This window comes from Lactuca saligna, chromosome 8, assembly GCF_052625555.1.
Source record: "Lactuca saligna cultivar CGN05327 chromosome 8, ASM5262555v1, whole genome shotgun sequence".
Classification (NCBI taxonomy): domain Eukaryota; kingdom Viridiplantae; phylum Streptophyta; class Magnoliopsida; order Asterales; family Asteraceae; genus Lactuca; species Lactuca saligna.
In genome coordinates, this window is record NC_136424.1 from 138,081,825 (window position 1) to 138,153,913 (window position 72,089).

Here is a 72,089-nt window from a genome sequence, read left to right on the forward strand (position 1 = left end):
TACTTGATCATGCTCAAGACGGGGATTTGTGAGTTCGTGTCGATTCAACAATATCATTCCTTTTCCAATCTACAGTCATTCACATGGAGGAGAGAGATTCATATTGAGACCCATGCGAGAGAGAAGAGGCAGACCCTAATTCAGACTCAGCCAATAGCAAAGATGTTCAAGCTTGCCAATTCACAATCCAGATGTCAGAGAGGTCGTACTTGTGGCAAGTGTGGAAAGACGCATGAGGGAGAGTGCTAATCAGTGATTGGGTGCCACATGTGACATCCCCATTTTCAAGGTTAGAAAAATCCATTTTATCTATGCTAATTTTAAAAGAGAGTATTCTTTATATTACAGAATTTATCCCATAAAATTATTTTAGAAGAAATGTTTTGCATTAACTTATTAAAACTTGAGATGTCATAACCGATACAAGAAACATAAGCATAAACATGATTATTATTATTCGCCTTACAACATAACGGCCTACATTTCCTTTAATCTCTCATCAGATCCAAACATCAAAAACTTCGTACCGCTACCTATGCTACAAAGAAACTGAGTGGGTTGGGATGGGAAACCTAGTGAATACATACGATTTTCAACCCACAATATCATAATTAATATGTTATATAATTCGCATCAAACAATTAACCTGATTACCCGTTCCCGTTATTCTCACTCACTGGTCCTAAACCAATGATCTCAAGGGATCTATCCTAGAGGATCTCTAAGTGGATAATATCGTTTTGTGGATTCCTTATAAATATGTGTTAATAAGACAATCACAGGGTGAATAGAGTACCCACATGAATAATTTATTGATACCTATAGGTTATAATCATGTCCGTATGTGGTTCCCTAACTTCTACAGGTCAGGGACCCACACATGTATAATACAGTAACACCTACAGGTTGTGTATATATCTGCTTATAGTTCATCAATGCATATAGATCATAGATCTATTCGAAAATAATATAATTAACATCTACAGGTTGTAAACCTTCCCATGTATGATCGATTAAACCTACATGTTTTTAAATCTACCCATGTATGGCTTACAAACATCTACAAGTTACATTCCTGTCCATGTTTGACTTATAAACTTCTATAGGTTGTGTACCTACCCTTATTTGACCTGACTTGTCTAGAATAGTCTGTGGTCATCATCAATACCCTACTAGGTAACTACATTACTAGTTTGGTAGTACTAGACCTTTCTTCATTATTTCCATCTCTCTTTACCCTTCACTACCCCATATGTTATAAGTATAAAAATACATCTATGGTTAAATAAAAATTAGCTCATATATTTTCATCTAACACCAAAGGTTTCAATACAGATAATAGGCACACATAGTACTTAAATATATAAATACTTAATATTTATGTGTAAGATGAAATTAACTATGCACTTACTTCTTGAAAGTGGGACTAGTGATATTGGCAGAGTTTTGCCTAACACCTTAGCTTTTCCTTTTAAATCGACCTAGGTACGAATATCACTAAGTCTTAGTCATATATTCATTGTGACTAATGATAGTCTAGATTCCTCACTAATCCTAATGTGTATATCAAGATCTATCAAGTAATGAGCAACTAGGTAAGATCATATCAGAGGTGGGGTCGGTTTGGTATATAGAGTATTTTTTTTGGAAATACTACTTTAAACACATCACCAAATCCAGCCTAGATATCATCCTCGTAAGTAGATCAATCAGTATAATGACTTGGAATTACTGATAAATCTTATTTTTAGGTTCATAATAACGACTGTGAACATAAATATAGGTTACACTTAAAATAACTTAAATGTAGCTTAACTTACAAAGATTTTAGCGAAAAGCAGGAAATTACACGGACAAAACTTCGACCTGAATATCCTTCACGTCGGGCTCCTAGAGCTCTAGAGGTTCTACTAAACTATTCTAAAGTTAGAAGAAAATCAAGCTCGAGAGCTAGAAAGGTTCTGAGAGAGATTAAAATGAATTTTGAGGAGAATAGTGGAATCTGGCAGTTATTTATAGGAAAATCAGGGGTGCGTGCTGCACAAACTAGAGTTTGCACCGTGCTCTAGGGTGTTGTTGGATCCTTTCCCCCCTTTCGCTACGTGTTGCAACCGCATTCATCCACATCATAGCTTCTAAAAGATTACCACGTGGCCAATTCTTGTGGTGCCAAGTGTCACATTTTCCTTGGTCCACATCACCTTGTCATTGATGGATATCCAGATGCCGACCAGGCCATGTGGTGCACTTTGGTGCTGCCACGTCATCAGCACATTGTATTTCTCGTAGATCTTCAGACGATCGTAATTTTTGCATACGAGCTCTACGTTCTTTATATCCCAATTATCCATTCAATTATCTCTACAACTTTCATTAAGGTCCCACCATCTAATTCTTGCTCTAACAAAAATTCATATTTAGACCAGTTTAGACTGTTATAGTATGTGGAAAATGTTGGGTTTTGAGCATTCTAACACTCCTAAGTGTACATGCAACCCTAATAAACCTCGGATCTATGTTTTCTCTAAACTACATGCAAATAATAATTTCCAAGGTTTACATCCTAACTAGCATGGCATGAAGAACTAGAATCATAAAACACTAGAAGAATGACATACCTTTTGATAGTGATTGATTTCTTGGAGTTTCAGAGCCTAGAACTAATAATGTGAATGCCACAAGTGGAATCACAAATCACCACAAACTTGGAAAAAACTTTAGAGAATAATATGCTATGTAGAAATCGGCCACCACAAAGTCTCACACACCTAGTTGCCATTTCTTGCAATATGTGCATTTTTATATATAGTGTGGAGGATTAGAGCAAACCCTAATAACCCATGTCTTTTCCTTTCCAAGGATCCATGGGTTAAAAGCTCCATGGATCATCCATGGCCCCCCATGCATGCTTAGCTCATTCCTAATGAGTTTAAGCCCACATTATATAAAATGCAATAGCCCATGTTTAATTAGTCTTCCTTTTAATCACTAAATTAATTCATAATTAATTTAAGACTAAAACTAATTAAATAACATGACTTTATATTAATATATTATAACTTATAATATATTAATAAATCATAAACATACTATTCTCATAAGATTATCCATATAAATTGTTCGGGTGAAGTGCAACCTAAATGGACCATGCCATGTCGGGTCAAGTATATACCAAATAAGTTATGGACTTAGACACCTTATCCAACAGAAAATTAAAAACTTCCTCATACAAACTCCATTCTATAATATCTTTATATCAGTGGGTTCATATTCATGAGATATCAAATTCTTGTTTAGATTGTTTTGGTTAACAATCAACAGATTTGAATTTCGATTTCTATGTCCACACTGTCGTGCTGAAACTTCAAAAAATCATAACTTCCTCATATGAAGTCATATTTATGTATTCTCTATATACACACTCTCAGTTTTACAATTACTATGAATTTAATTTAGATTGATTAGGATAATAAGCAACCTATCTAAAGTTCACTTTTTACAACACATATAAACATGTCGGTTTAATCGCGAAACTTCGAACAAGCGTAACTTCTTCATACAAAGTCGGATTTCAGAGTTCTTTACATGTACGGAATCCTTGTCACATATACTATAACTTTGATTAATATTATTTATCCTACGTAATCTTCTATCAAAAATTCATTTTTTGCTTATTCTATTTTAGTTGACTAGCCTGAAGTTACGGGCATTACAATTATCTCCCCTTTAGGATGATTACGTCCCAGAATCATCATCAAAACAAGGCTTGTATAATGACTCTGCATGTTACCTTTCCATCCTAGGTAATAATCGTAACTCTTATGTCTTTTTTTAAAGGAGTTTCTAACTCCTGGACTTCTCGACTGTTGGCGGTGCTCAATCTTGCACCTACTCTTCATTCTAAATTCAATCTCCATCTGAGAATCTTAATCCTTCTAGAATAGACTTAACCTAAGATAATGTCTTTACTTCGACTACCATAACAGACCGAATGGTTATGCTCTAATGACTTTCCATCGCATGATGTAATGGCTAAACCCATGTCTCTTTGAGTTAGACTCTAGCACATAAGATCTATTCTTTCATGTTCTAATGTTATACAACCACATTTTTGTAGCTAGCATATCTAGCTACTAGTTACTTAGCCTTATCGACGATTGCAATTCTTCTGTCGATCATTCTTCTCGCTCAATCTTTTGACTAAATCTGGATGCTACATCGAATATGGTTTACTAAACCAAGTAACTTACTTTGCAAACTTATTGTAATCAGAATCAATTTGTGATTACCACTATGGTCAGAATAACATTCTTTTTTAGTCATTTACCAAAATGACGGTAATGACGAAAACAAATGAAACAAACTCAACTACTAGTGCCTTAGTAACCTTGTGACTCTTCTTGATCCAAGTGCAAGTCATGTACTTCTGATAGTATAGGCATCTACTACCTTTTAGACCTACTCATACTTGTACCAAGAATTTCCTTGTAGTTTTCCAAGTCGCAACACAAGAAAATCATACAGCACAACACATTAGTTAATTTAACAAAATTAAGGACTTATATTACTTGTTTGATGATTACAGTATTATTCGAGTTCACCCTACAATATGCATCTTTCTTCAAGCTACATAATACTACCTATATAGGATAAATAATTCATAGTTTGGACTCCAGATAGGTAGCTCCATAATCTTAATCTTCTGTAGTGTCATCTGATTGATCAAGGATCATCTCGAATGCTTTTGTCCCTGGTTTTGGTGGGGTATTTAGCCTTGCTGCTTCATTTCTCTTTGGGAAGTCATTTCTGAGATTCATTGCTTCTCCACACTTGTAACACACAATTTGGGTGCAGTTACTGGCATAGTGACCAGTCTTTCCATAGTTGAAGGAAGTAACTTCATTGGTGCATCTCCTAAAGTTTTTCTTCATGCACTTCTCACACCACTTGGATTCATTGTTATCCCCATTCCTCTTGTCATTAGGTCCGGACTTTGAAAACCAGCTCTTTTTATCGGACCTCGAAGATCCATCAGACTTCCTATTCTCTCCAGTATCAGCTTTCTCTAGCCCCGTCTTTTTTATTTGGGTCTCTACATTCCTAGCTTCCCAGATGGTTGTTTTTAAATTAGTTTCTAGTTTCACCGTTAGACCAAAATCCGCCGGTAGTCCCATAGCAAACTTGTTTATGTTGGAAAGTTCGGTCGGAACCAATATAGGAACTAGTTTCATCTTTTCAGTGAAAGTTGCAACATACTTGTTGACACTCATCCTTCCTTTCTCTAGATTCTAGAATTCATTGTTGATCTCCAAAAGAGCTTGTTCAGAGTAGTATTGCATCTTTAACTCTTCAAGAAAGTTCTCTCAATACATTTTAATGGCTTCTCCCTTTGGAATAATATCATCCAACAACTTCCACCAGCTCAGTACTCCAATATTTAGTTGTATGACTGCAAGGATGGTCATCTGTCCATTACTACATTCGTAGCTTTCAAACACCATCTTTATTGCAAAGATCTAGTCCATTACTTCCACTGGTGTTGTGTTGCAAGAAAGACTAGGTGGTTTGGAAGCCATGAAGTCTTTGTACTTTCATCCATTTTTTATAATTTCATCATCATGTTTGTTCCTCCTAACACTTTGTGGTTCAGCTTGGCTAACAATCCGACCATAGTTTCCTTCCTCTAGTTGATCCTCATTTAGCTCAGGTTACATAAATGGTGTCGTAGGTTCACCCCTATTACTTTGTAACATTTGTATCATCTCCTTTATTTTCTCGGCTAACATAGCGAGAATCATTGCTTGGACTCCTGCCATCATGATAGGTTTGGCTACTTGTGCGCCTTCAAGTGCATGCTCATTCATATGAGGCTCTGGATTTCTGTTTCCATTAATGTTTCCTAATCGGCTTGTTGTCCTTACCATGATGATCTGTACACCATAACAATTATTTTAAGGTACGGGAATCGTGAGTATATTATGATAGAAAAGGTTTTAGTTACAATCCTCTTTATCACTTTGAAAATTTATACGCTAGTTCTAATACAGTAATTATACGTTTAGAATCTTGAACACATAAAGTTTCCTAATGCAGGTCGGCAATAGACCTTAAATCTAGTCAAGTAATAGCAATTTAGGCAACCTAAAGCAAGCTATAAATCGTTTATCACATAACAACAAATTAGGCATCTTATCCTAAAGTAAGCTAGTACTTGTTTCACTTTAGGTATACCACCTAGAATAATATGGACACACACCTCATGATCATTTCCTAGCATTCTATGTTTAAGTCTAGAAATCCTTAATAATTCCTAGTTTGATTAAACTAATGCTCTGATACCAACTGTGACATCCCCCATTTTCACGGTTAGAAAAGACCATTTTATTTATGCTTATTTTAAAACGGAGTATTCTTTATATTTCGTAATTTGTCCCATAAAAGTATTTCAAAGAAATGTTTTTCATTAATTTATCAAAATTTGGGATGTCATAACTGATACAAGAAACATAAGCATAAACATGATTATTACTGGCCTTACAACATCTAATATCCTACATTTCCTTTAATCTCTCATCAGATCCAAACATCAAATACCTTTATATCGCTACCCATGATATAAAGAAACTGAGTGGGTTAGGTTGGGAAACCAAGTGATTACATAGGATTTTCATCTTGAAATATTATAATTAATATGTTATATAATTCACATCAAACAATTAACTTGATTACGCATTCCCGTTATTCTCACTCTGTGATTCTAAACCGATAATCTCAAGGGATCTATCCTAGAGCTCCAAAGGTTCTACTAAACTATTATAATGGTTGGAAGAAAATCAAGCTCAAGAGATAGATATTTTCAATGAGAGATTAGAATCAATTTTGAGGATAATGGTGGAATCCAATAGCTATTTATAGGAAAAATAGAGGTACGCAATGTGCAAACTAGAGGATATGCCACGCTCTAAGGTGTTGTTGGCTCCCCCCCCCCCCCCCCTCCCACTTTATCCACGGGTCGCAACCACATTCATCCAGATCATGGATTTTAAAAGACTGCCATGTTGGACAATTCTTGTCGTACCATGTGTCATGTTTCCTTGGGCCATATCATCTTGTCATTTATGGAGAGCCGGTTGCTGACCAGGGTGGCACACTTCGGTGTTGTCATGTTATTAACACAATGAATTTTTATAGATCTTCGAACAGCCATAAATTTCTCACATGATCTCTGATTTTTGACGTTCTTTATATCCATGAAATCCTATCGACCAGCTATACAACTTCCATTAAGGTCTCAACATCTAATTCTTGCTCTAACAAAAATTTGTATTTAAACCAGTTTAGAATATTAAAGTTTGTTCAAAATCCATAACTTCCTCATACGAACTCCATTCTAGACATTCTTTATATCTATGGGTTCATATTCAAGCGATCTTCAATTCTCATTTAGAGTGTTTCAACTAACAATCAATAGATTTGAATTTAATGCCCACACTGTTGCGTTAAAACTTCGAACAAAAAAATCATAACTTCTTCATATGAAGTCAGATGTGGATCTTTTCAATACGCACGCTCTCGGTTTTATGATTACTATAACTTTCATTTAGATTTCTAAGGCTAATAAGCAACCAATCTAAAATTCACTTTTTATGACACGCACAATCAAGGGAGTGAGGAGAGAGAATTGGAAGAAGGGGAAGATCAGCCGCCATATAGGTAGATTTATCACCTATAGTTGAGGGCTTATGACCCAATATCAGTGGGTTTGGATTGCATTTTCTGGTGGGGTCAGGTAGACATTGTTGGAGGAGGCACACAAGTCCAAGTCTTCGATTCACCCTGGAGACAAAAAAAATGTATCGAAACTTGAGACTTAGCTATTGATGGCCATGCAAGAAGAGAGAGATAGCTTGATATGTGGAGAGATGTTTGACCTACCAGATGGTCAAAGCAGAACACCAGAGACCTCACGGCAAGTTGCAACTTTTGGAGGTTCCCGTGTGGAAATAGGAGAAGATTACCATGGATTTCATCACCAAATTGGCAAGGAAGGCCAAAGGATTTGATTTCATATGGGTTATTGTTGATCACCTTACCAGGAGAGCCCATTTCTTTCCATGCAGGAGAGCTCCTCAACCAAGAAATTGGCCAACATGTATATACACGAGATCATTGCTCACCACAATGTAGTTGTTTCCAATATATCCGATCATGACGTGCGATTCACTTCTCGATTTTGTCATAGGTTTCAAGAGGATTTGGGTACGAGGCTGCTCTTTAGTACTACTTATTATTGTGATTCTTGGAAATGAATATGCTTGTAATTGCCCTTTGAAATTAGAAGAATAACATTTTGGGCCCTAGTAAGTAGTACGCAGGGCGTACAACAGGGTACACATAGCGTACTGGATGGGAAGCTAGTACGTGGGGCGTACCTCATATGTATGCTTAGCGTACTAATGGTAGTTGGTCGCGTGTTTGAAGCCTCGTACGTTGGGCGTTCGAGGAGTACGCTGGGTGTACAAGGGGGAGATAAGAAACCCTAAATTTTTAAGTTGTACCCTATAAAAGCCATATATTAGCCTCTTTTGATCATTTCCTAGCCAACCTCCATACCCTAAAACCCCTAATTCATCCCATAGCCCATGTTTGGTGATCTTGAGATCTTGTGAAGTTTTTGTTGAGGGTTTTGTGCACCTAGAAGGAGAAGAAGAAGCTTAAAGACTTGTTCTTTGGAGGAAGGCTTTGAGATCCAACATTAACATTTTATTTTGGTGGCTTGGAAGGTATAAAGTTTAAACCTTGCTATTTCAATCATGAATGTATTTCTTGGCTCATTTTTGGTCATTTTGGTCCTTTTGGTTGGTGATTAGGAGTTAAGGTTGTTTTGGAGCTTATCTTTGTATATCTGGATATATTATGGGTCCCTTGGGCACAAAGGTGCAAACTTTACGGTGGTTTTGGTCCCATGCATGTATTAAGTCAAGTATTAAGCTCCTTTGAGCTCTAGAGTCCCATTTAGCCATGCATGCACATAAAGTTGGCAACTTTATGTGATTAACCACATTAGGGAAGTTAGATCTAAGTTTGGATCAAAGTCTCAATAGATTAAGAGCTGATTTGGGAGGTTGGCCATGGATGGTGAGTATGATGGGCGTACAAGTTTGTACATTGTGCGTACAACAGTTTTATGCAGTACACTGAGCATACATGCTGAGTACGACCCGCATACTCAGTAGGCGTGGTCTTTTTTGTTTTGGGTTTGGTTTTCTTAGGCCATGTTGGTCTATCTGGATTTTATGGTTGGGCTTTTGTGACTTTATTAGACTTTCTTGGGTGAAGGCCCATGAAAGGAATTGGGCCCAATTTGGAAAATTGGGCCATATTTAGGCCTTAGATGCTTATTTTTGATTTTAGGCTTTTAGGTCATCTAGTTTGGGCCATAGCCTTAGGCTAAGTTTGAGGAAGGGTAAAAAGGTCTTTTACCCTGATTTGGACTCCTAGTATGAGTCAGGACCCATTCATTAATTAAAGGTTATTTGTGTTTGATAGCACGGGGATTCTAGCAGATCTACAGTCAGAGATTTATTTATAGGTTTAGCTGTCAAGGTGAGTCTCCTCACTGTGTTATAAGTCAAAGGCACCAATGTTGGCCCATTTTGTTTTTGTATTATAGGAAGACCAGGGGGTGGCCCTTGACATTTGTATGAAAGACCAGGAGGTGGCTCCTAGCAAATCCATATACAAGACCAGAGTTTGGACTCTGGCAGTTAAGTAGATAGGTAGTTGTAGATTATATGTTGGTTGTCTTTATGATGCTTGTATGGAAGACCAGGAGGTGGCTCCTGGCACTTGTCTTTAAGACCCAGGGTTTTGGTCCCCAACATGGCAAGGAACGACCATGAAACAACTCGTGGCTTAATGGAAAGACTAAGGTTGTCATATAGAACCTCCTATTACATGTTTGATAAGTATGACTCGTATGTTGTGTATGGTAAGTGGTATTTGGGGAACTTGCTAAGCTTTGTGCTTACAGTTTTTGTTTATGGTTTCAGGTACTTTAGGTTCGAAAGTGAAGGGCTCGGCCTGAATGCAGCGCATACACCCATGCTTTTCTGCAACTGTGTGATTTTAGGATTGTACTCTGATAGCTGTTTTTATTATAAAATAATTTCAAGTGTTTAGGTAAAAGATAAATGGGTGTTTTTTGTTGTAAAAATGAAATTTTTGCCTTCGAATTTTGGGATGTTACAATCACCATCAGATAGATGGCCAGAGTGAGCGGATTATTCAGAGACTTAAGGATATGTTGAGGGCTTGTGTCATTGATTTCGGTGGGAGTTGGGACTCCTACCTCCTTTTAGTTGATTCTTCTTACAACAACAATAACTACCATTCCATCATTGGTGCACCTCCTTATGAGCATTTATATGAGAGGAAATATCATACCCCAGTTTGTTAGGGAGAGGTTGTCCATAGGATCATGGGGAGGAATGAGGTGATGCTCCAAACAACTAAACTAATTAAGCAGATCAGGTAGAGGTTACAGACAACATAGAGCCTACATAATAGTTATGTTGATAGGCGATAATTTGAGTTGGAGTTTCAGGTTGGGGATATGGTTCTGCCGAAGGTATCGCCTTAGAATGGTGTTATACGCTTCAGGAAGTGGGGGCAATTGATCCCCCGATTTACCAAACCTTTTAGAGTGGTGGCCAGGGTAGGCAAAGTGGCCTACCAGCTCGATCTGCATGAGGAAGTGCTTGGTTGATAATACGACGGTGGTTCCATTAGAAGACATTCAGGTTGATAAGCGTCTGAGTTATGTGGAAAGGAAGGTGGATATTCTAGATAAGAAGGAAAAGACGTTATGCAACATGTGGTGCCATTGGTTAAGGTTAGGTGGTAGCATCAGAAGGGTTCCGAATGACGTAGGAGCCTGAGCTGGATATGAGTGATCCCTACCCAAATCTGATTTTATTTGAGGATTTCGAGGATGAAATCTAGTTTAAGTAGGGGAGAAATGTAACACCAAGTTTCTGGTATGTTTCTCTTAAATGTTTTATTATTCAAGTTTTGGATTTAGTGGCCATGACATAGTGAATGAGATCACACGATGTGGCCATGGCTAGAAAGTGCACGGAGGTTAAGTGGGCGCCACAGCGTGGCAACTATTTAACGACAAGCCCTAATATTCAAGGTTCGCGCCCCTACTAAGGGATGTGATGGTTGGGGTTTAGACACCCTCAGCGTCCATCACCTCCCTTCCTCCCCCATTGAAACCCTAGCCTCCATTGTTGAAGTTCTTGAGTTTTGTGGTGATTTTTGATGTCTTGAAGAAGAAGAAGAAGAAGAAGAAGGTGATCCATGAGCATTAATTCAACAACCAACTTTCCTCACTATCTTTGTTCACTCATTCTGGACCATTCTAAGTTTTCAAGCTCAACATTTATGCATTATACTTCTAGATGTAGGCTTCTATGCTAGAATTTTCTTGATTGGGAAAGTTTGGATGAATGGATTTCATAAAGTTAGCAACTTTATGAATCCTTGAGGTTATTTTAGGGATTGTTGTTGTAGATTTAGAGAGTTATTGAGTTTTGGTTACTTATGTGAGATTTTGACCTCATTTTACACTATTTTGACCTAACTTGAGTTCAAGATATGCATTGGACATGCATGTCTTCTGGAAAGTATGGATGGATGGTTTGAAAGATTAAGAGCTTAATGCAATAAACTGGTATGGATGGTTCCCAGGACGTGCAGGGTTGGTCTCTACATGGTAGCATTATGCAGTTTCACGGTTGTTTTATCGTGAGGCTACCACGGCGTGTCAGGGTATTGGCCATGGCGTAGTAGCCAAGTAAGTTGACTTTTGACCGTTGACTTTGATCAAGTTCGACTTTAGGTCAAATTGAGGATTTTGGGTTGTAGTTTGAGACGTGGTCCCTGTTTGTTGTATAGGTGACCAGTAGTGTCGATTTTTAGATCTATGATTAGCTTTGTTATCTTCTAGACTGCAACGTAAGTTTTCTCACCATACTTTGTACTGCAATATGTGTCCTTGTGTGTAGGATATTGTTATGTCGTAGTGATCTGTTAGATTGGTAGATCTGTATGATTATCTTTATTTTATGGTTATTGATTATCTTTTTGCATATGTTGACATAATGCGGTTAAGTTGAGGTGGTATGGCTTTGTGTTGTAGGCCAAAAAACTCGGGGGCAATCCACCTGTGTGTTGTGGGTCCCAGGGGGTAATGTAGTTTTAACGCTCTGATCCGAATTGACTTCTAGTATGAGGCTGTGGCTCGAGGGTTGGTCATTATAAGGATAATGGATTTTGGGAAGGTACGACCTAGACCCATTTGGGTGCGGGTGATGTATTAAAATTGATGGGCGTTCGGTTCGTGTTTTGGAGACTAAGGGTATTTTAGTAAAGTGGCAGTTTGGGCTTTTGTGGAAAATGGGTTTTTTGTTCGGAAGGTCTTAAGAAAGGTTTGAGTTGTTAGAAGTGTAGAGATTCTCGTCACCTTTCTGTGGATATACGGATCATCGAAATCAGACTTATAACGAAGAAGTTATGGCCTTCGGAAGTTTCGTGGTTTTTCAGGCTTAGCCAAGTACGCGAAGCGTACACAAAGAGTACGTGGGGCGTAATAGGGAAGAAGGGAGTACCCTGGGCGTACGTTGGAGTACGCTAGGTGTACTGACCAGGATGGTCACGAATGTTCCCCGGAGTACGCTGGGCGTACCATATGTACGTTGGGCATACTCCAATCAGATCAGAACCCTATTTAAGCTCCTTATCTCATAACCAAACCCTAAGATCTTCAGCCTCCATCCCTCCAAACCCTAGAAATCGACCCTTAGCCCCCATTTGAGTGATTAAATAGCTTCAAAGTGATTTTCGATTTGTTTTGGTGCTAGAGGAGGAAGAAGGAACTTCTTGAAGAGTCATTGTTTGACTTAGAGCTTTTGGATCAAGCTTTGTGCACCCAAATCTATCTTCTGGAGGAATAAAGTCTCAACCTTTAAAACTCTTTCATGTAGATCTAGCTAAGTGGTACATTGTTATGATTTTGGTCCCTTTGAGGTGGTTCGTGTGAGTAGAAGTTTCTCTAGAACCTTTGAGCCTCTTATTTGGTCCTTACTAAGGTTATAGAGTCATAAAGTTTGGATCTTGAGGAGTGTAAACCTTCCATGCATGAGTTGGTAGTTATTTGATGGAAACTTTATAATTTAAGAAGTCCCTTGAAATCATATATGAAAGTTTGGACTGATGTCTCAAGGTATTAAGAAGTTTTAAGACATTTTGGGAGCGATTTTAACCTTTTGGAATTCATCGTTGGTGTTTGGGATTCATTAAGCCTTGCAGAGGCTTAAAGCATTCGACCTTATTGATCAAGTCACTTATATTTAGCCATTTTGATGTTCTGGACGTCTTGGCTTAATGGATTAAGAACTAGGATTGAGAGTTGGTCAACAAGAGGAGTACGCTGGGCGTACAAGCCCTTAAGATAGCACGCTTAGCGAACAAGCTGAGTACGTCCTGCGTACTCAGCAGAATGGGATTTTGGTTTTTGGGCTTCAGTTTGGGCCATCTTCTGGGCTTTGTTGTTGTGGGCGTTGTTGGGCCATCAGGTTTTGGGTTGATATTTTATTTGTGGAGGCCCACTATGGTCTTGGGTCTAATTTGGAAAATTGGGCCATTGATGGATTTATGGACATTATAGTGTTGGGCTTTTGGTTTGGGTTTGGGCCTTAGTTTGAATCATACAAGGCCAGGGGTAGACTGGTCATTTTACCCCATACATGGATTAAGGATTATGCTATGGACCCAATTGCTAATTAGGTATATTGATTGGTGGTGATAATTCGGGAAGTTGGCAAGGCAGCAGCTAAGGAGTTCTTATGTTGTATGCTAGTTGATTATGTGTTATGTGATATGCTAGTTGTCTTTGTGATACTTGCATAAAAGACCTCGGGGGCTTCCTGAGGCACTAGGTGTAAGACCTTGGAGGGTTTCCATGGCATCCTTAGTCAAGACCATGTAGGGGTTCCCATGGCAGCCGGAGTAAGACCCTGGAGGGTTTCTAGGGCATCCTTATATGTAGGGTTGGTATAACACTGGTCAGTGGGCTAAGACCATGTAGGGGTTCCCATAGCACTCGGTGTAAGAACCTGGAGGGTTTCCAAAGCATTCTTATATGTTTGTATGACTTATTATTATAACCATTATTTAAAAATAAAAATAAAAAATTGAAGGGTCATTGGAGTTTTAAATGCATGAGATTCAAGTATTTTGACATTTATTATAATAGATTAGGCGAATACTCGCACGTTGCGCAAAATACAACAATATATTTGAAATCTTTACAAATATATGTTCTTTAAATGTATCAAGGACTTTGTTGTTAGCTCTTATATAATAGTTTTTATAATAAGTTGGTATAAACATTATTTGTTTTGAATTATATGATAAAATAGACATCTTTTAAATTCTATAATCTCAATTGTCTCAATGGCATCTACCTTCAGATTACTCATGAATAAAATTAAATATAATATCTAATTTAATGATATTTATAGTTATTGTTATGATTAATCAATTTTTATAAGTTTATTTGCTTGATTTCTATCATTGTAATTATCTAAATCATCAAACATCGTTTTGTTTTTAAAGGTAACAATATAATTTTTGTATATAATATTACTTTTAACTATTGTTGTTCTAAGTACTTTAAAATAATGTATTTGAAAACTTTTAATTATTTTTTTTGGTTTCAGAAAGTTAAATTTTTTTAAAATTTATTTGATAAATATTGTTAGTTTATTTGATTCTAATTATTTAAAACAATAAACATTGTTTTTGTTTTTAAAGATAACGTTATAACTTTTTATATAATATTACTTTTAATTATTTTTATTTTAAGTTATTTTTAAGCTACTTATTTGAAAAGTCTTAATGATTATAAAAACTAATTTCATGGCTTTTTTATTTGTTTAGGATTACAATTTAGGTTTAACACTATAGCTTATAACTTTTAACAATTTATAAAATAGTTTCTCGATTTTTTTAAGTTTAACTAAAATTATAATTTAAGATAATCATTTAACATTATATTGAAATTTATAATTTGACTATTTTGCAGAAAATCATAAATTATAGAATAGTTGTGACTTTAAAATGACAATTGTTCATATACGATGACATATCTAAACTAATAAGTTAACTATAATATGTTAAAAACTTAAAGTCATAATTTTATAAATAAAAGTAAAATATGATAGTTTAATATTTTAGTTTAGTTAATTTATGATTAGAATTTGGTTTTTGTATTAATTTAACATTATTAACTAATTTATAATAATTATTAGAACGAAACTGAAATGTTATGGAGATTTCAAATTTATGTGGTGCAAGTAAATATGTCTCTTTTATAAGTATACTAGGCATAGCCTTGCGCGTTGTGAAAGAATGCATTTAAGTAGTTAAAATAACTATGGAAAAAAAGTGAAATGTGTTGAAATTTACGTTTTTAGTCATGTTTTGGGCATTAACCGAATTATCAAATAACATAAAAGTCCATCAATTTATGTTTTATTACTATCTAATATAGTGCATACCTTATAAACTTCACTTTTACTTTTATAATATCCAATATATATTATAAGTTTTTGTATAACATTAATATAATCTGCTTTTCTTATGTCCGATAATATTTTTTAGATAAAATAAGAAATAAGTTGTTTTGAATGAGCTATTAATAAATAATATTGAACTAATAAACTTTGTATTATACTATTACACCAAAACATCCAAGGTTTCATATATGAACTTTCAAATATTAAACATTGAAATTAAGAATGAAATCATACAAAATATATCATTATACATAAATGACATCAAGAGTTTTAAAATATGTCGAGTAGTAAATATGATATTTAATTTTAATTACATATTTTGCAAGGCGTACGTTTGACTTTATGTTGGTACGCTGAGAATCTTCTTCCTTAATTTGTACCTAAAAAATTAAGGTGAATAGGAATATAAAATAGATATTATTAAGCATTAATATAAATAATTAAAAAGGGTATGTAAATCTCCTACCACCAGTTAAAGACAACATACCTCTCAAGTGGTATCGATTCCTATGTGAAATTGAAATAGTCATTCTATGTACACATTGTTTTCTAATTACATAAACAAATATGAGTAACCAAACATAAAAATATTATCTTTATATAGGAAAAATATTTTAGTTAACTAACAAATTAAATAACATAAGTTTAAGAGTTAGGAGGTTCAAAACATTAATATTTTTATTAATCAATCAATTGAGTAACACATGTTGAAATTTTTACAATCATTATTAAAAAGCATTTGAAATATTAGATTTTAAATGAATTTTGATTGAAGTGTGTTGATCTTTATTATAATATATATATATATATATATAGAGAGAGAGAGAGAGAGAAAGCGAGAGAGAGAGAAAGAGAGATGGAAAGTATAACATATGTATGAGTTTTAATTAATTATCTTTTTGAAACCTTACAATTACAAAACAAAAAAAAAAACATATTTAAAATATTTTCGACATCACCATATATAACATATGATCAATATATTAACGATTAAACCACAATATACAACAACTGTATTATACTAATCCAAAAACGAAGAAATATATAAAAACAAATTAGTATAACAAACTTACAAATTAAAAGCTCTAATAAATAGCATATCTCCAAAAGTGGTCATAAGACCTCAACTCAACACAAAAACCTTTAAGTTTGTTTTCTTTCTGAAATTTATATATGATTTGTATGCATGTCTTACCAAAAGATTGACCTTTTTATAGTAAACTTTTCATTAAATGTTAATTAAACATAATATAAGTTATAAAAATTTTGAGTGTTAAATAATAGTTCAGAAACTTTTGAGGTTCATTAGTTCAAAAATGGGATTTCAAATAAATGTGGTTTGAGTAAGTTAAAAAAATAGGGTTTCAAATGTATGAGTTTCAAGAAAAAATGTTAGTGTTATAAGTATGTATGATATAGATGTTTTTAAAGATAACGTTATAACTTTTTATATAATATTATTTTTAATTATTTTTATTTTAAGTTATTTTTAAGCTAGTTATTTGAAAAGTCTTAATAATTATAAAAAATAGTTTCATGGTTTTTTTATTTATTTAGGATTACAATTTATGTTTAACACTATAGTTTATAACTTTTAACAATTTATAAAATAGTCTCTCGATTTCTTTAAGTTTAATTAAAATTATGATTTAAGATAACCATTTAACATTATATTGAAATTTATAATTTGACTATTTTTCATAAAATCATAAATTATACAATAGTTGTGACTTTAAAATGACAATTGTTCATATACGACGACATATCTAAACTAATAAGTTAACTATAATATGTTAAAAAGTTAAAGTCATCATTTTATAAATAAAAGTAAAATATGATAGTTTAATATTTTAGTTTAGTTAATTTATGATTAGAATTTGGTTTTTGTATTAATTTAACATTATTAACTAATTTCTAATAATTATTAGAAAGAAATTGAAAAGCCATGGAGGTTTCAAATTTATGTGGTGCAAGTAAAAATGTCTCTTTTATAAGTATACTAGGCGAATTCTCGCACGTTGGGCAAAAATACCTATATAGTTGAAGTCTTTACAATATATGTTTTCTTTTTAAACATAACAATAACATTGTTGTTAAATTTGATATAATAATTCGTATACTAAATTGATATAATATATTAATTATTTTGAATTATATGATAATATACAAATCTATTATAACTTTATAATCTCAATCGTTTTAATGACTTCTACTTGCGAGTTACACATGAATAAAACTAAATATAATTTATGGTTTAATATTATTTATTGTTGTTATTGTTAACTAATTTTTTAAAATTTATTTGTTTAATATTTTAATTTCTATCATTATAATTATTTAAAGCATCAAACGTTATTTTTTTATTTTAAAGGTAACAATTTAATCATTTATATAGAGTTATTTTTAACTATTATTATTGTAAGTTATCTTAAGCTACTTATTTGAAAACTTTTAATGATTATAAAAATATCATTAGGAAATATTTTAGTTAAATTGAGATTACAATTTAGTTTTTGCATTTATCACTATAATTTATCATTTTTAACTATTTACAAAATATTCTTTAGTTTTTTAAGTAGAGTTGAAATTAATATTTAAGTTGACAATGTAATGTTATATTTATGTTCACATTTAAAGTATTTTGTCCAAACTGTTCAAAAATTGTAGTTTTAAACTGATAATGGTTTACATTTAACATCATATCAAATGTAATAAATTAATTATAATATGTTAAATTTTAAAGACATAATTTTATAAGTAGAAGTAAATATATTATTTTAAAATTGAAATTTAGTTTATTTATGATTACACTTTTCGTTTGGTATTTATTTAACATTATTAACCAACTTATAATCATTATTAGAAAGATACTATAATTTATCACTTTTAACTATTTACAAAATATTCTTTGGGTTGTTTAAGTTAAACTAAAATTTATATTTAAGTTGACCTTGTAATGTTAAATTTAAATTAATAATTTAAGTATTTTATACAAAGTGTTCTAAAATTGTATCTTTAAAATGATAATGGTTTACATCCAACAATATATTAAAACTAATAAATTAACTATAATATGTTATATGTTAAAAAACATAACTTTCTTAGTAGAAGTAAAGATATTATTTAAATACTAAAATTTAGTTTATATATGTTTACATGCTAGGTTTGATATTTATTTAATCTAATTAACCAAATTATAACTATTATTAGAAAGAAATTGAAAAATCATGGGAGTTTCAAATAAATGTGGTGAAGGAAAAATAAATGGGAATTTCAAATGAATATGGTGCAAGGAAAAATGTTAGTTTTATAAGTATATATTGATATCAATATCAATATTGATATAGATACCAGTCGAATCTTTGCGCGTTGCGTAGTAATACAGTTACATAGTCAAAATTATAACAAATATATTTCGTTCAATATTAAAGTCATTGTCATTAACTCTAAAATAAGAATTTTTCTAAACTAAATTGAAATGTTATTGTAAAACATTATCATTATCTGGAACAATATGTTACAACTCTTAAAGTTATTGTTACACATCATAGTAATTACTGGTTGAAGATGATGGTGGATAATAAAATCTATGTATCTTTTTACCTTGTAATATAATTTTATTCTTATAGTTAAATAAGATAAAATGTTATTGTTAAAAAGTTTTATATTGATTATCGAGAGTCCATGAATAAGAAATTCTAATAAATATTATAAAAATACTATTAAACTTAAATCATATTACTTTGATGATCTCTTTTGAAATAGTATAGAACTAACACTTATATACATAAAATAATATAAAGTAATGAGAATGATATTTATTGTGATTAATTTAATATCTTAAACAATAACAAGATATGGGGTCAATAATGAAGCCTATGTTATACAATTTTTTAAAATATTTTCATGGTAAAAATATTTTTTTAGACTTATTGTGTCAAGACATCTATTTCAGAAAAGTTAGGTCGTATTTAAAAAAAAAAAAAACATATTAATTTTTAATATAATAATTAATCAACAATAATAGAAGGTCATCGGGTATTGTTAAAAATAAAAACATCAGTATATTATCTAGCTAAAGTCTTATATTATATATTTTTTTTAGAGTAATGAGCCATATTTATTTAGATAATCTCAATCATAAGAAAATTTGACCAATTTCATTAATGCATGTCTATATGAATACAATTATTAAACGTTTTACTAAGATTTTAAATAATTAATTAATTCGTTTACTTATAACATTGAATTGAATGGTTATGGTTAATAATATTTGTTAAGATAAACATTATGTCTTAATATATGACAGAATTGATAATTTAATATGTAAATTAGTAAGAGTAATATATATATATATATATATATATATATATATATATATATATATATATATATATATATATATATATATATATATATATATATATATATATATATATATATAACTTAAATTCAAATTTTATAAAACATTATAATATTTGTTGTCGACTTACTTGTTAATTTTTATATGTTACCAATAACAAATGCTAAAAATAAATATTATAAGTTTTAATAACATAAAAACATTAAAACATCTATTATAATATTTGTACTCAAAAAATATATTAAACATTTAAAAAGCGTATAAAAACAAGTCATCATATTCTAAAAAACAGTGATATTAAAGAAGGTTATAGGTCATTAATTTACATTCAATCTCAAAAACTATTATATCAATAAAAAATTTACATTGGAATAATCATGGATCTGATATATATATATATATATATATATATATATATATATATATATATATATATATATATATATATATATATATATATATATATATATATATATATATATATATATATATATATAAAATGAATAACAAATAGCATAAACAAAATAAAACATAATACAACTTTGAATAACATAAAATTACTATAACATCTATTATGATATTTATATTAAAAATATATTAAACACTTAAAAAGGATACAAAAAGAAATCATCAAATTCTAAAAACAAATTTTATATTTTTCCATAACAAAGAATGTTGTTGATCTTCAGTATATCTTTCATCTCAAATATTATTATACGAAAAAAATTTCGTATTGAAGTAACGGAAAAACTCATTTATTCATTTCTTTCTATTTGAATAAGTGACTTCTTTACTCACATGAATATTTTTGTAACAATTTTTTACTTATATACCCTATAATATGTATACAACATATAAATGAGAGGAAAATAAAAGCTAAGTTAAAAAACTCTTAAGTCGTTTTAATTAATTGATTGAAATTTGAAGGGTTATGGAAGTTTCAAATGAATGTGGACAAAAATGATGATTTATCTTAAATCATAATGTTTTGGATAATCTCTTTTATACAAGTAATATAAATATAAATAAATGTATATATATATATATATATATATATATATATATATATATATATATATATATATATATTGTCGTTTTCTTATTATTTATGATGATGATTGAGTTAATATGTGGTTAAATCATCATCATTCAACATTAGTCGATCTCCGACTAATCTCGCTTATTCGATTAGTTTTTTCTTTAGCATCCGCGAATCTTTATTATACTTATGACTATGTGGGGTTTTTTTTTTCTTTTGTATTGGATCCAAAATATGTTTGAACCGACCATGTATTTGGTCTAGAATAATCCGGAATGTATATTTTTCTTGCCATGTCACAACTCCTCTCTAACATTAATAGTCCTAAATATATGGTGTTAAAACAAAAAGGATCATTTTGCAAAAATAAGAATATTTTTGTTATTTTTGTTTGGTACTTTATTCATAATATATAGTTTTGTTAATATCCCTTTGTGTATGTAATATATATTTCGTAATATTATGTCGACGGAGTATAAGCAATTAAATTCTCACAAATACACTCGCTCCATTTTCTGGAGAGAGAAAATGGACACAAAATGCATCAAGAACAGAGGGTCGTCAAGTTCTACACTTCCATGGCTGACACCATCTCTAATCATCATCATCCTATCATTTATCTCCATTCATCCTACAACTCCTACCTCATTTCTCAACAATCGTTACACCACTACATCAAATTTCACCCTTTCTTCTTCAATCAAAGCAAATCCTCATCGAATCCTATCAAGTTTCCCCAACAAAAAACAGAGCAATCTGCAGAGAATTGAAGCAAGTTTAGCTAAAGCTCGAGCTGCAATCAAGAAAGCTGCTTCCATGGCAACAAATAGTTCGATTGAAGATCCAGATTATGTTCCATCTGGATCAGTTTATCGGAACCCCAATTCGTTCCACAGGTACAATTCTGTTCTTCAATTGATTTACAAATATTTTCTGGATTCGAAACGTTGGTTATGAGTTATGAGTTATGGCATTGGTTGCGTGAATCAACAAATATCCAATATGCTTCAGGAAAGAATCGAAAGACCTTCTTTTAACTTTATCATGGATGTCACAAAAAAGAATTCTTCCTATGTTTTCTTTTTAGAATTGATCATTTATTATTTTGGTTAAATTAATGATAATATATTACAAGTGATAATATTGAAATTTGAAAACTGTGAAAAATCCACAAAGAGGTCATAAAATCTTTTTGCTAAATTTAGACCCGGTAGATTATACTTTTTTTAGGAAAAAGACAATTCATGGGTATTTGATTTTTTAATTAATAGCTTTTCATTTATTTTTTTTAATTTTGGTCAACTCATCTAGGTAATAAAGAGAAATTAAATATTTTTTTGTTTTCTTATAAATCTTTCTATCTAGTATAGTTTTTAAAGTTCATTTAATGAAAATTTATTATATTAGTATGATACATATTATCATTTAAATAGATAAAAAAAAAATTTGATAACAACAAAAAAAATGATATTTAATTTGTCTAGAAAAAAACCTATCTCATATTATTGGTGGACTCAAAGACACAAATTTAGGTTCAAGAATCAGGACGTATAGGGTTAGCACAATTTAAAAAATACTAGTATTAAAAAAAAAAAAAAAAAATCGGGTAACACAATTTCTTTTTAGTGGTAACGAGGAAAAATAATTAATTAATTAATTAATTAAAATTAAAAGAATTTACACTGGTAAAACGGGCTACCTAGGTCCGCCCCTATCGCATCTAGGCAATTAAGCACATCCGATAGTGACCCAACTCCTATTAGACTCCATTCAATCTTTTTTCAATTTGTATATATCTTAAAGATTATTATAGCAGTTTTTTTTAGAGTTATGTTAAGAATTTTTCATTATAAAACTCATGAAATTTTAAAAAGTTACTTGGAAGCCTTTTCAAACATAAGCTTTTTCTAATTAAAAAACTTTTGTCATGAGTTTTATTAATGATACGGTCAAATCAATACTAATAAATGAAAACAAATTTTGTCTTTTATCATTTTTTTTTCCTAATTTTCAATTTTTTCTTATATCCTTTAAAAATGTTTTGTACTTTTGTCACTTATTATTTTTTTTTTATTTTTAATTTTCTTTAAACTAGTTGTATTGATTAGCATGTGTATAATCAAGATTTTACACTTTAATTACGATTTCATTTATATCTCCTTGATTTTCTCATGTTTCCAATGTCTTCTTAATTTGCGCAACAATTTTACTAATAAGTAAACGAGTTCAGATGGTGACTGATTCTCAAATTCAAAATTAAATCGGATTGTATAGGTTCAATTCAATATTATTATTATAAATTGAATTACTTGTTTATTCATGATTTCATTTGTTTTTTCTAAATTTTATTTTAAAATATGTTTGATATTCACTCATTCATATTAACTTGTGTTTTAAACGACATGTGTAGTATACACATGTGTAGTATACACATGTTTCACATCTAATACATTATATATCCAATTTTCTATTGTTTAAAGTTTTATCACAAAAGTTTCATGACTTTGACATTTGTGCTTTCTTTTTAACTTTTTACTACATTAATTTGTGGAGTCGATACTTTTGGTTCTCCAACTTCGATATTCTTTACTGTTAGCCACAAAGGTTTCAAGAGTTTGCTATTTTTTATCCCTGATATTTACCAAATGTGACACCTCAAGTTTTTGTTACATTAGTTTGTGGAGTTTGTGCTTTTGGTCCCTCCATTTTCGATATTCTACTATATGACATTACTTTCCTCAAAACATTATATACACAAAATAGAAGAACATAAAACGAGAAAAAAAAAACCAAAAAAACACTTAAATGTAAACATGAAAAAAAAAAAATCAAACCATCACGGATCACATCTAATTTTAACTCAAGTGTAAATAGATAATTTATCCGATGGTTGCAAAAAAATTGAAAAAACTCTTTTATTGTAGGGATAAATAGAGCCTTTTCATTTTAAGTTATCATGAAAAACTTCATTAAAAGTTATAATATTATGGATGTTCATAGGGTGACCCTAAGTAGGGGTGGCAAATCGGGCCATCGTGTTGGGTTTTTGTCTGACACGACACGACACGACAAGGTTTTTATATAACAAGAACACGACACGACACGACATGATCTCGTGTTTTTTTTAACTAACACGAAAACGAACCGATTAGAAAACGACAAACACGACACGACACGACAAAGATAACATGAAATAACAATTAATGTATTTAATTAATATTTATTCATAAATAACACGAAAAACTCGACAAAAAATGTTAAATCGTGTCAATTTCGTGTCAAATTTTGAACACGAACACGACACGACGTCGTGTTTTTTACACCTGATACGAACACGAATTCAAATTTCAATTTCGTCCAAATTTCGTTTCGTATCGTGTATTTTTGTCGTGTCGTGTCATCAATTACCACCCTTAACCCTAAGTTCCCTACTTTTCTCGAAACCCTCCCAACACCACATCATCCTTTCTCTTCTTATTTCGTTCTTAATTTGCCTAAACACTTGGAAATTGATGCAAAACAAAAATAAACAAACACAAAATTATTGAAAACCTCAAGAGGGTATATTGTTATTCAATTTCAAATGCCTCTAAGGCTTACATAAGACCTTATATATATACGGTGGAACTAAATTTGACATGTACTACAAAATTTGAAAAAATAAAATTCACAACAAATTCATAAATTTTAACAGCATGAAAAAAAGAGAGAAATTTTATAAATGACATATTATATAAACTAAAATATTGATCAATCATAATGAAAAGTGGCTTTCCAATACGTGAGGTAACTAGCTGTACAACCTCTAAGTTTTTTCAATTAACTAAAGTACAGTAACAAATCCAAAACGGAAATATTTTAAGATGTACAACTGTTAATGCATAAAAAACAACATAGTAATAAATTCAGACAAATAACATATTACCAAAAAAAAAAAAAAAAAAAAAAAAAAAAAAAAAAAAAAAAAAGATTGATTAGATTTTTATTAGGTTTAGTTAGGTACAGAAAACAATTAAGAAAAAAAACTCCAAAAAGTTCATGAAAATTAAAAAATAATAAATTAAAATTAAAATTAAACTTTTTCAAAGAGCTTGCTAATTAATAAACTTTTATCATATGCTTTTTCAATGATTTGGTCTGTCTCATCAATTTTAAACGAATTGTAAAAAGACAACTTGTATGAATGTCCTATAAAAAGTAAATTAAAAAAACTTTTCTCTTATGAAGATAATTTTAGCTTTTCGATTTTGAAGTTTTTTCATGAAAAAATTATCACCTATCTTTTTATTAACCCCTAACTTTTCTATCTTACATCAAGGTTACATCATCTTTTTCTTTCTCTATGCATTTCAATAATAACTTCGTAAACACTAGAAATTGATCCTTAGGCCATCCAACAGAGGATAAATAATGAACCACAAGGACCATCACGAACCACAAACCAATGTTGGTGTATCAGTGATGACCACAAAGTAGAAGAGAAGAAAGAAGAGAGAGGGAGAATAAGAAGGTTGGCCTGAGAGAGTAGAAGAGAAGAAAGAAGAGAGAGGGAGAATAAGAAGGTTGGCCTGAGAAAGAAGTTGTTCGTGGTCCTCCATTCTCCCCACCACAAATCACCACGACCACGACTTACCATGGACAGTCAGGATGGTGTTCGTGATCGTGGTTCGTGGCCATGTCAACAACGAATGTGTTTGTACTCTGTATTTCGGATGGCCTTAGCATTTCTCCATTTCTAAATCATTTTTTAAGAAAATACTTTAAACAAATATGTAATACGTAAAATACATAAAAGTATTACTTAAATAAAAACATTTATTAATAAAACAATCAAAACTACGAATTTAAGAAAAAAAAAAAAACAAAATTGAATAAAAAAATATGAATGTTATATCGAAAGTTGTGAAAATTATGCAAATTGAATTTGATAGTGAAGGAATTGAGTACACAAATCGAGTGTCCGGATTAGGTTGCTCTTGTGAACTTGTAATATGACTTTTCTTTCGGTTTGAACTACATGACCTTTCACATGGATTGAATCTATTTTTGATTGTGGTAATGAATGTCGTGAAATGTGGTTTGGTAAAATTATAGATTGGATATGTATTTAAAGGGTTAATCTTTAAAACATTTAATAATAATAATTAAAAAAAAAAAACATAAAACAGGTTGTCACAAAAGATTTCATTTCTGGTTGTTGGCACTAAGTGCCAACAATTAAAAAGAGAGGAGAGGTTAAAGAGAACTTCCCGCAAATTTATGTTTTTCTTTCACATTAGGACAATCGAGTTCGTGTTCCCGTTGGTAATCCTTTTTACAAGTGAAAACGTGAAAACACAATTTTTATGTTATTATTTTGTTATGAATTTTATATCATTATTCAGCAATGAATATATATATAATCATACTTTAATATTTATATTAAAATTTACTACAATACTATATATATATATATATATATATATATATATATATATATATATATATATATATATATATATATATATATATATATATATAATTAATAGCAGAATATATATAAAAGTTAGTTTTTATTTCTTGTCTTGTATTTGGAAGTGGGGGCACATGCCCCCGATGGAAAAAAAAAATTACATATAAATACCTTAGTTTTCTAAAGTTAACTTGAAATCCTCTTTATGTTTTTGAAAAACTTCAACAGTGCCCCCAACAAAAATAAATAATAAATAAATAATCCTTAATCGCCACTGCTACGAAGAGTGAGACCATTTTGTTCCTTTGAATAGTATAGTACTTTTTGTTTTTCACTCAATGTATTTTATGTTGCACGTGTGATAATTGAAATACTGATAAAATGCAAATTTTGTGTAGGAGTTACCTAGAAATGGAAAAGCGATTCAAAATTTTCGTTTATGAAGAAGGAGACCCTCCGATATTTCATAGTGCACCATGCTACGGAATCCTCGGGTTAGAGGGGATCTTCATCAACGATATGGAAATTAGTCGGTTTCGTACACGAGATCCTGAAAAAGCTCATGTGTATTTCCTCCCGTTTAGTATCATAACACTTATCAACTATGTTTACATAGTAGGATCCCATGATTGGAATCCTATGTACAACACAGTTCGAGACTACATCAAAGTTATCAGCCAAAATCACCACTACTGGAACCGAAGTCACGGAGCAGACCATTTCATGTTTGCGTGCCATGATTGGGTACACTTTTGACTTTTGAGAAATTGTTCACGTCTCAAATGCACGACATATAATGGGCATGAGAACATATATGTCAATAAACTATTTTTTGACATGCATTTGACTGACCGAGATTAAATATTTCCCACCGATCATCAAAGAGAACTATAAATCATGTCTAATCACATGCATGTCATGTTATAACTTGAATGTCATAACATGAGTGCTTTAACTAACTAATATTTAATACCATTATACTATTTTTTATTTTCATAGGGGCCTGTAATATCGAGATCTGTTCCTTACTTATACAAAAACTCGATTCGTGCCTTATGTAACGCAAATACATCGGAAGGGTTCAAACTCTCTAGAGATGTTTCGATCCCTGAAATCTACCTCCCACATGGGACCACAGAGGGTTTACTTGGTGGGCCACCCCCCTCGAAACGAACAATCTTGGTGTTTTTCTCCGGTGGCGTCCATGGCTACATTCGTGAGGTACTTCTCAAACATTGGGAGAATAAGACGGAAAATGGCGTCAAAATTCTAAAATACCTCCCAAAAGGTGAGGATTACAATCAACAGGTACTATTTTAAATTGAAGTTTACAATTACATTTGAGATTTCATATATAGAGCTTGGATTGATCCAGGCAAACCAGAGAGGTTTATTATCAATTTACATGGTTCACACAATTAGGGTAGTCGTCTGATTCTGTGGTTGTTTCTATGATCGTTGTAGCAACTATTAGGTATAGAAACAATCAGACTCAACAACTCAACAATTTTTTTAACAATGGAGTTGATATTGGTTTCTTAATAGGTGAGAAAGAGCAAGTATTGCATTTGTGCTAGTGGATGGGAAGTTGCAAGCCCAAGAATGGTGGAAGCTCTTTACATGGGATGTGTTCCAGTACTTGTCAAGGATGATTATGCAAAACCATTTAGCGATGTTTTGAATTGGGATACGTTTTCGGTTGATATACCAACAAAGAAAATCCCACAATTGAAAGATATTTTAATGGCAATACCACAAAGGAAGTATATAAGGTTACAAAGGAATGGTGTTCAAGTTCGAAAGCATTTTGTTGTTAATTTGCCTCCAAAGAGGTACGACGTTTTCCATATGATGCTTCATTCGATTTGGCTTAGAAGACTCAACATTCATATCCGAGATATGCACAATGAATCATAATATTTTGATAGATAACTATGTTTGTAAATCGTATCTATTTGTGTTTCTTTAATAAATCAACTTTTTATTTTGTTCCAATTGTTGTCAAATCTTGTTCATTTAAACACTTCATAAACTCCAAAAGCTTTCGAGATGGAAAAACTCCCACAATTTTACATTACATACAACAATTTTCAATAAAAAGAGCCGAAAAAAAAAATGATTAATCTCAAAATGAGATAATAAATTAAAAGTAACCTCTAAAAAAAACTCATAATTTAAACCGATACAACTTTCTTTGTATCCACCGACTTCAACACTTCCTCCCCCATCTCCTTGCATCCAACCAATTTCTGAATCCAATATATCAATTTAAGTAGTTTTTTAAAAAAATAAAAATATAATTTCTAAATAAAAAAAATAAGTAAAAGTACAATGTCTCAATAGGAAAAAAAAATACTTACATTCCCATCTGAGTAAATGTCACCAGTACGAAACCCTCGATTTAAAGCATCCAACACCGCCAGCTCAATCCGCTCAGCTGCCGCCACTTCACCGAGGCCGTATTTCAAAAGCATTGCAGCACTCAGAATGGTCGCCAAGGGGTTTGCTTTATCCTGCATAATAATAAATTAAAAAATCAAGGGCAAAATAGTCTTTTTAGGTAAGACAGGGACAAAGAGCGCAACAAAAACAAACTTTAGGGACCTTCTGAGTTAAAAAAATAAGTTAGCGACCAAACGAGCAAATCACCCCAAACCATAGGGGCCATTCGTGTAATTTACTCAAAAAAAATTCTATTTTTTTAAATTATTAAAAAAGAAAAAGATTCTAGAATTTCAAATATTAACTACCTGTCCAGCAATATCAGGTGCAGAACCATGGATTGGTTCGAAAAGTCCGGGTCCCTACAAAAAAATAAAATAATATTAAACTAATTACTAAACTTATAAATATAATTAATAATATATAAATAATTGGAAAATGTAGAAATTAGATAAAAATACCGATGAACTAAGACTAGCAGAAGGAAGCATCCCAATACTTCCAGTGATCATTGAAGCCTCATCAGATAAAATATCACCAAATATGTTGTTTGTAACTATTGTGTCAAACTGCAAATAAATGGAAATAGAATAAATTACATATTTGGAAAAATGGAAAAGAAAAAAATAAACAAGGGCAAAATCGTAAAAAAACCTGTTTTGGATTTCTGACAAGTTGCATGGCTGCATTGTCTACATACATGTGGGAGAGTTCAACATCAGGATACTCTGCAGCTATTGCTATTACCCTTTTCCTCCACAACATTGACGCCTGTTCAAATTACAAAAGACGTAAATACCCTTCTCATAATGGAATAAGAATAAATTAAGAAGAAGAATACTAAAGGGCATTGGAACCTCAAGGACATTTGCTTTGTCAACAGAACAAAGTTTGCCACTGCGCTTTCGAGCTGTCTCAAATGCAATACGAGCAATTCGGTCTATCTGGGAGGGCAGAAAGGTAATTTTAGCATATTGATATAAAATATAAAGTGTTTAAATATGAAATTGTGTGAGAGAGAATTCAACCTCATATGCTGCATAAACCTCAGTGTTGAAGCCAATCTCATTACCATTTTCATCAGTTCCAAATCCTCTTGGTTTTCCAAAGTAGATACCTTTAAGAGATAAAACATTTGTAAGCCATATCCAAAAGAAAAGTTCTTCATCCATTAAGACAAATAAAAAAGTTTCAATTTATACACTAACCTCCTGTAAGTTCCCTTACAACCATCAAATCAACACCTTCAGCAACCTCTTTCTTCAACGTTGAAGCATCCACTAACTGAAAGTGGTAAAGAGAATAAAGAGTAAAGCAAGAATTGAGGTGTATTGTATCAAACTTAAGTTCATTAGATCAAAAAGAAACAGCTCCTTAATAGGTATTGAATGAATTAACATAATCAAGTATATCTTCATGTTCATGATTGGCTTACCTGAGGTAGAACAGATGCTGGCCTTAAATTTGCAAAAACCTTAAGACCTTCACGAAGCTGAAGTAATCCAGTTTCAGGCTTCAAATGCTTCTCGTTTTTATCCCATTTATACCTTCAATTCATTTCATGAATAAAGATGAGTGTCCAGAACTCCAATTCTAGCAAAATATGTTTGGTAATCTGAAGTTTTGATGAAAGGATAGGGCTCCAATTATGTTTTTTCTTGTATAATGCGTTTAAGTTGTTTGAGTAAAATCAAAATCAAAGTATTAGGTATAATTTACAAAAAGATGTTCACCCGCCAATAGCACCAAGAAGAACGGCATCAGATTGCTTCGCGGCCGTGAGTGTTTCCTCAGGCAACGGAACTCCGGTCGCATCCAAGGCGGCGCCTCCCATAAGCTTCTCGTTGAACTTAAATTCAATCCCTAATCATACATACGCTATAACATAAACATACATTCTAATAACAATCGAATCGTTAACTCCAAACTTCTAATATGTATATTTATCATACCTTCGATTGAGCCGGCAAGATTAAGAACGTTCTTGGCGACGGAGATGACTTCAGGGCCGATTCCATCGCCAGGAAGCAGAGTGATGTTGTAGCTTTTGGCGGTGGATGAGGCGGCGGAACACCTGATAATCACCGGCCGTGGCTGGCGTTGAGGAACAACGGATGTAGAGTTGAATCCAAAGGGTCTAACGTTGAGAGCTTGCATTGAGGACGCCATTGTTGATGGTAAACGACGTCGCAACGGTGAGGATTTGTTGAATCGTTGAAAGAGTTTGTGGTTAGGTGCCGATGTGCGTTCATATATGTCAACATGATAGACAATGAATAATATTAAAACCTAAAAACTCACTTTAAGGAAGATGTCCTAAAATGAACAAAATCATATTCTCACATTTATACCTCAATCCAATTAGAAATCCAAAATTTTGAAATTTTGGATATCGAAAATTAGGTTAGTTATATTCCAAACCTAAAGAACCAAAATCCATTTCAATAGTGATAATCCAAACAATTTAGTATGATGTAATTTGAATACAAATTAATGAGAATTTAATGGTTAATAATGTAAAAAAAAAAAAATTATATATGAACAGTTTGAATAAAAGTTTGGTTATTCGTTTAAGTTATTTTTTCAATTTCATATGTAACGTAGTTATCGTATATATCAATTGTACATTAACCTATTACAGTTGCTCGTAAAAGAATAACTTAAACAAAATTCAAAAATTCACCGCAAATGGTATACAAAAAATAACTAGATATGAACAAAATTAATAATTAATTACCCTTCTAAGTTATTTTCCCTAGAGTGTTTAAAATCGGATGTCTAAAATTTTGGATAGTCACTTTTGATATCCGAAATCGTACTTGAAACTTTAGAAATCTGAATTTCAGATATCCAAAGTTTCATATGCGAATTCAAATATCTGAAATTCAACTATATTTTCTAAAAAAAATTCAATCAATCACTATCAATCGATAAACTGGTAACATGGATAATTTAGAAAACAAATGTAACCTTGCAATTTACATTGTGTGTTGATGGTTAATTTAAATTGGATTTGTGGAATTTAACTTAGGTAGAGTAAGAGAAATTTTAATTGTTTTTACACACGGATTAAATTGTAACATTGGTTCTTATGACTTCACAAAAATTAGGTTAGTCATATGCGGATTCAAATATCTGAAATTTTGTCCTCTTTTTACCTTCAAAAAGTATATTTCATTCTTCTAACTTGTATAAATTATCAAACACACCCTTTCTATTAATTTGGTTTTAACAAATATATAATATATATTTTTTCATTGCAATAATATTAAATAAATAAGATTATATTTATAACACTTAATTATAAGCTTTTATTAAATACGTTATCGTATTTCAAAATTTCAATATATAGTTAAATTTTAATATGAATTTGATAAATAAAAACAAACTTTATATTTATAATTAATTAATATAATTTAATATATAACACGATACTATAAGTATTAAATATTACATTTAAATTATAATTAGTAGATAAAAAACCAGAAATGTATAAATATATAAAAAAAAAAGGGACAAAAATCGACAACTCAAAGTTCATCCTCATTTTAGGATAAATGAATAGTATAACACCAAATATGGTGTTATATTATTCATTTCCCCCAAAACGGGAAATAAATGGGGTAAAGTTGGAAAAGAATTGGGGAAAGAAATGAAGGAAATAATGAAAAATAGGAGTGGCCGGAGATTCTCTTAACCTAAAACAACACTACCCATCTTCTTCTTCAAGATCCTTAATCTACAACTAAAGATTGGTGAATAACTTTGTGACGTATCTCCCCCGCCTTACTCACATCCCATGTGAATTAGATCTCCCCCCCCCCCCCCTTCCTTATTTTCTCTCTCCGACTAGACCATCTTCCGCCTCTGGCCAAGACTTGACCAACGTCAGCAACTCAATATTCGATTCCATAACCACCTATTTGCTTCTAATAGCTCTCTTGTCGGTGAGTTTTGTTTTCCTTTCTTTGATCGTTTTCATTATTACCGGAAGCTTTGAGATAAACGACGATGCTCCATTGGGTACGAACGCTTCAGATTTGTTTGTTAGTGGAATGGAGGTGAGGTGGTGGAAGGGGTACTTCATCGGCAAAGTCTGCCAGGTCCGATAAAGGTATACAAACACAGACATGTGATATTCCCCACTGCTACATGTGATCTTCTTCCTTTCACCAGACATATGATCTTCTTTCCTTTTACCATATAAACAAAAAAACCAACAAACTCTCTCAACCTCACTCAGTCGTAGGCTCACAAATAGTGGTTTCATCAAGGGTGGTGCGTCGCCAACGATGTTTCCTAACACCGTAAAAAAGAAAGACCTATTTGAAAACCCATAACCCTCTTTACTTGAAATCACTTACATTGGTCAAGTTAGGGTGAAGATGGTTTTGTAACAAGGGTTTAGATGGATTTTTACTTGATAACATTATGTTTACTATTTAGTACTATGATTTGCATAAGGTTTGATTGAATTTGGTGTAAATTTCCAAATAGGGTTTTCTTGTTTTTTTAAGGTAGAAGGTTTTGGTGATGATTGCTAGAAACTTTTAGTTGTCTACATGCGAGTTTGTGTGTGTATGGGGGTGGGGGTTGTTTCAAATTTAAGTGTGTTTATGTATGTATAGTTTGAGTTGCAGGTCCAACAAGGAAGAAGAAGATGGGAGTCAGGGTTACTTTTTCTTACCTGCGGTGCTTGAGAGAGAGGGGGATATATATATATATATATATATATATATATAGAGAGAGAGAGAGAGATGTACTTTTTATTGGCAGGGTGGGGTATGTGGTAGGTTAATTATTCATTTTGAATTAAGCGCACCAAATCCGCTTAAACATGATAACAAATTAACAGGACATTTTATTGCGAGGCATAAATGAAAAAATAAATAAAGCACAACCTAATAAAAATAACAAACGATGTCGCGTATTAGACAAGAAACTGACTTACAGGTTTCAAAATACTATAATATATATTAAAAATAATTTTAAAATTATATATTTCGGATATCGATTATCCAAATATTTGAAATTTTTTAGAATCTATCCAAATCAATTTTCGGATAATTTCTAATCGGAGTTTCTGTAGCAAACCGGGATTCTATACATCATATCTAAGGGAAATATAAGAGTTTTTCTTACAATGTTGAATTCTAAACAAATTAAAGCTTTCCACTTCCAAGGATAAATCTTGGGGTTATAATAAAAATCTATCTTTTACATGAACAACAAGAATTACATTAAACAATATCCTATCATCTAAGTCTTCCTTATGCTCATGTCTTCTCTTCTGGTAAAATGGTTGCTACAACTTGAATTTGCAAAACATAAAATATCTACAGTATCAGACATAACGTGTCCGGTGGGTTATTCTTCTATCCTTTCTTATCTTTCTTCTTTCTTTCTCTTTCTCATAATCTGTCATCTAACTCTTCCATTTTTTCTAATATTTCTCTTTTTCTTTCATAGCATACACTGCTATTTTTTATTTTCTCTATTCTTTATGTCTACTCTTTCTATTAGCCTCTTGACAGGCTCTTATCATACTCTTCTCTTATCCTCTTAACATGCTTTTCTCGTATTTTGTACATACTCTAACTTTATCTCTATTTCTATCTATGTTCTTTCTCTACTTTACTCTTTTTGTTCTCTGATGCCTCAATATCTTGTTCTAATCTAAACCCCAAAGGTCTCATCTCATACTCTATTCTAAGGGAATCACATCCCATTTCATTATTGGGCACACTCACCCAGTCTTAATCTTTTCTCTTATGATCCCTCGTGGATCCTTATTCTTTCTTCTTACTCTTGAATCCTTCACGGATTTCTGTACTCTTAACCCCTTGGGTTATCTTTAAGTTCTTACAAATAACTATCTTATCTTGTTTCTCGCAAGGAACATTTCTCTATCTTCCCCAACCGTATATACTCTAGATTCTCGCAAGAATCATTTGTTTACATCCCTAACAGGGATCTTCTATCTATGTTCCCTAAGGAACCATCATCTCATTCCTGTAGGAATCATATTGTTGTCCCTATAGGAACCATATTATTATTCCCTAAGGTATCTTAATATTTGTCCCTATAGGAACCTCTACTTTATTCCTAGTGGAAACTCTATCTCTTATCCCCGAAGGAACCATACTCTTGTCCCCAAGGGACCTTCCTATTGTTCCTGTAGAAAACATACTATTGTTCCCGTAGGAACCATACTCTTGTTCCTGAAGGAGCCATACTGTGACATCCCCAATTTCTCAGCCAGAAAAGACCGATTTGTTTATGCTTTGTTTTTAAAATCAGAGTAATATTTTAAAGAAAACAGTTGCGGAATTTGTTCCCAAAACAAAATATGATAAAAATTATCAAAGCATTTCTTTAAAGAAATGTATTTTCATTATATAACAAAATCCCGGGATGTCATGTTCCGATATAGACACATAAGCATAAACAGATCTTACATTATTTACACTAAAGATTTTACATCTCCTTTAATCTCTCCGTGAAATATATTTTCGTATCGATACCTGTGATACAAAGAAAACTGAGTGGGTCAGGCTTGGGAGCCTGGTGAGCATATAGGGTTTTCATCCCACAATGTTATATCATATATTTATAAATATATAACATTCAAACTTGTACAATTTCACCATATAAAGGCAACTCTTATCCCAACCCATCGATCCTCACAACGACACGATCTAAACTCTCGTATCTAAAATTTTCCTCTTTACCTAATCCCTACTCACGGATCTAAAACTATCCTCCTCACCGATCCATATTCACGGATCTAAAACTAACATTTTTCACCTGATCCATACTCACGGATCTAAAACTACCTGATCCATACTCACGGATATAAAACTAACCTCTTGATCTGATCCATACTTCCGGATCAATAATTGTACCCAATCCATACTCCCGGAATAAGGACAATTAACTATACCCTAATCCTGATCTGATCCATACTCCCGGATCAATAACTGTGCCCAATCCATACTCCCGGACTAGGGACAATTAACTTAGTCTTAATCCATACTCCCGGGCTAATAACAAGTTTTATCTCTTTACCTGATCCATACTCCTGGATCTAAAACTAACCTCTTGGTCTAATCCATACTCCGCTGAATAACTAGATCAACAACAACAACATCGGGGCCTCTCATCTGTTTATCACACATAACCTATCTACCCATGTTCTACACAACATATTAGTAGATAAAAATATATATATTTTTATACATAGTTTAAAAACTGTATAGCATTCTCATTCAATACCTATTCCACATAACAGATGACGCACACCCACATAACAGGTATTTCATAGAGAATAAATCAGATCTATGAGATAGAAGAAAGTGAATATACATTCACAAACATAACAACAAAATTATACACATAACACGTATTTCGTATAAAATACTTCATAATTATGCGTTAGAAGAAAGTAACCACACACTCACTTGATTAAATGATGATCGGACAACACTACGACTTGTAGAAGTAGTACTCTTCGGTAGATCTGGTAGATCTTCACAAAAACCGGGTTGCTCGCGGGTAGAGCTTCGGCTCGGGAATCGCACTTCTCGAGATCTTCGGGGCCTCGGGACTTGCTTCGGGGCTCGGGAATGATACCAGGGCTTCGGGATAATTCTTGCACAAAAACGATGCAAAAACGCAAGAGAAAGAAGAGAACTGAGCAAAGGAATAAGGTAGCCTCGACTTCCTTTTATAGAGGGCTGAAACCCACATTACGTTGGGCGTAACCTGGATAAGCCCGGTGACTCACCCCCTTGGATAATATCGAAAATTTATATTTAAATTAAATATCGAAAATATTTAATAAACTTCAAAAATTCATATCTTCCTCATACGAACTCCGTTTTCGACGTTCTTTATATCCCCGCATAGGTGAGACTACGCTCTACAACATTTGTTTAGACTCTATCAGATAATTTTGAATTTATTTTTATTACTTATTTTTAGTAGGTCGGGACAGGAAAACTCCATTATAAAATCATAACTTCTTTATCCGACGTCCGTTTTTGCCTATCTTTTCATCGTTTCACTACAATTAATGAGATCTTTGATTCTCGTTTAGATTGTTTCGGCTAAAAACCGTTCGATCTCAAATCGAGTATTCGGGCTGCATACCGCTAAGTCGAAACTTAGAAAAATCATAACTTCCTCATACGAAGTCAGATTTGGACGTTCTTTTTATGCACGCTCATGGTTTAACGAACTCTACGACTTTCATTTAGATTGCTAAGGGTAAATATCGCTCTAACGTAAATTCACTATTTACGTCGCGTTGTGTCGTCCCGGTTCTGTCGCGAAACTTCGACAGGTCATAACTTCTTTGTTATAACTCGGATTTCGACGTTCTTTATATGCACGGAAACCTTGTAACATATACTATAACTTAGTTAAGATTATTCATTCTAAATAATATTTCATCAAAAGTTCATTTTTTTGACGCTTATCGTCTCTAAATTGACTAGCCCGGATCTACGGGCGTTACACATACTCTTGTTCCTGAAGGAACCATATTCTTGTTCCCATAGGAACCCTACTCTTATTCCTAAAGGAATCATACTCATGTTCACGTACGAACCTTACTCTTATTCTCGAAGGAGTTTCCTGTAGGAACCTTACTCTTATTCCCATAGGAATCTTCAATCTTTTGTCCTTAAAGGAACCATACTCTTGTTCCCGTAGGAACCATACTCTTGTCCCCGAAGGAACCTTACTTTTGTTCCCGAATGAACCTTCTATCTCTTTCTCTTATAGTACTTAACTCATTAATTACTTAATCTTTATTTATGCCTAGTATCATATAGCATTCTACACAATACTAAGGATAGCTAGACATACATACTTATTCTTATGATTATATTACATAAACTCATCTTCTATCTCTTAGGAATTTAGCAAATACCATTCTCATCTAAACCCATATAATCTTTGTATACATACATGCTCTGCCACATATATCTTGCGTATACCTCTTAAATACTCTTAATATGTGTATATGCTTTGATACATGCTCTTCTTATACACATATTCTTCATCTATCTTTATCTATTTACTCGGGGACATTCACTAAGTGCCCCAAGATCCAACATACACACACAAACACACACACACACACACACACACATATATATATATATAACTTAAATCTAAAGAGATGGAGTGAGAGAAATAACTCACCTTATCAGTTAGTAAAGACTATCTATCTCATCTTCCTCTACTCTGCGATGGATGCATTATGGATCCATCTTCTTTGATCTTAGGCCTAATCATACACATACACAAGAATCTTAATACTTGTCTTAGCCTATTAAGAGCTTTTAACCCTCTAAGTCAAAATAATCACTTAGGTTGTGTTTGGCGCTCCACAGCTAGCTGATAAGCTAGCTTATTTTTCGAGTTTTTTTATGTTGTCGTGTTTGGTAAACCAAAAAGTAACTTATAAGCTATCTTTTGAAAAGATACTTAGACTAGCTTTTAGGCGTTTTTTTAAACTTTTCCACATACACCCCTTAATTAATTATAGAAACACATACTCCTACATGTCCTTTTATGTAATTTTATATATTTCAGCTAGTTTTACCAAATGTCATTTTTATCAGCTAGCTCTTTAGCTATCAGTTAGCTTTTTATTTAACAACTAGATTTTCAGCTAGCTCGCCAAACATAGCCTTAATGGATCATTAATCTAACTTTTCATTATATGTCTCTTACTCTCATCCAATTAATGAATTAAGCATCCTATAATAGCTAGTTCATCATAATTTACTTGTTAACGTATCCCTCAGGGGAACGTCAAAAAAGAAGTTAAACTAACATCGGGCTTTGACTGGTCAGAACCTAGTCTAAAGCCAAGTCCAGGCCTTCGCCAACACGAAGAGCATTGATATGGCGATTAAGGTGCAGAGTCGCAACTTAACCCCTTCTCCAGGAAGTTACATGCTGAAAATGTGGGACCAATCAGAGAGTCCCACTTGTCCATTAGATGATAATCACGATCTTTGTAAACATTTAGAAGATCTCCTTCTAACTAATGAGGGAATGAGGCAAAACACGTAACGGAGGACCCTCAAATATGGGTCTACCACGTTGCACCTCATGAGGGAATCCTCAACAGAATAAGTTGAGGGACACGCCTCTAAAACATGTATAAAAGGATCCTTCTTCCTCACAAGGAAGGGGACGAAATTCTCTCTTTACTGTAATCTTCTACTATCTTTCTCAGATCTCAAACTAACTTGATCGTCGGAGCTTCATCCCAGGAACTCCTCCCGGATGTCGACTAATGGTCCTCTCTATCTTTTGCATTGTGATAGCAGGAGAAGATACCCACACGGATCTCCCCTTCAGTTTCGACTCAATCCTCTCCAGCATATCACAACACTACTATAATGTATCAATTCACATAATCATTAGTTAGGGTTTCAAACCCTAACTTCACCTACATAGATATTACCAAGGAAATCACTTTCTAAGCTTGATTAAAGCATCTAAACACTATCATTAACATTATAATCAAGCTATATATTGCTAAATTCAACCAATATACTCTAATTAAACATTTCACTAAAATGGAGAAATTTTACCTTAATGTGGTGAGGATAACAACCATAACAACCCACCATATCTAGCTTCTCTTGGCACCATTTAGGCTGCAAAATTGCTCTCGTTGAACTCCAATCGATCTCCCTATAAAAATGAATCAAATGAGCTCTTAATAGGTTCAAATCCATGTTCTACATGCGTAATCGTACCACATATGAACTCTTTACCGCTTCACAGTGACCACTTTGACCTTGATCAATGGCCACATAAATGCTTGCCACACTGTGACATTCTTCTTGCCATGTCGTAATACTCTACTTCCATTAACAACCTACTTTCGCCACTATGTCGTGGTGCCCATACATCGCGTTGTGGGGCAAAGTATGTTGCCCTTTATCTCTTACAAAGAGGACTAAGTGTGACAACGTTAACCCGAAACTTTTTTCGTTTCTGTTACGTGTTTTCCGTTAATGCAATTTCAGATTCGTTAACTTTTCTGTCAAAATTTTGGTTTAATACAATAATCTAGTTATATTTAATTAAATTATTTACGAGTCGGAACCAAAAATCACGCGGAACCCCAAAAATCTTGAAAAAAAAAACTACATTTTTGGTCTAAAATGGGATTTCGACCGTAAACAAGTTTACGCCGTAAACTCGTTTACGACCGTAAACACGTTTACGGTCAGTGACGAGTGGACCCCTCACCTCACCCCTATAAATTCGATGCCTCTGACTTCATTAGGACTTTTCTGGCCACACTATCTCCTCCTCTCTCTAAGAAACTCAAACAGTAAACGCTCAAAAACGCATTTAAACTCCGGGAAACGTCGAAAAACACCGTTTGGAGCCTTTTGGAACGTCTGGAAACACTCAGCTCCTCGAAATCAGCATCCAAACACCATTTTTACGAGTTTACGGTCCAGCCTTCAAGAACCATAAACCCTGTTCTTGAGTTTACGGTCCAACCTTCAGAAACCGTAAACACCCCTTTTTGGTGGTACCTTTGGCTGAAAACTCATTTCTTCGATTCAAGCAAGTCTCGGTAACCTTCCTCAACCGAAATTCAAGTGTTTTCTGACACTTTATTTATCTAAAATCGCTAATTTAGATACATATACGTATTTATTTGATAATAGGACTTCGTTAGTGTCACGTGCAACAAATCGGGAATCTTCATTTCAGTCAACAACCCCACGCATCAACAGTGAGTTCATACCCCTACATTTTTTCGTATTTTTTTAATGTTTTCAGGGGGTAATACAAGCTAAACATAAGCATTTTCTTGAATATACATAAAACTTATGCAAATATCATACTTTAAATTCCTTTTGTACTATGCTGAGCATAAGGGACGTTTTCACTAAAATTGCATAGTTTTTCTGGACACGCTATTCGCTACGTTATACATGCAAACTATAATCGGTATAGTTTGGGATTTCTCTAAAACTTATCAAGCATAGAAACTCTCACTATTAAACATATGCATTGGAACAGAAAACATTTATAGTTTACATCACTGCTTCATCATGATTTTCATAACTATAATTATCACTATATACGTTATACATACGGATTTTCACTACGGTAAAACGCTACTGCACTACATGTAAACTAGATTGTACGATACTGTAAGGAGCTACTTCACTACTGTACTCTTAGGTGTACATGGATAAATCCTACCACTGTATAACCAGAGTCTCCTGGAGGGAGAGCGTGAGATTTGTGAATAGATCTATTCGGGACTGACAATCCCACATTTGGACTGCTAGCTACAGTTAGGCGGGCACGCCTGAGATGTACAAATGTCATTTCACTCAATGCCTGAAGAACGTTGGAAAGGTCACTAGTCATATCAAGCATGGTTATACGACTCACATTATGTATAAATCACCTTTAGTTTACCAACCCGTCTTTCTTCAGCAGTTTTATTTATACCAAATAGAACTAAACACATTATGCATACTGGTCGAGCCAGGGTTTTCAAAACCGAATCATTTATACTACGGTTTTACATATTAAATACTTATACTTCATGATTAGCTTTAGCTAGTCACATGAGGTAGTATTTTCGCATATCACTATGGTTTTTCAGAAACGAACATTCATGGTTGTATACGAAAATCGATAACGCTATGTTTTTCATTAAAGAAAATATCAAATTTTCTGGAGATTACACAAACATTTCGGCTCGTTCATCAACAAGTTTTCATTACAAATTACAGCTTATGAACTCACCAGCTTTATGCTGATATTTCTCAAACTGCTTGTATTCTCAGGAAATCAATAGACAGGTACTTGCTGGATTTTCGAGGAACTGAATCATTAAGAGTTTTTAAGTTTTTACTATGCAAAACTATTAGATGTAATTCAAACTAAATTTCATACAAATGTAAACGTTTTTACTAAAGTATTCACTGTAATGGGTGTGTTGCTATGATTGTTGTTAATCATTGGTTGTGATGCTATACATGACGTCCTCCGCCCCGGAACGTTTTGCGCCATCGGTGTCACATCCCAAAACCAAGAATGGCGGAAACATTTCGGGGTGGAGGACGTCATGTGAAGTATCATAACAGTGTAAAGTAGTAAACAAGCAACAACATCATCCATTGCATTAAAAGTAAAGTTTTAATACATGTGTGTTCTTTCATAACGTACAACAATAAAATGAGTAATCAAAATAAGATGAGTCTTGTCTGTGCTCCGTCTTCTCAAAACCTGGCCATCGTACCTGTTTAACTGATGACCTAAGAATACAAGTAATTTTGAAAGTGAGTATCAACTTTAAAGCTGGTGAATTCATAAGTATTTAGGTGTTATTGTCTTGTTTTGGAATGTTGTTACGAATTTCATGTAAATCTTTAAATGAACAGTTGATATAAGTATGAAAAACCCTAGAAAATCCCATGTTTCCTACTAGTATGAAATGTAGTCTTCTATCAAGACCCGAATGTTTTGTTATGACAATGTAGTCTTCTACCAAGACCCGAATGTTTTGTTATGACAATGTAGTCTTCTACCAAGACCCAAATGTTTTGTTATGACAATGTAGTCTTCTACCAAGACCCGAATGTTTTGTTTATGACAATGTAGTCTCCTACCAAGACCCGAATGTTTTGTTATGACAATGTAGTCTTCTACCAAGACCCTAATGTTCTGTTATGACAATGTAGTCTTCTACCAAGACCTTAATGTTCCGTAAGTTAAAATGATGGTTTTTCCTTTCTATTGACTAGTACTAAAAGTACTTAGTCTAACTGTTCGTTTATGTGAATATATCACAAAATAAAGTAAACAGGAAAAAGTACTAATGTAAGTGTTATCACTGGGTACTAGGATTAACACAACATCGCAATAAGCGAAATATATAACCTAATGAACATCCGAAGATTGTCCACTTATCCTCTGTAGCAGCAGTAGGGGGCAGGAAGGGTTAGTCCCAAAATCGATCTACCTAGTATAAGTATTAACCGTAGGAATGAACTCATGTATCAGGTAATGTACTAGTATAGACTCATGAATGAACTGACTCTTGTGTGATTCCTTGTAATAGGAATAATGTTTTGTTTCTTCTAACTATCCCTATGATAATTAACTGGAAGGTAATTGGTTGTTCAAGAAGGTAAAGGTAATGGTTTTGCAAGATATCTAAGAGTTTTGAATAATAATTAAGAGTGACTTGATGTCATGTTAATAAACATTTCAAAACTAATACTTTTGTTATCAAGGTATTTTAAGATAGAAAACCATTTCATGCATCACATTTTGTAGTATGTGAAATCTGCTGGATGAAAACACAGTTATAAAATACATATGAGTGATTTAATAACATGTTGTTTTCTACTTGTATTCCCCCCATTAAATCATTTAAAAACATTTAAAATATTCATTTAGGGGTATGAACTCACTTGCTGCGGGTGATACGGATGAACTGATGAGGTAGGACTGCTAGGTGTCAATTGGAGACTTTAGACACACACAATGGTCCTAATTACATATGAAGACATATGTATATAAACAATTAGTGATTATTACACAAATTAAACATGTATAAACATCCTAATGCGAGGAAAACACTTTTGGTCAAGTGTTAGGAGGCTAATGGGTTGCAACAAAGGAGTGCAAGACCTCTAATGGAAGTTTATGGCCAAATGACCATATGTTTTGGAGTTTACGGCCCAGGGGAGTAAACTCCTAGACGTAAACTCTCAATAAAGTCCCTAAATGAAGCCTAACATTTATATAACTCATGTGGTGAATTGCTTCTAGGCTTAAACAAGTTTTTGGGCCTCTTTTTAACTCCATTTAGGAGTTCACGGCCTTGGGACCACTCCCCCATGAGTTTACGGCCGTAAACTCATGGTAAGGAGTACCATTTGATGTTTTTGAGGTTTTCTAGTCCATAAATTAACTAGGAACTAAACTAGGCTTTTGTACTTGGCTTTAGAAGGGTTTATGGCACCATTTGGCACCATTTTATGGAGTTCACGACCCTAGACCCTTTTGGGCCGTGAACACCTTACTCTTGGTGTTCTAAGTGTGTTATCTAGTCCTAAACTCATTTAGGTACATGCCCAAATTAGTCTCTTAGCTTAAGGAGTGTTTTTAAGGCATTTTGGCACATAAAAATGGAGTTCACGACCCAAGAACCTCCTTGGCCGTGAACTCACTTTCTCCCTTGATTCTTAATTGTTTTGGTGGTCTAAACATGTAATGGTAGTCCCTATGTTTAGTTCTAAGGCTTTGAGGGGGCATTGGGACACTTTTGGCCCTTAAAATGGAGTTTACTCCCCAAGTGTTCTTGGGCGGTAAACTCCCAAATCTTGGAGTTTTAGCATGATTTTGATGTTTCTAAACACAATCTAAGCTATATAATATAACTAGATCGAAGTACTCACAATTTGGGATAAAAACCCGAAGATCCGTGAGAGAGAATTTGGCTTTTCTCTAATTGGAAATGTAACTAATGAATCATTTGGTTTAGATTTCTATATATAGTCCTGGGATTTTTGGCTGAAAATATTTTTATTCCCGGAATGAACTCTAATATCCTAGAGTATTGGAATAACAGTGTTTCACAAAACCCTAGTGCATTCACTCTCCTGATATTTCCTGAAGTGTTAAACCTGAACTACTCAAACTTATACCCAAAGTCTGGAAGTTCTCTGTAATTGTTCTAACTTCTATTGGCTTGATATGGTTTGTTCAGAATGGAAATTTCGGGTTGTCACAATCGGTTTTGGGGTGTGACACTAAGTCTGAACCCTTTCTTACCACTTTCTATGTTGCGGAAAGCTACTTACTACGTCACGATTCCGGCTTGACAACAGCTACTTGGGCTAATTCTATTGCAACGTTGGGACATTTTTGCCCCAACTTCTATTATTTGTATCTTCTTCGTTTCTTACCCATTTTCTATGATCTTTATATCCATGCAAAGGTGGGAACATACTCTACACATCTGCTAAGTCACTTCTCATTGACTTAACATGAGTCTTAATCTATTAAGTTACAAAGTTGGCCCAAAAAGCATAAAAATACCTATTTTACCCTTTTGGCTAAAATGCATCTTCTCATGCATTCTTTCTCTTAAACTTGCTCATTTAACATCTTTTGAGTTACTTAAACTTATCTTTGCCATTTTTATGAAGTCACAACTTTATAATCTCATAATTTTCTCATAGTTGACAAAATTATCCTTTTTGGTCAATATTTGACTGAAAGTCAACTTACTATAAATTTCAGGTTCTTACAGTTTCAAATATGTGGATCGGATTATCAGATACATATATTTTTGAACACACTTAATTTTTCCTATTCCAAAATGCAAAATATACAATTCTTTTAGAGAAACTATAAAAGTTTGATTTAAAACAAAAAATAGATGCAAATGGCATGTATATTATCTTCTTATACTTGTAGCATCTGAACACCACATATATGTTGGCAACTAGCTTTTGATAACTTTTAAGAAAAAAACTTGTGTTTAAAACTTTTATTTCAAAAAAAAAAAATCATAATTTGAAATCTACTTCAAGAAACTTTTAATAACTTGTGGAATAAAACTTCTAAAAACGAAAATCTAAAATTAAACACAATATTTAATATGGTTCTGTCAAAATGACCTACATCCATGGATAAACGAGATATATATATATATATATATATATATATATATATATATATATATATATATATATATATATATATATAGAGAGAGAGAGAGAGAGAGAGAGAGAGAGAAAGAAAGATAGAGAGATGATGACAATGAGGAGGAGAGAAACGGAGAAAGGGAGAGAGAGAGATAGAGACAGAGGAAGATGGAGAGGGTGGGGTTATTAACTTTCAAGAACAATTACAACCATTTATAATTCTGAAAACGAAAAATTTCTCTTGCTTACAAACCACTCAAAAGGATGTACTCTTACAATGATTTCTCTCTTGAATGTGCTCACTTGAACTTGAAAGGAATAATTATGGGGGTATGTGCATATTTATTTGCAAGCATGAGAAACCCTAATTCAGATGGGCTATGCACATCCATAATTAGCCAATACAGGAGATACACTGATAGTCATAACGTTATGCAACTGCTTCTAGAATCTTCAACCTTGAGGGATATACACGACCACCTGCTGTTCTCAAGATCCAACATCACCTTATCAGCTCCAACAACACATTCTCTATACGTTGGAGTGCATCAATAGCTGGACACCGCCTTTAGAAGTGCCCAATGCTTTTACCAAATGCTCATCACATTCTCCAAGTGCCTGAGAATACTTTATGAGAGCTGATAGCAATTTTTGATACGTGACAACACTTTTTGAGACCTGACAACACTTTCTGATGCATGACAACGCTTTCTGATTTCTAGCAACACTTGTTGAATCACCACAATCTTTTCTGACATCAACTTCTGATTCCTAATAGCTCTTTGTATGATTCAGTGCATTCATGACTTAACATCATTTCTTCAAATGATCATTCTCCCATGAAGGGAGCATTCTCTCATTAGGAGAGAATTCTCTCACCGGGAGGGCATTATGTTCAAGACATCTCGCCCCAACAACCAACTACTTGAAGATCAACCATGGGTCTGGCTTTGATATCGGGTTGTTGACTTGAATGAAAAGAACTTTACTTATACTCAACAAATATACATCAATCAAATGTTAAGGGTGGTAGGAGACAACCCTCCCAACACACTCAACTTAGTGTCACATCTGCATCACATCAACTTTTTCTCTATCCTTTTTTTCTTTTATATTTCTCAACCCAAAACCCACTTGTCACATCACAATTCTTAATTTAATTTAGTTAGAAAATTCAAAATAAAATAAAACATAACATTTATATAACTTTTTAATCTTTAAAATAAACTTATACTAGTTTAAAATCAAAAAAATATCAAAACTATATTAAAAATAACATTTAATTAAAAAACCACAATATTAAAATCACATCACAATAACATAAATTAAATCCTAAAGCGGAAATCTAAAAAAAAATACTTAAATTCTAAAAAAAAAAAAAACTAAGGATGGTTTTTTAAAATATTTCACGCTGCCTTATAATGAAAATCTTTTAAGTTATGGTGTTCGTGATACTCATTTTGAGTTGCGTTAAAAACTTCTTCATTGGAAACTCCGGGCTCCATGGTATCCGTGTTGTGGGTGAAAATAACATTAAACTTTTTTACCTTTCCATACATATCTTTCTATTATCTCACCATCAGGATAAAATTTGATGTGTTGAATTGATACGAACCTCCAAGCTGTTGCTTAAAATGATCCAGAGCTAATTGTCAAAAACATAAAGATGTATGTTGATTCACGTGACAATTTTCAAAACTGTCAATGTATGTGATGGAAAATGCCACTTCTTCAATTTCGAACCATTTTGCAAATATGAATGGCCTAGGAATGACATCCATTTTTATATTTTGAATTGGAATGTATATAAGAGTAAAGTAAAATTGAATGAAATTGAATTAAAGAAAGAAAGGTATAGAAAGTACACTAAAACCAAATGAAATGGAATGGAATTGAAAGAAAGAAAGGTAGAAGAAGCAACGTAAAACATAATGAAATTGAAAGAAGAAAGGTAGAGGAAGTAGAGAAAAATGAAATGGAATTGAAAGAAAAGAAAGCTAGAGAAAGTAGAGGAAAATGGAATGAAATTGAAAGAAAGAAAGATGTGATTTAAAATGGTAGAAGATAGTGTTTATAACAAGAAATTTTATTTAAAAAAAAATCAAATTTTAAGTCATTAGAGGAATTAGGGTTCCGCAACCCGCTTGTAAGGCACAAAACTCAACCTGTTAATGTTCGATATAATGATCGCGACGATACCACCGATACCCACCCTATTTCTTTTTACTCACTCCATCCAAAGAAAGAAAAAAAGACAAATAACCGACACAACTCATAAGATTAAAAGCAACTGAAATAGAAAACTACCCCTACAAGTAAGTTACTAGAGATGCACGCAGAAAACAGTTTCACTATTCAAAACTGGATCCAATCCGAAACCGGATTGGGTCAAAACCAGTTTGGTCAAAATTGGATTGGATCGGATTTAAAACCGGATTGTAAATCAGATCCTAATCCTACATTCCAAATTAGATTTAATACTAGATCGTAAATCGGATTTTCCAAAAACCGGTTTGAAAACTGTCCAAAAATTCATTAAAACCCAACAAAAATCAGATCAAACCGATTTATATATTCCATTGGGAAACCGGCCATATCGGTTTGAAACCGGATCGGATTAAAGACAAACCGGATCGACAATGACATAAGCAAAACCGGATCGGATCGAATTCGGGTTTTGTGCCTCTCTATAGGTTACCACCAACATGAAGACAGGAAAAATATGCAACATAAAGTGAAAACAATTACAATAAATTGATAACACGTGAATGTTATGCACATGCACATGTGAGCAAGTCAAAAAAAGTGTTGTTTCTTTCAATAATTGTCATATGTATTCCTCAAAACGACAACAAGCTAGAATATAAAACATTTGCCTTCTAGTTGTATTAAATAAATAAGTTGGTGTATACTCGTTTGCTTGTTATCCTCCCTAAGAGTATAATATTTTATGTTTATTATGTGAATAAAAAACAACTAGTTAGTAGTTACTCGTTCTCACATCGAAAATTTCAGATATCCACTCACATCGAAATTTTCAGATATCCAAATTATCAATCAATCATTTAGCAGAAATTTTGAATACAAATTTTAACATCAAATAAACAAACACGACCACATAATCAATATATTTTTGTATTTATTCATTATAAAACAAATTATTCTATTCAAATACACATTTTGTGCCTTTGATACTCGATGTTGATGTACTACCACAATTTACTATCACCTACCTGCAACCACCACGTGACGGCGTTCCTAGGGAGTCGCATCGCTCTCAACTCACCTGCTCCGGTATCACAATTACTCTTCTACTATAAATACAGCAGATCATCTCACCATGTTCACGTCAAAGTTGGTCGTCGGAATTTCGAAAAAATGGAGCTCGAAGAAGCAGCAGCCAACCTCCGTTCTCGCTTCATTCATGTTCTTCGTAGTCGTCGTTCTCCTGAAGGTAAGTTGCTTTCATCAATTTCGTCAATTTTGATGTTAATTTGCTGGGAAATGGGAATATTTAGGTTCATGCTATACTCATCTACTCTCATAAAACCATCACCTAAAAAATCAGGCAAATTAGAAAACTATCTTTCAGTTAAGTAGATGTATGTTCTCTGTCACCTTTATGTTAGGTTAATTTGACTAAATTAGACGGAAATGAACCAACTCGTGTATGATTGACGAAGAGATTATAAATCTCTGTTATGTTTAGCTAATTTTCCCCAAAATTACTACTATTCAATTTCAATTTCATCATTTGTACAACAAAATCAATTGCTTTCCATTTTTAAACATAAAAATCCCAGTTGTTCAACAAACAGAAGTTACAGAACTCAAATGTGGTTAATTCATCGCCAATAGAGAGGAGAACTGGAGAAGTAGAGTTTTGAAAGCCAACGAGACTTGTTTTAAACCCCAAGTTTCATACGATTTTTGTTACAGACATTGAATCGCACTGTAAATGAAGTAGATTGTAGTCAGAAACAAAAAGGAATTCATGTTCGATCTCTATGACTTGTTTTGCCTGAAAACTCAAAAGCATCTTTCTTTATGGAGATGAACATCATCTAATATTATCAAACTTTTCACACACACACACACACATATAAGTTGAACATTGATTTCATATCTCTATTTGTCAAAATGTGGATTCATAATATATTTCTGCTACATTCTTTTTTCAGTTCCACTTCAGACACTACCTGCAAAGCCAGTGGTGGAACCCTTATATCAGGGAACACCACCATCACAACCTAGTGAGGTGAACATTACTTGACATATAGTCATAGCCTTTTTACCTTTTCTGTTAATCTTTTCTTGAATTTATCTCATTTGAACACTATTATCAGGCAATGGAATCATGCCCAAAAGCACACATTCATAACTTCAAGGAACTGCTCAATGAAGAAAACTTGTACCTAACCACTGAGGTAACTGAAACCCTGTTTCTTTTTTCTCATTTGCATTTCTCTTTATGAAGAAATTAACATGTGATCTTTAAATTAGGAAGGAGATCAAGGGCGATTGCCTGTGCTCATTTTGAGCATGAAAGAAACCACACATTCAAAAAGGCCAGCTGTTGTTTTTCTGCATAGCACAAATAAATGCAAAGAGTGGCTTCGCCCTTTACTTGAGGTATGAAATTACAAGGGTAAATTGGTCATTTCTTCATTTGTTGAAAGCTTGCTCTAATGAGTTCTTCCTTTCAGGGTTATGCTTCACGTGGATATATTGCAGTTGCTATTGATTCTCGTTACCATGGAGAACGTGCCAAAAACCATACTACATATGAAGATGTGAGAATTGAAACTTCTTATAATTTTTAGATAAAATATTCATAATCTGATTTCATATATTCTAATTTTATAATTTATAAATAACAGGCTCTTGTTTCATCATGGAAAAAAGGTGACACAATGCCATTCATATATGACACGGTTATACTTCTTCACTTCCATCACCCTTCAATATTTCAAATGACATTATATAATTTTAATCCCCAAATCTTTAACTTTGTTCTTTTTAAAAATTTTTCTTTTTTATATCATTTGACAGGTGTGGGACCTTTTAAAGCTGGCAGATTATCTAACCAAAAGAGATGATATAGACCATTCCAAGATAGGAATCACAGGAGAATCACTAGGAGGTTAGAACAATGAAAAAACATTAATAGCAATAAGAATAGGGTGTCAATTGTCAATTTTGTCTTTAATTAATTAATTCCATAAATAAAATATTGAATTTTGTGAAAGTAAATATGATGCAGGAATGCATGCATGGTTTGCTGCTTTTGCTGACACACGTTATTCAGTGGTTGCCCCCATAATTGGTGTTCAGGTACTCTTTCTTTTTCACTTAATGCAGAAAAAAACGACTTAATAGACAACTTTAAAAAAAAAGGGAAAACTCCATAAAAGTTCTTATATTTTGGCTTCATAATCGATTTAGTCCTTATATGTTTCTTTTTTATTCAATTATAGTAGGACAAAATTAACAGGGAAGGATCCAAAAATTAATAACTATTTGTATTAATCTTGGAAATTGGCAATACAATAAGAACAATGATAAAAGCAAATGATAAGGGTAGTAGCTGTTCGAGATGCTACAAATCTCCCAGGTATAGAAACTTCTATGAGAATAATCTGGTGCCCTCCTCCCAGGTGTCCCTTCCATCAAATAGACTAAATTGACAGCTGGCCTTGAATTTCCCAAATTACCCCTGTCGTCCCACTACCTTTGCATTCCTGATGTCAGGTTAGTGGTCCCTCCTGCGTGTGTCATTTTTTTATTCTTCATTCTCTTGTACGTGAACTTGAGTGGAGGTTTCACAACATTACTCCTCCCCCAAAGTTCAACCTTGTCCTCAAGGTTGAATTCTGGAAAGGATTCTGACATAGTGACAAAGTCTTCCCACGTGGATTCAACTTCTGGGACTTCCTTCCACTTAATCAGTACTTCAGTCCTCTGACCCTGCTCCTCGGTTTGGACACGTACCCCTAGCACTGATTCCGGATGCCAATCCAGCCTCAAATCCTCTGTCATCTGAGCTGGAAGAGTAGGATCTGCAACCTGGTTCCCAATTGCTTTTTTTAGCTGAGACACATGAAATACAGGGTGAATTTTCGCTGTGTCCGGCAATTGGATTTGGTAGGCCACCCTTCCCACCTTTGTATAATCTGGAAAGGCCCATAGAACCTAGCTGCAAGCTTCTGGAAGGGTCTACTAGCTAGGGACTGCTGTCTATAGGGCTGCAACTTGAGGAACACCCATTCTCCTTCTTTAAAATCAACATTCCTTCTGTTTTTGTCCGCCATAGCCTTCATCTTCTGTTGGGCTTGAAGTAAATGTCCCTTGAGATCTTCCAAGATCGCATCACGCTCTAGGAGTTGATCCTCAAGAGCAGAAACTGTTGTATCTCCTTTCTGAACCCTTATGACTCGGGGAGGGTCACGTCCGTACAAGGCCTTGAATGGGGTGGTCTTTCCCGCCGTGTGATAAGCGGTGTTGTGGCAGAATTCAGCCCATGGCAACCATTTGATCCACGTTTTTGGTTTTCCCTGGATGAAACAGCGAAGGTAGAGCTCCACTGATTTGTTAACAATTTCTGTTTGACCGTCCGTTTGCGGATGGTAGGCAGTGCTTCTGAGCAGCTGAGTGCCTTGCAGTTTGAAGAGCTCCTTCCAAAACAAACTCATGAAGATCTTGTCCCTATCCGACACAATGGAAGATGGGAACCCGTGCAACCTCACAATCTCTTTGATGAAGATGGCAGCTATGGTGGACGCTGTAAATGGGTGTTTGATCGCTATGAAATGAGAGTATTTACTAAGTCGGTCTACCACCACCAAGATTGAATTGTACCCTTCCGATTTTGGCAACCCTTCAATGAAATCCATTGAGACTTCATCCCACACCTGATCAGGAATTGGCAGAGGCTGGAGCAGTCCAGCCGGATGGGTATTCAAGGATTTTTGTGTCTGACATGTGATGCACCCTTGCACATACTTTTGAACCGCCTTCCTCATGCCGACCCAAAACCACTCCGCTGCCAGTCTTTGGTTGGTTCTGAATTCGCCTTCATGCCCTCCCAATACGGAGTCGTGAAACTCCTTGAGTAAAACCTGCACAAACTTTGATTTTTGGGGTATGACCATTCTGCCCTTATACCATAATTTCCCATTCTCCCAGCTGTATCCCGCATGAGCTCTTTCCCCTGCTATGATGTCGGATATGATCTGTTGAATGAAGGAATCATTAGCCAATTCCGCCTCGAGTTCATTCATTGGCACTATCCACGAAGATTGTAACGATTGTAATTCTGCCTCCACTGGGATTACACGCGATAGGGCATCGGCGGCGTTTGCGGATCCGGGTTTGTATTGGATTTCGAAATCAAACCCTAGAATCTTGTACATCCACTTTTGGTATTCTGGTCCCACCTCCCTTTGTTCCATCAGGAACCTTAAGCTCCTTTGATCGGTTCTGATGATGAAGTGTCTGCCAAGTAAGTAGTGCCTCCACCGTCTCACAGCCAAAACTATAGCCATTAATTCCTTTTCATAGATCGATTTGAGTCTATTTCTTACTCCTAACACTTGGCTGTAATAAGCTATGGGGTGCCCTTCTTGAATCAACACAGCCCCCAACCCGGTCCCGGAAGCATCCGTTTCCACAATAAATTGCTTGTTGAAGTTTGGCATGGCAAGAACAGGCGTATGCACCAACGCTGATTTTAAAGCCTGGAAGGCATCCTTTGCAGTTGCGTTCCATCCAAAATTTTCTTTTTTAAGTTGATCTGTCAATGGAGAGGCAATACTGGCGTATCCTTTGATAAATTTCCTGTAATACCCAGCTAGACCCAAGAATCCTCTCAGCTCCTTCAAGGTTGTCGGGGTTGGCCAAGCTTCGATCGCCTTGATCTTTTCTTTATCAACCGCAACCCCTTGTTCTGATATCACATGCCCCAAATAAGCGATTTGCAGTTTACCCAATTCACATTTGTTTGGGTTTGCGAAAAATTGGTGTTGGTCTAGTGTTTGCAATACCAGTTCCATGTGTGTCAGATGTTGACTCTCATTTTGACTGTACACTAGGATATCGTTGAAGAATACCAAAACAAACTTGCGTAGATACGGTTTGAATACCTCGTTCATCACCGATTGGAAAGTTGCTGGAGCGTTAGTAAGGCCAAAAGGCATTACCTTGAATTCGTAATGACCTTCGTGGGATCGAAAAGCTGTTTTTGGTATGTCTTCTTCCTTCATTCTGATTTGATGATACCCCGACTTAAGGTCCAACTTGGAGAACACACGAGAGCCATGCAATTCGTCCAACAACTCTTCTATGATTGGTATCGGAAACTTGTTCCTAACAGTCAACTTGTTAAGATTGTGATAATCAACACAGAACCTCCACGACCCATCCTTCTTTTTAACTAAGAGGATTGGACTTGAAAATGGACTTTGGGACGTCTGAATAATACCTGATTTAAGCATATCCTGTAACAGTCTTTCAATTTCCTCCTTTTGAGTGTGGGTGTATCGGTAGGGTCTAACGGACACAGGTTCAGTTCCTTCTTTTAACTGAATGGTATGTTGCTGATTCCTCTGTGGTGGCATTCCCCCTTTCCATGAAAACACCGAGGCGTATTGATGAACTATTTGTTTAAGGTAATTAGGGCAGGCTGGCAAGGTCTGAATGATTGGATGTTGTTCAATGAGGCTGAGCTGCACCCAAATTCCCCCACCCACTGATCCAAGAGTTTTCACCATATTTTTCAAAGTTATTTTGGCCCGTTCAAGGGAGGGGTCGCCCTTCAATGTTACCCATTGGCCACCTAGCTGGAACTTCATGTGCTGAGTTTTCCAGTTTGTAGTTACCGGTCCTAAGGTTTCCAACCATTGGACTCCCAGAATAACATCAGAAGTTCCCAAAGTCAAAGGAAGGAAATCCTCTCGGATGCAAAGGCCTTGTAATTGCAGTAGGACCCCTTCACACTTCCCACTTCCAGTGACTGCTTCCCCTGTGCCCAAAGATACGCCAAACCCCATGGTAGGAGTTATTGGCAAGTTGAGTTGTTGTATTGCTTCTAGAGACAAGAAATTATGTGTTGCCCCGGGGTCAATAAGGACCACGACTTCGGAACCCGCCACTTTACCTGTTAACTTGAGTGTTTTTGGATTGTTCGTTCCGACGACTGAGTTTAAACAAATACCCGATAAAACAGTCTCTTCCGGGATCTCTGTCGCGAGCTCCGATTCCAAATCCACGATTGGCTCTGTTTCTGGTTCCTCATCCTCGTGGGTGATCAAAACACTCAACTCTTTCTTTTTGCAACGATGCCCTGGATTCCATTTTTCATCACATCTGTAACAAATTCCCTTTTCTCTTTTCTGTTGCAATTCTTGATCTGTGAGTCTTCGCACTTCAGTGGTTCGGTTAGTTGAAGGTTAACTGGGGCTATTTTTGGATCTAGGATTAGCCGAATAGATGGTGGTCTTAATGGGGGTGATGAGTGGCGTCGTTTTCAGGGTAAGAGAGGTGGGAGGATTCGGTTTTCGTGAGGCTTGGGATCGCAACTTTCCTTCAACCTTGATTGCGATTGACATCGCATGGTCAATAGATCTGGGCTCCAAGAGTTGGACCTCAGTCCTGATTTCCTCCTTGAGCCCATTGACGAACTGACCCATGATAACATCGTCTGAAATGTTTCTAAGTGGGGCAAGTAATTCAATAAACGCACGTTGGTACTCATGGACCGACCCGATTTGACTTAGGGCTAACCACTGTTGATAGAGCGTACCTGTGTATATCGGTCGGAATTGCCTAAGGAGGAGCGATTTCAGTTCGTTCCATCGCGTAATCGGCCGTCTTCCGTGCTCCCATTGAAACCAAAGTAAGGCGTCTCCTTCAAGAGCCACAACTGCCGCCTCCAACTTTTCACTCTCCGATAGTCTATAAAAATTGAAATATCGCTCCGTTCTCAAGATCCACCCATCAGGGTTTTCACCGTCGAACAAAGGCATATCCAACTTCCGATATCGCCAGTTGGTTCCCCCGGTGTGGCCTTCTCCGCCCCCGTTTCCGCCTCTGATTCCTCCGGTGTCGCTGTGTGACGCTCCGCTGTAGACTTTGGGCGTTTCTTCGCTGGGAAGAATTGGTGAGATGCTAGGTTGTTCCTCCACGGTGGTCTTCCCATGGTGGGCTGTAGTTCGATTTTTGGACACGGCACCCAAGATTTCCTCCATCTTTTGGTCCATCTTCAGCTGGTGTTGGTCCATCTTCAACTGGATTGAAGCTATGGAATCAGCTTGGTGTTGAATCTGATTCCCTTGGTTCTCCAATCGATCATACAATGTTCCTAGCTCCAATTCCAACGATTCCACCCTTTTGAGATGGGCTCCTCCAGTCTCTTTTCCTCCTCCTTTTTCTCCAGCCATAGTCCCAAGAACTGCTCTGATACCAATTTGTTGTAGAACAATTATAGTAGGACAAAATTAACAGGGAAGGATCCAAAAATTAATAACTATTTGTATTAATCTTGGAAATTGGCAATACAATAAGAACAATGATAAAAGCAAATGATAAGGGTAGTAGCTGTTCGAGATGCTACAAATCTCCCAGGTATAGAAACTTCTATGAGAATAATCTGGTCCCCTCCTCCCAGGTGTCCCTTCCATCAAATAGACTAAATTGACAGCTGGCCTTGAATTTCCCAAATTACCCCTGTCGTCCCACTACCTTTGCATTCCTGATGTCAGGTTAGTGGTCCCTCCTGCGTGTGTCATTTTTTTATTCTTCATTCTCTTGTACGTGAACTTGAGTGGAGGTTTCACAACAGTCCTTATATGTTTCTTTTTTATTCAATTAAGTCCCAAAAACGGGCGATTGTATTCATTTTGACCCTTTTAGGTCAACAGGTCATCCCACTTTCAAAATTTACTCTTTTAGCCCAGATTTTTAAATTTGATTACAGATTTGGTCCAAAATTTACACTTTTGGCCCAGATTTCAAATTTTTTTTTACAAATTCATCCTAAATTTAGTTTCCTCTACATTTTTTTTTTCAAAATTTTAATGTATCATGCATTTTCACATAACTATGTTTTTATAAATAGGTATTTTGCATACAAATTAAAAAAAAAAGGTTTTTATATTGAAAAAAGAAGGGTTTTTATGTGGAAATATGGCTTTTTCGTATAAATATGATTTTATACAACAAAAAAACCATATTAAAAACAAAATTTTGAAAAAAAAGATGTAAAAAAACTAAATTTAGGATGAACTTGTAACAAAATTTTGAAATCTGGGCCAAAAGTGTAAACTTTGGACCAAATTTAAAATCTGGGCGAAAAGTGTAAATTTTGAAAGTGGGATGACCTGTTGATCATGTAAAAGGGTCAAAATGAATACACCTGCCAATTTTTGCAACTTAATTGAATTAAAAAAAACATATAAGGACTAAATTGATTATGAAGCCAAAATATAAGAACTTTTATGAATTTTCCCCTTTAAAAAATTGGCTCTCATTTATATTTTCATAAACATTATTTATCCAAACAATATTTAATGGAAATTAAAATACAAACCATTTGGTTGTGTAGGGATTTCGGTGGGCCATAGATAACAATCAATGGCATGCTCGAGTTGACAGTATTAAGTCTGTGTTTGAAGGTAATAAATTTTAATTCTATTAATTTTTTTTTCTCTCTTTCTGAAATATAATAAATTTTACATTAATGTGTAATTTGCATGCTGTTTTGCTTCAGAGGCAAGGATTGATTTAGGGAAAAGTGCCATTGACAAAGAAGTTGTGGAAAAGGTAAGTTCCATAAAGATTGCTAAATGCCTTGCTGACGTGGCATGACATCCAGCTGGCGTCTGACTGTTGATGTCGTGCCTACTTTTATGACCAGGTTTGGAACAGAATAGCTCCTGGTTTAGCATCTGAGTTTGACTCGATTCATACGGTCCCACTCATTGCACCACGCCCTTTGTTGCTTTTAAATGGTGAAATGACCATTCTACCCTCTTCTTATTGATCCGAAAAAAAATATATATATTTTTTCTTATGAAATAATAACATGGAAAAAACTATCAGGTGAAAAGGATCCCCGTTGCCCAATGGCTGGTCTTGATGTTACCATATCAACAACACAAAAGGCTTTTGAAGATGCCCAATCTTTGAAACATTTCAAGGTATTGACTTTTGACTTTTGACTTTTGCTTTTTCTAAATAGAGTAGATTGTCTATATTGGTAAAAAAAAAAAAAGTAAAGTATAATGTTATATGATGTAATATTGTGTTTAGGTGATAGCCGAAGTAGGAATTGGACATCAAATGACATCATCAATGGTTAAAGAAACTAGTGATTGGTTTGATAAGTTTCTCCTACCCTAGAAATTTGAATTTCTCATGCATAGCTATGTAATGTATATGTATCATTACCCTTTGGCCCTGTTTTATGTTTTTATGTATGATAGATATTGTTGTATTGCATTTGATGTGTTAATGGAACAAAGTGAAATATAGAAATGTTCTTGATCACTGTTTGTGCAAAAGATGTGAATTTTCTCATTCTCTTCGTCAAAAAATAGGTCTTTTAGTTTTTTTTGTCCCAAACATACCCTACTTCATTATTGATAACACTCAAATATGAAAAGGTTATATCATGTGAATAAAGCTTTAACGTTGTCATTTGTTAATACTTAATACAAACACATAAGAAAAAGTATCTCACAACAAATAAAAATTAACACTCATCATTACTTTTATAAAAAGAAAACCCTTCCAACAGAAAAAAGCTTATTTCAAATTCGATTATATATCTTCGGTTTTCTTATAAATGTGAAGTTGAAATGTAACTATGTGTCTCAAATTTTGTGTTGTATATTTGAAAGACATAAATGTTGGTTTTTAAGTCTCCGAAGTGACAAACTTTTAGAAGCCATAAGAACATAATTAAAAATTGGCTTTGGCATAGTGGTATCATTTATGCAAAAGTGTTGTGTTTTGATAGATCACTAACTTTAGCATATCAGTCTACCTTGGAAGCACAATGTGATGCAAATAAATACAAAACGGACCCTTAGGGTGGACGAACTGATCACATGATGGAGTGGCATCCACTTGTAGACAAGACCATGATCCAAGGCGTATGTCCCCATCACTTCCATGTTGCAATATATATATATATATATATATATATATATATATATATATATATATATATATATATATATATATATATATATATATATATATATATATATATATATATATATATATATATATATATGGAGATAGTGAATATACATCATAGCCACACCTAAGCTTAGATACTAAACCTCTAAAATATAACGTTTTAACTTAATAATTATACTCGATTTGGTTTCACTTGGTAAATATATATTGTCCCCAATAACATTTCTTCCCTTCATTTTCATTTTACCATCCTTGTTTTTTTTCCTCCGTTATCGTTTATTACTCCACCCTAGTGAGCAATATTGTTTTCCATCGTCACGAAGGAAGAAGATAATCAATGTTCTTGCTTCCTTATCAAAACTATTGTATACATCATGAAACTACATCTTCGAGTATTAATCGTGAATCTCCTAATCGTAATCTTTATATAGTAAAACAAAGTATTTTAATAAGGTTTAGTACCTAAGCTTAGGTAGAGTTGTAATGTATATTCACTTTTCCATATATATATATATATATATATATATATATATATATATATATATATATATATATATATATATATATATATATATAGTATGAGAGAGAGAGAGAGAGAGAGAGAAATCCAAAAATTCAAAACTTATGGAGAGTATGATCGGTTTTTCTACAGCCTAGAGGGATCTTTATATAATTGTGGTATTTAACGGATAAATCTGATTTGAATCAATGAAAGAATCATATTTAATCATTATTCAAATTTTTATTCTTATAAAATATCATTACCTTTTGAAAAATAACCACTTTATCCGAAACGCCTTTATTCCGGAGTACTCTTCATATTCTGGATTACTGTTCATCTTTTTCTTTTAGTTGTTTTTTTCAAAGAAATTATTTTGTTTTTTTGGGGATTCCGTATGCTACATTTCGTAATGTTTAATATCATTGTTTTTTCAATAAAATGTCTAATATTATGCACTAATATTGTATATAATTTATATTACTATGTTTGCTTATTTTTTTTAATTAAATTAAAAAAAAAATGCATTTTTTCCCTTGAAATTTCAGATTTTTTTCTTCTAAAATTCGAAATTTTGGTCCGAAATCCCAAATGTGATTCCAAAAACACTTTATTTAGTTTTTAAAGAAAATCAAAAGCACTTTATTATCTTTCCCACCACTCCCAATTAATTATAAGGTTAAGGGGTATGATCACACTCAACCTATTCAAAAAGTAACGTCACTTCAGCATCACATCACTTACTCTACAAACCCACCACCAACCTACTATCTTTTGGAAATGGTCACCACTCTACATCATTTTTTCTTTTTCTTTTTCTATTTTTTTTACATTAGAATAATTCAAAAAATAATTATTAAACAAAAACAAAAACATAAATATAATTAAAAATATTTTACATTAATTTAAAAAAACATAAATTTAAAATTTACATTACTTAAAAAACATAATACTTTAAAACCTAAATTACAAAAAAAACATATAAAATATTACTTGTCGTCGTCATCCTCGTCGTCATCACCGTCGTCATTGTCACCGTGTTGTTGGAATTGCCTTTGCCATATATGCTCAGTCAAATCATAACGTAAGTTGTGATGTGTTTCACTATTTTGTATTTCCAAAAGTCGTGTGAAGTATGCAGGGCTGCCGACTTGTATTACTGCAGGTGGGTTAAGAATATCTTTGAGATTATACATACAAATAGCCCCACCCTCTTCTTCAATTATCATGTTATGTAAAATAACACAAACAGTCAACACCTTCGTTAATTTCGCCATAAACCATGACCGTACCGGATGTTTGATAATGTGCCAATTTTGTTTGAGGACCCCAAACCCCCGTTCCACATCCTTCCTTGCTGATTCTTGTGCTAACTTTAACAATTGTCGTTTTTCATCGACCGAAAATGAAAATGACTTGACAAACGTAGCGTACTCTGGATATATCCCATCACCAAGGTAATACCCGTAATTATATTGATGTTCATTCACAACAAACGACATGTTTGGTGCTTTACCCTGCAGAATATCATTAAATATCGGAGAGGCTCCAAGCACATTTAGGTCATTGTTTGACCCCGCTATACCAAAGAATGCATGCCGAATCCATAGGTCATGTTGCTGCAACGACCTCTAGTATAATAGTCGGGACGCCATGATCACCTCGTGTGAATTGACCTCGCCATGCATTGGGACAATTTGACCACTCCCAATGTGTACAATTAATGCTGCCAAGCATTCGTGGTAAGCCATGTTTAACTTCATGTACGACATACAATTGTTCGATATCATTTCTAGTTGGATGCCGCAAATATATGTCACCATAAAGCTCTATAACACACTCACAAAAAAGATAAGCACATTCTCGTCCAGTCCTCTCATACATTTTCAGATACTCATCTGAAGCATCTGCTGCTATGCCGTATGCCAATTGTCTAAGGGCTGCTGTGCATTTTTGTAGGGTACTAAACCCACGTTTACCTCTTTCATCTCATCTCAATTGGAAAAACTCATAATTGTTTTCCAAATCTCTAGCAATATGTAAAAATAAATTTCTACTAATACGAAACCGGTCTTCAAATTTTGATAGGTTATACAATCTATCAGAGGCAAAGTAATCACGTACCAAAAGCTCGTGTGCCGCCATACGATCCCGAACTATCGAAATTCTACGCCTCTTCTTGGTATTTGTACTTTCACCTCTTTGTTGCACCCTATTACGTGCCGTAGACAACAACGTGTGCAACACCAAGTCATCTTCATCAGAGCTATCATCATCGGATGAAGAAGAAGCAATCGAACCCGCAAAATTATTCATATCTATGTTTAAAAGTGTACTTGATAGAGGGAATAGAAATATGTTTGTGATGTGAATGGAAATGTGTTTGTTTATATGTTGTGTATGTATTTATATATGTGTATAAAATGTTGTTTGAGTTTTTTTTTAAGTTGATAACAGTCAAAAAAGAAAGAAACGGTCAAAAAAAATTATCCACCAATTGAATCAAGCGTCTTCGTCCGTGATCCCCACTACGCCACAAGGCACCTACGCGCGCCTGGGGCGGTGTTCACGCGTAGGTGGCCTTGCCATGTAAGCCCCACGCGTAGTTTTGATCACTCAATACCGTTTAGCCTAAGATTAAGGGAAAATACCATAAATAGTCAAAAAATGGGGGGTATTTTCAAAAAATAGACATAAAAATGGACTTTTCCGGATACAGACATGCATTCCGCGGAGATAGCTCCACGGAATCTACTGTAACTCCGTGGAATGGCAAAATCGTAAATAAATCAATGTTTAAAAAAAAAACATTAAAGATCGAGCTATCTCCGCGGAATGCGTTTATTCCTCGGAGATAGCTTCGAGGAATGGATCTTTAGTTTTTTTTTTCTCCACATCGATTATTCGGGGTTTATATTCATTTTCCAAATGTAACACCGTAAATTTCAAAACAAAATTTTCAAATTTTTATAAAACATAATTCATTTAATATTCAGAAAACAACCACATTTAATTATCCAATTCAAGTAAATACAAAATCCGAAGATCTCAAATCATAACTCCCATGCTTGTGTACCGATCAAGCCGGCGCCTTCCCGCGATCGTCACTAGTACCTGAAACAAATAACATCAAACACTGTAAGCACAAAGTTTAGTGAGTTTCCCCAAAATACCACATATAACACATATTAGCCACTCGAGGCTATAACTCTGTGGGTCCGTGCACCCAAACTCTATGAACCCTCAGGTTCTCACTCTGTAAACATGCACAACATAAATCACATAGAAATAATGCAGTACAACACATAATATACATAACAATACTCTATCACATAACTCTGGTTACCTACTCAAGGTAAAGTATAGTGAGAAGACTCACCTCGCGTGTCTCGGTAAGTCGTGAATCCTGAAATCACTAGTGCTCGATCTCCCGAGCTATAGTCCTCCTAAATCACAATACATCTCTAATTAACACTTTCCAGACTAAGGTTGACTACTCTTTAACAAGTCAACTTAGGTCAACGCTGGTCAACGGTCAACGGTCAACGGTCAACTTTGACCGGACTCGGCGAGTGCACTATAGCAACTCGGCGAGTCTGAGCGTATATACTGATTTCCCTGGAATCCTCCCTTGACACGTCGAGTATTCACCTAACTCGACGAGTTCCACCTGGCATGAGTTGTGGGGCCACCACGACTCAACTCGCCGAGTCTCAAGAACAACTCGGCGAGTCCAGCTTGACTCAGTCCACCTGTCCACTCTGATTCCCCCTGACTCACTGAGTCAACCCTCCCCAACCCGGCAAGACCACTCGCTGTGTGGTCGGGCAATATTCATACTACTCGCCGAGTTTGTTCTTCGGACTCGGCGAGTCCGTGCCATGCAATGACTCAAACTTGCTCATAAGGTCAAATCTAGTCCATTAACCCATAGATCCAGTCCTTCCAAGCTTATTTAGCACGTAAAGTCACTATCTTGATGCACATACAATCTCTATATGACCATATATGATGCTTTTGTCTCAAATACTACAACTCAAGGTCATAAACTCCATTGTTATACATAAAGCTTGATGAGTGAGGCTCTCTGGACCTCTATGGATCCAGATCCAGAGCCTCAACACAAGAAGGGAACTATTTGGCATCAAATCAACCCAATAATGTCCATAAGAAACCCTAAATCCCATTATACTTCACAAAACAGAAGATAAGCCGAAATCATACCTCTAGCTCGATGATCTAAGCTTCAAATCCACAGTATAGCAACCTCCTTTGCTTCCTCTTGACTAGAACCTCTTCCTTCTTTGCTAAATAACACACACAAGGTCAAGAAATGCTTCCTTTCTCTCTCAAAACGTTCAAACACTCAAGGGTTTCTCTCTAAGGGTTGGGTGAGCACAAATGACGGCCATAAGGCCCTTTAAATAGGTCTCAAACCCCGAAAATTAGGGTTTCACCACACAGCGTGGACTTGCCGAGTCCGGACGCGAACCCGTACCCAAAACCGCGATCCTACTCGGCGAGTTTGAGCTCCAACTCGCCGAGTCTACCCACAATTTCCAAAGATAAGCCCAAAATAAATACCTGGGAATTCCGGGCTGTTATACCAAACTAATTATTTTTAAGAAAAGATTATCATACTATTATAATCTTTACTTGAAAATAATTAGTTGGGGAATTAATATAAACTCCGAAGAATCAATGTGAAAAAAAAAAAAAACCTCAAGATCAATTCCGCGGAGATGACGTCATTCCGCGGAGGATCCTCCGCGGAATGTATGTTTATAGCTTAAAAAAATCAAATTTTATGACTAAATTTAGAAATTCACCCCATTTATTTATTTATTTATTATTATTTTTTTCTATTTATGGTATTTTCCTAAGATTAAACTACCTATTTACAAATTGACGGTGTGACGCACTAAGTGGCGTAATGAAAAAGTATTACCATAAATGCCAGTTCTTTCTTCTCCCGCAACTTTTCAGTGAAGACAGCGGATACCATTTCTTTATTCTCTCCATTTGCACTACAGGTACAACAATCACGCCACTCTCATCTGCTCCACTCTTCTACAGGTAAACACAGCAGATTCACGTCAACCTTGGTCGTCGGAAATTGGAGAAGATGGAGCTCGTCGAAACAGCAGCCAACCTCCGTTCTCACTTCCTTCAAGTTCTTCGTAGTCGCCGTTCTCCTGAAGGTAAGCTGCTTCATAGATTTGCTCAATTTTGATGTTGATTTGTTACGAATATTTGGGCTTATATGACCTTGCGAGTTCTTAATTTGCCTAAAAATTACGGAAAGTAGAAAAATAAGTAGTTAGTGCTGCACATTTCTGCTAATTGATTTCTTTTGAGCTCAGATAGTGGCTGTGGAGATCCGAGCTTAATTGTACATGTTACAACTATTTCCTGATGGATTTTGCTTGAAGTTCTTCAGCTGACAGTATATGGCCACTTGCTTCCATTATTCTTCTAGAAAAGTTTAGAATCCGCAAGTTTTTTACGCTTATAAAATAACTCATTTGATTGTCCAAACTCAAAGTGCAACGCTTGTCTGAACACATGAATTAATTAAATAAGTGATGTGTGGATTGGAAGGAGAACAAAAAAAAAAAAAAACTGTCGCAAATTTGTAAAAGCTTGGGACTTAATGGGGAAAGCCTGATTTCCTTAACTTTTTCAATTAAGTCATTCTCTTGAATTAACTCCAAAAGAAACACAACTAGCTTAATTACAAGAAGAGGCAACAAACTTTTTCTTTATGTCTCATACTCTCATTGTCTTGTTTGGCCTCAAAAGTCAAAAGGAACATCTTTCTTTTAATAGAGAAATTAATTTGACTTTTTTCATCATCTACATCTACTACTGTTATATCTCTTATCATACTACTATAATGTTATTCAACAGTATTTCATTGAAATATGACTTCATCTCTTTATTTTTCAAAATGTGGATTCATAATATATTTCTGCTACATTTTTTTTTTTTCAGTTCCACTTCAGACACTACCTTCAAAGCCAGTGGTGGAACCCTTATATCAGGGAATACCACCATCACAATCTAGTGAGGTGAACATTACTTTACAATTGACATAGTCATATGCTTTTTACCTTTTTTTTTTTTAAAATCTTTTCTTGAAGTTATCTCATTTGAACACTATTATATATCAGGCAATGGAATTATGCCCAAAAGCACACATTCATAACTTCAAGGAACTGTTCAATGAAGAAAACTTTTACTTAACCACTGAGGTAATATGAATATATGATGCATAAAGTTTAATATGATGAAACTTATTGTTTTATTCAAATTAGGAAGGAGAACAGGGGCGATTACCTGTGCTCATTTTGAGCAAGAAAGAAACCACACATTCTAAAAGACCAGCTGTTGTTTTTCTACACAGCTCATATACATGCAAAGAGTGGTTACGCCCTTTACTTGAGGTATAATATAAACTTACAAGGGTAGATTGGTCATTTCTTCATTTAACAAAAGACTTTGATCTAATGATTTCTTCCTTTGAATTCAGGATTATGCTTCACGTGGATATATTGCAGTTGCCATTGATTCTCGTTACCATGGAGAACGTGCCAAAAACCATACCACTTATGAACATGTGAGCATTGAAACCTTTCTTTATTATATTTAATTTTTTTTTTATATTTTTAGATAAAATATTCATTAGTTAGATAACAGGCTCTTGTTTCATCATGGAAAAGAGGTGATACAATGCCATTTATATATGACACGGTTATACTTCTTCTTCACTCTTGAATATTAAAAATCACAATTCATTATATACTTTTAATGTCAACATTTTACTTTTCATTTTTATTTTTTAGGTGTGGGACCTTTTAAAGTTGGCAGATTATCTAACTGAAAGAGATGATATAGACCATTCCAGGATAGGAATCACTGGGATATCATTTGGAGGTTGAATTTTATTAAACACATCATCTATCAATAACAAGAGTATATATTTATATATATGCTTTTATTATGAGTTATTATGCCTTTAATTATATAACTTATTTATTGATATGTGTCATGTGATGTAGGAATGCATGCATGGTTTGCTGCTTTTGTTGATACACGTTATTCAGTGGTTGTCCCCATAATTGGTGTTCAGGTATTGTTTTTTTTTTTTTTTTTTTTTTTTTTTGGACTTAATGAGCTTAATTAAACACTTAATATGACTTAATAATTAATATGAATGTGTAGGGATTTCGGTGGGCCATAGATAATGATCAATGGCATGCTCGAGTTTACAGTATTAAGTCTGTGTTTGAAGGTAATTAAGGTTTAAGACACTACTTCACAAAACAAATATAAAATCTATATTTTGAACTGTTATCACTTTTATGTTTAATAAAACATGTAAGTTAAGCACATGCACTTTTTCTAAATTATAACTTTTTTTTTTTTTTTTTTTGGCATGATTTTGTGATGCTGCTTTTATATTGTTTTACTTCAGAAGCAAGGATTGATTTAGGGAAAAGTGATATTGACAAAGAGGTTGTGGAGAGGGTAAGTTCCATAAAGATTGTTAAATGTCTTGCTGACTTGGCGTCCAGCTGGCGTATCTAACTGTCAATGGCGTGCTACTATTTTGACCAGGTTTGGAACAGAATTGCTCCTGGTTTAGGATCTGAGTTTGACTCGCTTCCTACAGTCCCACTCATTGCGCCACGCCCTTTGTTGATTATAAATGGTGAAATTACCAATCTACCCTCCTCTCTCTCTCTCTCTCCTCTCTCTCTCTCTCCCTCTCTCTCTCCCTCTATATATATATATATATATATATATATATATATATATATATATATAAGTGGTTCAAATTGTTACGCCCAGGGACTTGGATCTCGTGATTGGACTAGTGCTTGAATTCACAGGTGCTGTGAATGCTGGAGCAGCCTAGGGTCCCTGCAGGGGAGACCAAGCTATGTGATTTACTGAATACAGAACTAGGGTTTCTTTGGGATTAAAGCATGCTTTATTTCATAATAAACTACCCTTTAAATAGGGAGAACAACTACTTTAAAAAAGGAAAACAAATCTCCTACCACAATGGAAAATATTTATAATAAAAATACTTCAAAATACTCCTAAGTTACAGCATGCATAAAAAAGGAATTGATTTTACTCCTCATCCATCGCCTGATCTTTTTTAGGGTGTCGCCTATAAACCTTACCATATTTGCCATCCATAACACTACTCCCTTCCTCCATATTGAGCTTGTCCTCAAGCTCAAAGTCGGGATAGGCATCCCGAAACTTGGCCTGATCTTCCCATGTAGCACTTTCAACAGCATCAGGAGTCCATTGAACCAACAACTCAGACTTGCCTTGTAAATTTCAGTAACAACATAAGGTGGGGATCCACGATGTGGTTTCAACAAAGAAACATGGAACACATTATGAATGCGACTGCCTTCCGGTAATGCTAAACGATATGCGACTGACCCAATTTTTTCCACAACCTCGAAAGGACCATAAAACTTTGGGGACAGCTTGGTGAAAGTTGTCTTAGAGACGGACAGCTGCCTGTACGGCTGTAATTTCATCTAAACCCAATAGCCCACCTTATACTCAACCAAGCGGTGGTGACCATCATAGGCTGTCTTCATGCGTTGTTGTGCTTCAGATAAACGAGTGCGTGCCTCCTGTAAGAAGGGTGTACGGTCAATTAGAGCTTGATCTACCGCCTCTACCTTGGAAAGACCACCTTCATAATTAAGTAAACGAGGTGGATCCCTGCCATAGACAAGCTTAAAAGGTGTGGTTTGAAGTGCTATGTGGTACGATGTATTATAACAATACTCGGCCCAAGGAACCCACATAAGCCAACGACGTGGTCTATCTCCGATCAAACAACGTAAATACATCTGAATCGTCCGATTAACCACTTCGGTTTGTCCATCACTTTGTGGATGGTAGGCAGTGGAAAAAGACAACTTTGTCCCAGATAGGCGGAATAGTTCCTTCCAGAATGCACTTTGAAAAACCTTATCGCGATCAGATACGATGGTCTCGGGAAGTCCGTGCAGTCGGAAAATTTCTGAAAAAAATACTCGTGCCGCTGATTCTGCGGTGTATGGGTGCCCAAGTGGTATGAAATGGGCGTATTTTGAGAATCGGTCCACGACAACTAGGAGAACCGATTTTCCAAAAACCTTCGGAAGGGCTTTCACAAAGTCCATTGAGATATCTGCCCAAATTGCGGTTGGAATTGGTAACGGTTGCAAGAGACCTGCAGGTTGCAGTGTTTCCCACTTATTACGTTGGCACACAACACAATTGCGGATTTAATCTTGAATTGTTTTCTTCCATCCTTTCCAATAGAAATCACGTCGAACCCGCTCAATTGTCTTCTGATTTCCTTCATGTGCTGAATCATGAATGCCCGAGAGCACCACATCAACCAACGGAGAGGTTGGTTGCAAATACGCACGCCCATCATACAGAATTAGCTCATTTTGTACCAGATCCAATGACTGCCCGAACGTGGAAGGTTTTATCGTTTTTTTCTCCTCGGATGGCATTCAGTGAGATTTCTGGTGTCTCTTCTATTACTTCATCATCATCAGCCATCATAATACAGAATAATTTTGAGCATTTATGTCCCACCGAGAACATCTCGTCACAATTGAAGCCAAGCCCTTTTGCTTGCCGTTCTGCCATCTCCGATGCTGTGAGTCGTTTCCAAGTCGGGTTTCTAGGTTTCATTGTGGCAGCCCCTGTTGTCTCTCGGTTTTAGCTCCCAGCTGAGGGTCGGCTTCCCAATGATGGTTGTGTTCTAGAACTTCTAATTTTCCCTTCTTCTATCGGTTTGAGTTCGATTTGCCTTGCCAAGTTCATGGCTAAATACAGTGTGTTTGGTTTTATGTACTCCACCTCATACCTGATTGCGTTGACTAAGCCTGCACAAAAGTGCCAGATAGTTTGTTCTGGCATGACCCCCTTTGTTCGACCTAGTAATGTTTCGAACCCTGCACAATAATCCTCCACTGATCCAAGCTGTCGCAAATGAGTCAACTCTCCTAGCGGGTTCATGCTCATTGGTGGCCCAAATCTGATTTTACATTCTTCCGCGAATTCGCCCCAGTTCAAGCGATCCTTCATTCTTCTAAGATTGTGATACCATACACTGGCTCGTCCCTGTAGTGAGAAGGTGGCCTGTCGAACCCATGCATTTGTCGGAGTTTGTTGTTCTTCGAAAAAATCTTCACACTTCTGTAACCATTCTACCGGGTCGCCTTTTCCGTCGTACGTAGGGAATTCCATCTTTGCGAATCTTGGTACTCAGCTACCACGGAACCTTGTGTCCTCATAATCTTCCCAATCTTTATATAGTCGTTCCTGGCGGTTAGATCCCTCTGTTCTGTGGTAGTCCCAACTATGCTTAAACGGTTGTGGTTGTCCGGTACGCCAAGAATCATTAGCCTTCCCGATGAACCGACCTGATGGTTGTCCCCCAGCAGGACCTTTTCCCCGTCCCACCACTGTGGTGGCTGTTGGTCCCTTACCGTCTGGAGCACTGCCGAAGCCGAATCCTATCCCTTTGCCTCTTCCTTGACTTTGCTCGGGTGGTTCATCGAATGATTCCAACCCTATCTCTTCCTCCACACTAGCTTCCGAGCCCCCTTTGTTATTGGGTTTGTTATGGCTTTGTGTAGATAAGCCTTCCTCCAGTGTCGTTTGCTTGGCTTGCAAGGCTTCCACCGCTGCCTTTAGTTCACTTGTGCTTTGGGTTTGTTGGAGCATGAAAGCTTCGAGTTTCTTCATAAGTTCCTCCGTTGGGGTCGTCATCATGAGCGGCTCTGATACCAAATTTGTTACGCCTCGGGACTTGGATCTCGTGATTGGACCAGTGCTTGAATTCACAGGTGCCGTGAATGCTGGAGCAGCCTAGCCTCCCTGCAGGGGAGACCAAGCTATGTGATTTACTGAATACAGAACTAGGGTTTCTTTGGGATTAAAGCATGCTTTATTTCATAATAAACTACCCTTTAAATAGGGAGAACAAATACTTTAAAAAAGGAAAACAAATCTCCTACCACAATGGAAAATATTTATAATAAAAATACTTCAAAATACTCCTAAGTTACATCATGCATAAAAAAGGAATTGATTTTACTCCTCATCCATTACCTAATCTTTTTTAGGGCGTCGCCTATAAACCTTACCATATTTGCCATCCATAACACAAATGAGAACCAAAAAAGGTTAAGAACCGTAAGAACCTCTAACTTTAGATGTTTATAAAGGGTTTACGGTAACCCTAAACCCTAAACCCTTTATAAACACCCTAAACCCTTTATAAACATCTAAAATTAGAGGTTCTTACGGTTCTTAACATTTTTTGGTTCTCATTTGAACCTTTACCTATATATATATATATTCTGATGAAATAATAAGATGAAAAAAAACGATCAGGTGAAGGCGATACCCGTTGCCCAATGGAAGGTCTTGATGTTACCATATCAACAACACAAAAGGCTTATGAAGATGCCAAATGTTTGAATCATTTCAAGGTATTGACTTTTGACCAATGTTTCTTGCTTTTTTCTAAAGAGAAAATTACAAAAATGGTCCTTGTGGTATGGTGTAATAGGCACATATAGTCCAACTTCATGAAAATGGAGAAACTCGGTCCTTGTGATTTGTTGATATTACATAAATGGTCCCTAAGCTGTTAAATCTAACTATTAAGGCGTTGCTTTTTTCAAAAATGACAAGTTTGTGATTTGTCCTTGACCAAACATGAAAAATACTATATACTCAAGGACTATTTCTGAAATATGATAATGAATGATGACGAAAGGATTGAAAATTTGAAATATTATTAAGAATGAATGGATCTTGAAAGGATGAAACCTCTGGTTCAAGTATTTTCATTAAAGGGGGACAACTGAGAGAGAAGAGGGGAGATTAGATATGCTTGCTTTAGCGTAAGTTACATAAATGGTGCCTATAGTTTAGGGAAATAATTGCAAAATACAAAAAAATGAAAAAGATTTTTTTTATGTAATATCGACAAATCACAAGGACCGAGTTTCTTCATTTATATGAAACTGGACTATATGTGCCTATTACACCATACCACAGGGACCATTTTTGTAATTTTCTCTTTTCTAAGTAGGCAAATTGTAAGGAATAGCAACTTACTTTTACTTACAAGGAATATTAGTATGTTGCTACTATGGGTAAAATTGGTAAAAAAAATAATAAAGGATAATGTTATATGATGTAATAATGTGCTTTTTTATGAATGAAATTTAGGTGATAGTGGAAGTAGGAATTGGACATGACGTGACATCATCAATGCTTAAAGAAGCGAGTGATTGGTTTGACAAGTTTCTCAAACTGTAGAAATTTCTCATGCATGTGTATGTATGATACCTTTAGGCCCTGTTTTTAAGCTCTGCTGAATATTGTTCTTATTGTTCTATATCTAAACAGCATGTGTATATCACATAAATAAAGCTTTGGCGTTGTTATTTGTATTAAACACATGAAAAAACTTTCCAATAACTAAAACTTATTCCAAATTTGATTATGTATTTTTTTTTATTATAAAGGTGAGGGTAATTTAACTATGTGTCTCAAGATTTGTGTTGTAAATTTGAAAGACATAGTTGTTGGTTATTCGGAAGTGGCAAACATTCTAAAAACTATACTTTGTGATTTGTCATTTAGAAGTTATATCCTTATAAG

At 34.4% G+C, this 72,089-nt stretch overlaps 4 protein-coding genes across 6 annotated transcripts; 3 read left to right on the forward strand and 1 right to left on the reverse strand.

Moving 5' to 3' along the window:
* Window positions 1-21,499: 21,499 nt before the first annotated feature.
* LOC145008794 (putative glycosyltransferase At5g03795) lies at window positions 21,500-28,493 on the forward strand. 2 transcript variants are annotated; one of them, XM_078967404.1, is made up of 4 exons: window positions 21,500-21,942; window positions 26,897-27,242; window positions 27,498-27,806; window positions 28,044-28,493. In XM_078967404.1, the coding sequence occupies exons 1-4, from the start codon at window positions 21,509-21,511 to the stop codon at window positions 28,413-28,415; spliced, it is 1,461 nt and encodes a 486-aa protein (XP_078823530.1). In that variant the 5' UTR covers window positions 21,500-21,508; the 3' UTR covers window positions 28,416-28,493. The 2 variants fall into 2 exon arrangements, with proteins under 2 accessions (XP_078823530.1, XP_078823531.1); XM_078967405.1 differs by having other exon boundaries at window positions 27,498-27,786; window positions 28,044-28,221.
* A 55-nt stretch (window positions 28,494-28,548) lies between these two features.
* LOC145008795 (3-isopropylmalate dehydrogenase, chloroplastic-like) lies at window positions 28,549-31,208 on the reverse strand. Its single transcript, XM_078967406.1, has 11 exons — window positions 30,893-31,208; window positions 30,674-30,803; window positions 30,376-30,487; window positions 30,149-30,224; window positions 29,969-30,057; window positions 29,798-29,884; window positions 29,595-29,711; window positions 29,402-29,509; window positions 29,249-29,302; window positions 28,859-29,011; window positions 28,549-28,747 (listed from the first exon to the last, which is right to left on the reverse strand). The coding sequence occupies exons 1-11, from the start codon at window positions 31,107-31,109 to the stop codon at window positions 28,673-28,675; spliced, it is 1,218 nt and encodes a 405-aa protein (XP_078823532.1). The 5' UTR covers window positions 31,110-31,208; the 3' UTR covers window positions 28,549-28,672.
* Window positions 31,209-48,565: 17,357 nt separating this feature from the next.
* LOC145010789 (uncharacterized) lies at window positions 48,566-58,213 on the forward strand. The gene is made up of 13 exons (XM_078969324.1): window positions 48,566-49,124; window positions 49,852-49,928; window positions 50,017-50,097; window positions 50,174-50,302; window positions 50,377-50,463; window positions 50,551-50,604; window positions 50,723-50,813; window positions 50,934-51,004; window positions 57,270-57,339; window positions 57,435-57,487; window positions 57,582-57,675; window positions 57,767-57,864; window positions 57,977-58,213. The coding sequence occupies exons 1-13, from the start codon at window positions 48,869-48,871 to the stop codon at window positions 58,064-58,066; spliced, it is 1,251 nt and encodes a 416-aa protein (XP_078825450.1). The 5' UTR covers window positions 48,566-48,868; the 3' UTR covers window positions 58,067-58,213.
* A 6,118-nt stretch (window positions 58,214-64,331) lies between these two features.
* On the forward strand, window positions 64,332-71,977 carry LOC145008902 (uncharacterized). Of its 2 annotated transcripts, XM_078967529.1 has the most exons (13): window positions 64,333-64,570; window positions 65,364-65,440; window positions 65,543-65,623; window positions 65,687-65,815; window positions 65,902-65,988; window positions 66,069-66,122; window positions 66,215-66,305; window positions 66,431-66,501; window positions 66,594-66,663; window positions 66,847-66,899; window positions 66,990-67,083; window positions 70,809-70,906; window positions 71,655-71,977. In XM_078967529.1, the coding sequence occupies exons 1-13, from the start codon at window positions 64,495-64,497 to the stop codon at window positions 71,742-71,744; spliced, it is 1,071 nt and encodes a 356-aa protein (XP_078823655.1). In that variant the 5' UTR covers window positions 64,333-64,494; the 3' UTR covers window positions 71,745-71,977. The 2 variants fall into 2 exon arrangements, with proteins under 2 accessions (XP_078823656.1, XP_078823655.1); XM_078967530.1 differs by lacking the exon at window positions 66,069-66,122 and having other exon boundaries at window positions 64,332-64,570.
* The last annotated feature ends 112 nt before the right edge of the window (window positions 71,978-72,089 follow it).

Excerpts from the sequence above, each read along its gene's own strand:
- LOC145008794 (XM_078967404.1), top strand. The coding sequence starts at position 21,509 with ATGTCGACGGAGTATAAGCAATTAAATTCTCACAAATACACTCGCTCC. Across the intron at positions 21,943-26,896 it reads AACCCCAATTCGTTCCACAG|GAGTTACCTAGAAATGGAAA; the intron begins GTACAATTCTGT and ends AATTTTGTGTAG. Across the intron at positions 27,807-28,043 it reads GTGAGGATTACAATCAACAG|GTGAGAAAGAGCAAGTATTG; the intron begins GTACTATTTTAA and ends GTTTCTTAATAG.
- LOC145008795 (XM_078967406.1), bottom strand. The coding sequence starts at position 31,109 with ATGGCGTCCTCAATGCAAGCTCTCAACGTTAGACCCTTTGGATTCAAC. Across the intron at positions 30,804-30,892 it reads TCTTGCCGGCTCAATCGAAG|GGATTGAATTTAAGTTCAAC; the intron begins GTATGATAAATA and ends ATGTATGATTAG. Across the intron at positions 30,225-30,375 it reads CAGCATCTGTTCTACCTCAG|TTAGTGGATGCTTCAACGTT; the intron begins GTAAGCCAATCA and ends TACCACTTTCAG.
- LOC145010789 (XM_078969324.1), top strand. The coding sequence starts at position 48,869 with ATGTTGATGTACTACCACAATTTACTATCACCTACCTGCAACCACCAC. Across the intron at positions 49,125-49,851 it reads TAGTCGTCGTTCTCCTGAAG|TTCCACTTCAGACACTACCT; the intron begins GTAAGTTGCTTT and ends TTCTTTTTTCAG. Across the intron at positions 50,605-50,722 it reads TGCCATTCATATATGACACG|GTGTGGGACCTTTTAAAGCT; the intron begins GTTATACTTCTT and ends ATCATTTGACAG.
- LOC145008902 (XM_078967529.1), top strand. The coding sequence starts at position 64,495 with ATGGAGCTCGTCGAAACAGCAGCCAACCTCCGTTCTCACTTCCTTCAA. Across the intron at positions 65,624-65,686 it reads ACTTTTACTTAACCACTGAG|GAAGGAGAACAGGGGCGATT; the intron begins GTAATATGAATA and ends TATTCAAATTAG. Across the intron at positions 70,907-71,654 it reads AATGTTTGAATCATTTCAAG|GTGATAGTGGAAGTAGGAAT; the intron begins GTATTGACTTTT and ends AATGAAATTTAG.